This window comes from Tenebrio molitor, chromosome 1 (genome assembly GCF_963966145.1).
Source record: "Tenebrio molitor chromosome 1, icTenMoli1.1, whole genome shotgun sequence".
NCBI classification, from domain to species: domain Eukaryota; kingdom Metazoa; phylum Arthropoda; class Insecta; order Coleoptera; family Tenebrionidae; genus Tenebrio; species Tenebrio molitor.
The window spans coordinates 37827112-37899200 of NC_091046.1; positions in this window are offsets into that span (position 1 = coordinate 37827112).

Sequence of the window (72089 nt, forward strand, 5' to 3'; positions counted from 1 at the left end):
ACACTTAAATTGGAATTTAGAGCAATGGAAGTCGGTACTCTTTAGCGATGAGTCGAGATTTGCTCTCCGATCTCCAGATGGACGGGCGAGAGTTTGGAGAAGACCAGGAGAACGCTATGCACCTTGCAATTTTTCTGAAAGGCTCAGTTTTAATGGAGGATCAATTTTGGTATGGGGAGGTATTTCTTGGGAAGCCCGTACAGAGTTGGTTTTTATTGAAAGAGGCACATTAACAGCCCATAGGTATATAGAGGAGGTCCTACAAGACCATGTCGTGGGTTTTGCCCAGTTTGCAGGCGATGGTTTCATTTTCATGCACGACAATGCTCGCCCACATACTGCTCGAATTGTAACAGATTATCTTCATGATGTAGGAATTGATACAATGAACTGGCCAGCACGTAGTCCCGACTTAAACCCCATTGAGCATCTATGGGACGTTGTCGGTAAACAGGTTAGAGCGCGGCGTGGTGAGCTGGTGTCTCTTCAAGAACTTCGAAGAGTCGTGCAAGAAGAATGGGATAATACGCCTCAAGAAGAAATTCAGCACTTAATCGAGTCAATGCCACGAAGGCTAGAAGCTGTCATAAGGGCAAGAGGCGGGAATACCAAATATTGAATTAAGTAGAGGCGTTCATGTTCCTTGTTTATTTATTTTTTATAATTGTATTTTTCTTTTCTGTTGTTAATGTGTTAATTGAAGCCTTTCAAATGACATCTTTGTTAGGTAGTATATTTTTAAGAACAGAATACAAGTAATGACATCATTTTTACTTAATTTTGTAATAATGATTTTAGTATAATATAACTTTTCTTGGTGTCCCACTTTTTTTGCCGGTCAGTGTATTTAAAAAAGTAGATACTTACAAAATAAATTTGTAATTTTTCCAATGATGTCTTTTGCTTTGTAGTTCGTGCGGTCGCCTAAAAAATTTAATGTGCCCCAAAAAGTGCCTGTTTTCAAGTATCGGCTGCGCCTCGACTAGAAAACCCAGACTTGGACGAAAAAGATGCACTTTTTGGCCTTAATACACAAATAACTATTATGAATTAGATTAATTTTCAGTCATAAAATAAATAACAAAAAAAACACGTTCTCCATAAAAAGAGACAATAATTAACACAATTTAACCTCAACAACAACAACTTTTCCTTAACAAGGTGGCATTAATTAAAATATTTTCTAAGAATGTAGATTTGCGCCATGATTTGCTTCTACATTCAGTTATGCTAATTGCGATTTTATATTGAAGAGGAATTCGGAGAATGCCAAGCAGGGCTGGTTGTACTGCGCTGACGAAATGAATATAAAACTGTTGCAACTTGATCAGTTTATAAGATAACTAATAGTAATAAGATCTAATAATTTAATATTTTATATTAAAGATAATATATTCATAAAAAAATATATTCAAACATCCAAAATCATTTAGGTACACTTACTCCTTTCGTTTACAAACATTTAAAAAAGTGAAGTATAAATGAAACTTAAATTCCTTTATAATCGGTGTATCTAATGGTAAGATCTGATTCACGTACGACATGCCTTATTCGATACCAATTTTTGTTCAATAAAATAAGGGACGTTAGAGTTTTCTTGACAGATACTTCTCAATAATAATTGCCATTGGCAAGATGTAGAGTCCAGTAGAACTTGTTCCATTCATAATAAAAATGTTCACAAGTTTCATTTTTCGAATATAGTCAATTGCTTCATTACAATAATTTTTATACTGCTATCCAAAGTTCTAGATTTCTAGAATTCTAGACATAAGGTCACAACTGCTTAAACTGAAGATTTGCAATTTAACAAAATCAAATGATCTCTTTTAGAAAGCGAAGAGACTTTTGATGTTGAACACATAATCAGATCAATTGTCCTCCCTATTCTACAATAAAAAGTGGGTTGCAGCGTTCAAGCGGGTTAAAAAAGGTAAAGAAGCGTGGAGAGCTGAAAGACCGATTTCTATGTCAACGGCAGAAAACATTGACGTTGTTCACGATATGATTTGGGAAGATTAAGAATTAATTCGAAACGAATGTCAGAGATTTTGAACGTCATATTGAGAATAAGAAATTTATCAGCAAAGTGAAAACCCAAATGCCTAAATGATGATCAAAAGTAATGAGGATGGCAACGTTTACGTCGATTTGCAGTCAATTTAAAAGATAGTAGTTAGACAGTAATGGATGAAACCAAAGAAATCTCAAAACAATTTTTTTTTGCCGCAAAACGTTTTGCGTGTAGAAGTATGCCGAAGTTTTCGCCTCCATTTTCTGAGATAATGATAAGCATATTCTCTTGACTTTGCCCTTTCGAATTAAATATCTATTATCTATTTCCAAAATTCCAGAAACGAAATGGTGATATCAATAATGCTCTAGATCTGGCTTGCAGAACAAGAAAACAATTACATATATGCATATATGTAGTTGAAGAGTGATTATGTTGAATAATAGAAGTATGTAATTATTTATGATAATATGTAATACGAAGTTATTGTTACCGTAGGAAATAATTATTAAATGAGAAAAAGGTACTTACACATACATCAAAGGAATAGTGTGAACTTATTTTTTTATTTTTGTCACCACTGTCACAATGGAGACGATATACGCAATACAGAGCACGAAAATATTTCGTCATCTATTGCAATTTTGATACAAGCGAAATTACGACAACTAAATTACAAAGAATATTTTACTCTGTAAAGTAAAATGTGTAAAGTGTGACTTTACCACACCCATGTGGTAAGATATGTCATTACGACATTTAAATGAAAGTCATAAAGTTCGACATTATACATTGATAGTAGATAAAATAAATTTATTTCCCAAATATACAGGTATCCCTGAACTGCTTTCCCAGAGAAAAAAGTGAGTATTGTGAATTAAAAAAAAAAGTTACGAGAATCGAGAAAAGCATCCTAAACTTGACCAGTCAGAGTTGAGCACCATTAAGGTAGGATGACCGCAATTTTGCATTGCCGGGATTTCGAAGTCAAAATTCCAGTCAACTTTTCGCTGATTGCCATATATCAATATCAATATTTATTTTTGCTGTCTAGTAACCTGTCCCATTTTTTAGTAATATCTGGGGACGAGCTTCTGGGATTGGTGAAATCGAAAACTTTATAACTCGGTTTTGTGAGCTATAGGAAAATTTACTTTAGTCATCCTGGAGTCCCTTTTGCTGTCGGCATGTGCCTGTGTTCAATGGGGAAGCAGTTCTGGGACACGCTGTATAGTGAAGAAAACTTCAGACAAAACGTGATTTTAGCATATTCTTTCGAATAAATAAATAAAACCTCTACCGTATGGATTTAGCATTGAATATTGTAAACATTAATTTTCGTCGCGTTTTTTACAGCCTACATCTGGTTTTAAAAATTAAAAATGAAATTAACTTTTATAAAAGACGAATATGACAAAAATGGAATACGACAAGTCTTAGAGTCTATTTTATAAATTGTATTCTTATATCTGATCGGTTGCAGCGTTTCTGAATCCCATATTTTGTAGTGATAATACCGTTTTATAGATAACGTGATAACGAGCTAACGTGGAGCACTTAGCGTGATGAGGCGTGAGTACGTGAACCCGAGCGTTCAACTTCTGAAACATCCGATACTACTACTTTCCGAAATGTTTCACGAAACGTTGTCGGCAACTAAGGACTAAGGACACGCCGAATCCAGACATCGTTCCAGAATGATAGAGACTTTGGTAATTTTCTTGCTTTAAGAGGCATGTAGAGCCATAACGGCGTCTAGATGGATCGTCCGAACGTAATTAGCTTTCCTCCCGAACATAATAGTGAGGCACCCGCTGAAAAATGTCTACTTTTAATGACCCGCTCTGGAAAATTTTTCACCCAATATAAGATATTATTAACAATAAGTGTCCGTCATTTAATGCAGGTAGATTTAAAATGAAACGAACTCATCCGACTTCTGAGAAACGGCGACTTCTGAGAAACTTTGATATACAGTGGGCTTTTATGCCTGCTGTAAACTCATGTGCAGGTCGAAAAGGCTCAAATAGATATAAAGGAATATTCAGCATGATACAAAATTGTGGCGCAAATAAAATTACATAATAAAAATTTTGCGAGCCTCCGACGAATAAAATATTCAGGGTGCGCTTCTGTTAGTGATACAATTAAAAAATATACGTTTTTTATGTAAATTGATATACATTGGAAGGTCCAATTGCCTTTGAAATATTCCACATTAACGAGCTCATTGTGGTTCAGTTGAACCGCTTAAAATCAAAAGAGTAAAGGAAGTTTCCCTGCGTACGTTCCACCGAAATGGAGAAATGTAGATTAATGAGCTTCCATGTATAAAACGATTTGCATACATGTGCATATGCTCCAACGCAGACGTTTCACACGAACATTTCTATGACATACAGGGTGATTAGTGGAATAAATTTCCTAACATATTCCCGGTAATAAAGCACGACGGTTGCCGCTCGGTATTACCAAATAATACGACAAAGGTGGCGCAAATATTATCTCCCAAAAATATGTTTTTGATCAGCGCTTGATGCTAACGAATGAATTTAATTTAGAATTTACAACGATTGTCGCAACCGCATTAATTTTGTCGACGCAAAACTGTCCACGAAATTAAATTTTATGTAAATTCAATTAATTTCTTCCCTGTTTTGTAACTACAGCAATTTCAATTACTCTAGTTTTTTTTTTACCAAAAATACATTTTAAAGGAGAAATATATTTTGTGCGATTGTACTCTATTTGCTTGTTTACCACATCTGTATCCAAGACGGTAAGTTATGTTTAATCGTTGCTAACGATAACTCGACGGTAAGTAATTTTTGGTGTTCTAGAACGGTAAGTAAATTTATTCAAAATTAACCAATTATGTATTACAATAATTTTTATGTAGATAGAAGTTGAAGACAAGGTGATGGCACTTTGTGGAAACTTATTTATACTGCTCTTGTAGTCGGTCTTCCTTGCCGCTGCAATTAAAAAACATTTTCATAGCCCGAATTTTCCTTGTTTTCTTAATTACACATTGAGGTCGTTGGTTTCGAAAATTCTTTATTTGTCACGCCATGAAGAATTTTTCTTGCAAATTGAATCTTGTTTTCACACACAATCTTCAATGTAGCCTTCAGCTGTACTTGAAAACTTTCAACCTCCGTGTCTTTTCAGTCCAAGAAGGTCATTTATTTTATTAGCTAACAATGTAGTTGAAGTTCGAGGAAACGAGTGACTCCTAGTCCTAGCGTTCTTTGGATTTCTCGGAAATCAGAGCCGAACGGACCCCACAGTTTCTTCTACGACATCCACTTTGTTTTCGAAATCGCTGGCTGGCGTTAATATTTTCACAAAAAGCTGCAATGGCGGTAATTGTTTGCAGATTGCTATAGAAACGCAATACAAAAATCGACATTATGGCAACATGATGTGAAGGGTAACACATATCCCATTACCTATTCTAAATAGATATTAATGCTTTGTAATAAATATTCAATCGCGCAAAAAACGTCATAAGCATCACGACATTAAGGACAATGTACCGATCTCAGACAATAATTGGAGTCGTAGCTGTGCTCTTCCTCCAAACAATTGTCTTCCATCGCTACATTGTCCTTACCGTTCTCCATACTTAATATACTATTTTCTTCAAATAATCACATAAAAAATCAAGGAATAATGTTCTTAAATCAAGAATCCAAGTCGTCACAATTTATTACTTTTAGAATGTAAAAGTATAACTCCGGTTGCTTTAAGTTTTGAAAATCATGGTTTCTTAAGGATTTAATTTTGACTAAATGTTGGTTCACCAAGAAAAGTAAAACATTCAACAGTATACACGTACAGGGTATTTCACGAGTGGTAATGAGCCCGACGGACTTGAAAATGCAAGCCATAATACATTTGCAAAGTTAACGTGGATATTTGTTTTTTGATTTAAAAAAACATGAAACATAATTAGCTGTGACGTTTCGTAAATTTTGACATAAATGTCATTCGCTTGTGAAATTGTGAAAAAAAGAGTTTTTGGAAAAATGTTTATTGTCTGCGTAAACGAGCAACGGCAGAAGCATTTTTATTATGTTCGCCATAAATTAGGATCATGTCTGTTTTCTTATCGTTCGAATATATTTTAAACATCGTATTTTAACTTTTTCGTAAATGTCAGTTGTGACAAAATTATTGGAAGCAAAGTCATCATGGAATCATAATTTCATTTTAAGACAATACAATATTTAAAATAAGCACGTCAACTTTGGAAATGTATTGTGGGTTGCATTTTCAATTCCGCCGGGCTCATTATCACTCGTGAAATACCTGTAGATTTAGTTGTAGTTTCAATCTTGTTCAATTTTTCCAATTTAATTGTTTTTGTTTATTTGAATAAGGTGGAAAGAGAAACTTACTTGACAATTGGTTAATGTTAATGCTATGATTTAGATGTTGTAGTCTTGTTGCCTTGCCCTCGTACTTGAATCCATTACACTTTTAATTTAATTTTCGTGGTCCACGTAAAATTTTATCTTTACTCTGTGTCTCCTTTAGAAATTGACATTTTTGATGAGCAGTATTCCATCGCTGTAGTTGGAATGTGCAGAAATGCAAGCAAGAATGTAATGAGAACTGGGTGATGTGATGCAGAGGCAGACTAAAGAGATCGAAGCTGCACTCTTTTTTCTCATCTGTTCGATGCAGCCTCGAGTAAATTGTTTTAGGGAAACGTTTCCCAGAAAGTCTTTAATTAGAGGTTCGCCACAGCCGCCACCAAATAAAATAAACAATCAGATTTTATTTGAAGCAAGTCGAATATAAAAAGCCATAACTACGTATAAACAAGAGGAATGCGAACCAAGATTGCACATTTGACTTGCAGAAACATATCTTTCAAAATTAAAGTTTTATTGTGCAATTTAAACAACGATGCTTGACTTGATTACTTCACCAGCATGTTTTTACGTAATTCCTTCAAGTCGTCCAGAATAGTTGTTAATGTTTGTTTAGCATACATTTATTCGGGCTCGCATTATACGAGCTTTATTTCCTTCTAAAGCGTGTTAAAAGCGAAGCAGGAACGAAGACGGATCACAAACTGTGCGGGTGACACCAACAAAAACATACATTATGCACCCGGCCATAATTATTCATTGTAATTTGTCACTAACATGTTTCCGGTTTTACGATGATTGTTTCCAGTCATATTGAGGTTCGGATTATGTTCCCGGTGGCGGCATAATAATTATTTTTGACTCAGAAAACAACTTGGATGATGTAATTTACTGCCTTGCTATTCATATTGCACTGCTTAAATACATTTTGTTAAAATTGCTAAACAAATATTTGATAATAATTAATAATGTAGAATTATTAGAATTATAGAATTATTCTACATCTTATTAAAAAGTTTACATGTCTTATACAGTGTGTTCGTAAAATTCGGAATAAATTCGATAAAACTGTAAGTATTAATTTCTGAGAAAATTCCTCGAAGAGGTCGACTTTATTTTTAAAAAGTGCATATTCTTCAGTACTTTACTTATGTTGACAGCTTGTCATCTCCTAATTATGACGTCATCAATTTTTTTTTTAAATGGCAACCCCCACTTTTTTCTTCTCTTTCTGATAGACCAGCCTTCATACTACATACAGGGTGTCCCAAAAATGGCGTACTAACTACTTACTACCGTATCCAGGATGTTTAAATGTACACGAAAAAAATATGGAAAAAATTTTTCAGACAAAAAATAAATTATTATTATTTTTATTATTAACGGTAATACAATGTAAATAAAGATGTACTCGTACATCATTACCTTGCAACGTTACCGTAGTGGATTTAAAATATTTTTTTCGATTTCCAAAGCTTCTAAATTCACTACTGTGCAGGATTAGATATTGGTAGTGAGTGATCTTGTACTTTGTGATAATATGTACGATTAGAGGTAGCTGTCATGACAATTTAATACATATACATATTTCAAAATAATTTTCCTGTTAAGTGCCACTTTCAAGGACCACCAAATCAGCAATTAAGTTCAATAGAATTTTTTAAACATTTTTCTGACGTTTACGGTAGTCTCTTCTACACCGTAGTGCACCGTTAGTACGCCATTTTTGGGACACCTGTATATGACTAGTGAAAAAAATTGGTACCTTACATAACAATTTTTTGAGAAAATGACAATTTTTATTTAAAGAATTTAATTTAATTTTTAAGGTAAACATTTTTTTTCTATGGGTTTAGTTAACATCGAAGATTTATTTTAATAAACCAAGAAGATTTGCGGCAGACAATTCGCACTGAAACGGAACAAATAAGCTCTGACATAATTGTGACTGCTAAATGGTTGGCAGGAGGCAATTTGAACATTTGCGTTGAATTTTTCTGTTGACCTTAGATGTTTGTTTGTTTTTGTTTGGGGTCAATTAAAATTTTTGCAATAAAAATTAAATTAAAAGTTTGAAGTAAAATTTGTCATTTTCTCAAAAAAATTGTTATGTAAGGTATCAATTTTTTCCATTCATCGTTTAGCTAGTATGAAGGCGTACCAGCAAAATAAGAAAAAAATGGGGGTTGTCATTAAAAAAAAATCTTAATGACGTCATAATTAGGAGATGACAAGCTGTCAACATAAGTAAAGTACTGACGAATACGCACTTTTTAAAAATAAAGTTGACCTCTTCGAGAATTTTTCTCAGAAATTGATACTTACAGTTTTATCGAATTTATTCCGAACTTTACGAACGCACTGTATGTATGTACAATAACAAGTTAGCAAGTAACGTGCGATCGAATAAAGAAAAATCGAGTTACCTGTGTTAAGTACTGTGTCCCAGTACTAAACGAACAAAATACGCAGTGATGGTGTTAGCAAAACATGTATTTGTAATGAAGAACAGATGCTCACTTATAACATAACATTAATTGACATACAAGACAAAACTGAATACAAAAGTGAGTGAGAGCACACAACGCTCTCTCTTATATGTAGATAAGTGACGGACCTTTTTATAATGTGGTATCGCGCACCACGGACCCCCGATAAAGGTGACCTAAGTTCCAACAACCTGGATTGTGCTATTTTGATGCTTTGATTGGTTCAAACCACCATTTTCGCCTACTCTGATTTTTTTTTATTCGATCGCACGGTATAATAAAGTTGCTATTCATTGATTTTTGAACAAAGGTAAGAAAGTAACAAAATTTAAAAAATGTCAATTAGATTGTGCTCTGAATAGTTGCTTGACAAGAATTTGTTGGAGCTTGGAGCCAGTGCCGTAACACATTTTCTTAACAAAGAATATTGACATCATGTTGTAATAAATTATTTTATTACAAAGAACGTGAACCCGAATGAAATCTACTCTTTCATACACTATGATAAAAAAAGGAACTGTCAAATGCAACAAAAAAAGATTAACACTAAAACCCATCATATGTTACTAAACAACCGAGCATTAAAAATTAATTAAATATGTAGCTGACACCAAAAACATCTTTCTCTCACATATTGCTCGAAGAACTACCACAACTGCTCGATATTCGATTCCAAACTACAAGGAAATTTACAGTGATTTACAAAGGATTTAACCGATTATGTACTTGAAACGATTTGTAACTATCTATTGATGAAATGAGAATCCGTTAAGCTACTATTGGGGATACGGAAAACTGGGCAGATGTGTCATTCAGTTGTTAAAATTTCTAAATCATACCTTAGCTACTCATAACCAAGCTTAAGTTAATTTGACAGTTTTTTTGAAAATATCAATCATAATGAAGGTAAAGGTGCATTTACATTGACACTTTTTGAAATGACAATAACAGACTGCCCAGGATTCCATGTCCCTCATTGTACATCCTAGGAGAAAAAGAAGCATCAAAACAATGGAGACATGTCAATTTTCCTCCAAAAAAGACAGCTTTCTGGGTTTCCAGGAAACCATCATTTCCTAAGGGATCAAATTATTACACAGCCCATCCATTATACTCGTAGATATGAATTGTCAAATTCAAGATAGGCGAAAATGTAGTGACCGTTTGTGTGAGTGGCAAAATGTAAAATAGAGGTTATGACACCCTTAACAATAATTTGCTTGTTCGTAGTAGTGCTTTATTGTACCAACCTAAGAAGTTATTAATAATTCTGTGGCGGTCGTGAAAAAGTAGGTAAGTCAAAAATGTTAATTTTTCAGGCCAACGATTCAAAATTCCACATCATTCCTAAAATCCTGTAATTAAATAGAAACTTCTTTCTACCTGTACTTGCTTTCAATATAAGTAAATTTTAAACTGTGAAAATCTGTATTATTTAACTCCATGATTTATTATTAAGGTGTAAACATCGTTAACTCATTTTTGAAATTATTTGACTTACCTACTTTTTCACGACCGCCACAGAATTAGATTTGGAAGAGGATTGTATGCAACTTTTATCTACAAAATGTTATTGCAAAAATGAAAAACGAAAAGAGAAATTCATTCAGAATCAGATGATTCGTCCCCAATGGATTTGTGAAAATTTGTTTTCAATTGCCGCCACAATTAAAAAATTAAAATAAGCATTGCTGTGGCTGGTAACTGTATCACTAGGGCCAACCGAATGACTTTTTGACAATAATAGGTTTAGAATATCGGGTGTTAAATTCCGGTCAAAGTTGGCGTTGAAGAGTCGATTGTGAACGCACTACGGATTACGAATCACGGATCAGCTGTTTAAATCTTACGTTTTCACACGAGTGATGCGAATCTTCAACGCCAATTTTTACCGGAAATTTAAACACCCGATAAATAAGCTTTAGGAAGATATTAGGTATGTAAATCTTAGACTAATTGGCAAAAAAAAGGACTGAACTCCACTCAATTTTTTCAGCCTTTTATTTGCTAGATGTTGCTCTATTCCAGACATGGCTCCTTTGGTCTATTTTAGTGTTTTCATAAAAAAAAGCTGGAAAAATCTTATGTACATAAAAGACATTGATCTTACGGTAGATTGCATTACATCACGAAAATAACGTTTTACATGTGTTTTTTTTTGCTTATGTCAGGATTAAGCCTTAAATTTTTCAAACTGTTCAAACAACACAAAGAAACATGTTCACTGTTCAGTTATGTCGTTCCTAACTGCAAAACGTAACTTCAAAGAATGTATTTTTTTGCGTTAATACAAAGTATGGAATTAAATACACACGTGTAGTTACGTGTACGTGATGTATTTATTTGTCTTTTTTGTATAAACTTAACTCTTCATTAGACCATGGTGTACAGTTTTAAACAACGTTTAGCTGAGGAGGATATCTCGTTACCTAACATCGCTGGGCACGTGTAGCTTTCAGTTGCTACAATTTAATAGTTATCTTTCGCAACTACCAGGTTATCAATTTCCGCAAATTGTGTATTAGGAAGTTGTTAATTAGCTTTCCAACATGAATCTCTACGTGATCTACCGTCCTGGGCTATACGATTAAAGACGTTACACTACATATACAGTGAGCGGCAAAATTATGGAATAAATTCCTTAAAAATTAAACAAAATTTTTTTCAAATTTTTTTTTGGACAGGTCAATTTTAGTTTATAAAAATACATGTTGTAGTAGCAAAGAAAATTTTAAGCAGTCATTTGTTCTTCGAGTTATGACGTCATCGATAGTTTTTTTAAACGGAAACCCCCTACTTTTTTTCTTGATTCTGATAGCCCTTTTAATTGTCTAAACGACAGTATAAAAATTTTGTTACCTTACTTAAAAAATAAAGTTGGAAAAAATAAATTTTATAACGAACAAAAACAAGTCAAAAAATCAAGTAGGTAAATCAAACAGTCAAATGTTACTGTCAATTTCATTTGTATGTGTTATTTACTTATTTGTTTTACAAAACGTTTTCGAAAATGACTCATTTAACAGAAACACAACGTATAGAAATTTTAATTTTGGATAAAACTAGTTAAAACTGAAACAGGAGGAATTTCTTCATAAACTTGTTTATTGTCAACAAGCTGGGGGATGGCAATTCCAACATTTAATTCCATAATTTTAAGTACGGTGTGATCAAGAATGACTGAGTCTGTTGGTAACAATGAAATTTGGCAAATTTGAAAATTACAATCAAAGATTCATTTTTGTAATAGCATAAACGTAACCGGCATAACCAAATAGTATATTATGTACCGAGGGAGTGAAGTGGATGATTTTTTACCCGAGGTAGCCCGAGGGTTCTACAAAGCACTGAGGGTAAAAATCATTCACTCCCGAGGTCCATATACTATTTTTTGCACGACTCACCGATTTTAATGGAAAAAAGCCGAAAATTTGTAAATTATCACTGTCAAGCTAAATTGAAGTGAAAAAAAAAAATTAATTCGAAATAAATATGTACCATAAAAGGTTGAATAGGCTATGGTTTTTGCCCAAGGAGAAAAAAGATGACTAAAAGCTTGAGTTGGCTGCGGTTTTTTGCCCAAGAGGAAAAAAGAGCCACTTCACTCCATACAATCAGGGAGTAAAGTTGCTCATTATATACAGGTCGTGCAAAAAATGTTTTTACATTACATTATTTTTTTGTTCGACACTGTCAGAATTTGTGAAATTTCTCCTGTGTGAGCGGATTTTGATAAATGTCACAACTTGTAAAAACGAACGATTTGGAGCCTTTAAGGGGCTCGTCGAACAAAAAAACCTTGTATTCAACTCGTTCTTGTGTAAATTGGGCCTTTTTTGGCACTCGTGGGGCTTTAAAACGCTCGTTTCAATCGCGTTTTAAAATGGCCCACTCATGCCAAAAAAAGGCCAATTTACACACGAACTCGTTAAATAAACTACTATTCCAATTGCCCAAATTTACAAATTATTCTTATCTCTTATGTATTTCTTATGTCTTACGTCCATTGTGAATAAGCACTTATGCAAAAACTTCACAGGAATAACATGTTTTGCTTCATTTGAAACCTCCATTTCTGCTATAAAAATGTCTTCTTCAACACAGAGGAATAAAAAAAAATGCAGAAAAAATATAAATGGGTCATGTGGACCACGTATAATATTCTTAAAATAATAGTATTTTAAAAATTATTTTATAAGAAACCTTGCGTGAAATTTTATTAAATGGAAAGTGGTGGTAAGTGGGCCCTTCAAAATTTATATTGGTAGATAAGAGATCGTACAAGAGAACTTTTGGATATCGAAGAGCCAACATTAAAAAATGTTGGTGACTGTTAGGTCTATTCTAAAATGTTGTAATTATAGTAGTTATCTTTTCATGTATTATAGATGTTAGAGTTAAAATTATGATTTTATTACGTGGTTGGTACCTAGTGTTAGTACGATACGAGTAATTTGAATAAAAGCATAATTTGTATCTGCATCCCTTGTCACCTTAAAACTAAAGAATTTTTTAACAGATTTTGATGAGCTCTTCTCTAAGAATTCGAGTGTTTTTTCAATTTAAGTTTTAATAGATAGACCATTCACCACCTTAGAAGGGGATTAAGTAATAATAATTTTTGTAACAAGCATTTCAAGCTGTTACTAAGCACACCTTGCAAAATTCATTGAAATAAATTTGATAAGCAACCAATTGTTACACATCATGATTTAATTTGAAGCTTTAGGTATTTCACCCATTTTGTCAGTATTGCATCTCAGCTAAATTTTCTGATAAAATAAAGATGAACTCTACCGGAACGAAGCCATGTCAACAATTCCTTATATTTAAATAGTTAAGTATTTTTAGGTGTCACTCACTTAATATTAACGATTTGGTGGTTACCCTTTATAGAGCATATCTAACAATTGTTGCGAAACCCTTTAGATAGTAAAATCAGTTTTAATAATAATCAGTACAAACTTGTAAAGGGTTATCTGTTACCGACTCTGTGTCTCTGTTGAATTAAACAATTTAAAATATTAACTTAAACTTGCTAGTAATCAAATTCGAGACGCTGATCTGAACTGAAGATTATTTACATCGTTCAATATGTTAAATTTTGCTTGGTAGGAATACAATACTCACGAGCCATAAAGTTAGTTAATGTTAGGGACTAACAATTTACCCATTTTGTGAAATGTATCTTGTCACATATAGCTAGTCGGTTGAAATCCCAACTCGACATGTTAATAACTTCTCTTACATCGATTCCTCAACAACTTCCTTTCAACATTTCCAGCCAAGTTGCGTGTCAAGATTTACCCTATTACTTATTTATTAAAACAAGACGGTTTATTAAAAATTTATGGGGAAAGTTCCCATTTGGACAACTACAAATGCAACTAGTTTTTATTCCTTACAAAATGAGATTTACGTTGCATTAACAGCAAAACAATTAAACCGCCATTTTGTAAAATAATTTTCGTAAAATACTGTTTGATGTAGGTAAACTGCAGTCGGAAATGTATTCCTACAGTTTGAATAATTAACTTCAGGAATTGTTTTTTGGCAAATGGAGCGACGTTTCTTCAGGAAACTATTAATTATAAAAACCGTTAATCCAAAAAGCGTTCCGCGAGTTGGTTTAAATCGTTGCTGTTGGAGTTCACTTAAATTTAGCAGGATTTTATCCTAAACCAAAACACGATAGTCTAGGAGGCAATACTGATGATAAACGATCTGAGAAAGCAGATTTAGCAGAGTGGAAATGTGAAATGAAAGAGGAACATGTAAACGAAACGGGGAAGGAGATAAATAGCATAAAAAGACAGATTTTTCGGGGGGTGTGGGTATCCGGGAACTATGTAGGAAAATGGGAGACATGCGCGTTCTTCCATTGAAATTCACCACTGCTCCTGTTGTCATGCAACCAGCTCAGTCGGGCAGTACGCCTTGTTGCGAACATTTCTGTTCTCCTCGAGCTCGAATTTCCCACGCGTACAAAACTGCAGAGAAATTTCCACATTTCCAATTCGATTTTGAGCCGAATCCCATCAGAACGACTCGGCCGGGACCGCTTGGCCGCAACCGCTCAGCCAAACACCGTTCCTCTCGACGATTGAATTTCGTAATTATCGAAATTTCCGAAAACAATCGACCCTTTTGATTACATAATGAGATTCCGGAGCATTCACGTAAGCTGTCGTGCACATTCCGGGCTTAGATTATTAATGAATCTTTACAATTCGGATTTCCATTCTCTCGGGGTGTTAGAATGACGCGTCAAATGAAGATTCAGTGTGGGGCTTCGCTGAAGATCCCTTCTTGACACAATAGGTGAGTCCTTTCTTATAACATGTCCATCTCTTTCGCAGCAGGGATGATTGCGGTTTTCAAAAGCTCGGGCTTTCCGCTTTGATTCACGTTTTGTGCAAACCGACAGACCGGCTACTTACCGCAATAACAAAAAAGGATACACTCTAAACCAATAATTCAATCGCAAATCGAATAATATTTTGCGGCCCGGGACAAATCGCGTTCAGAAAATCCAACGACCCTGCCTACATCCGAACACAATTATTTTACCAAACCTTAATCTGACAAAACATAATTCCACAAAAGGGTAATTTGACAATTTCCACCATCGCGACCTGTCACTCTGACAGCTGCGTTCCGACCACTGGAAATATGCTCAAATAAAACTCCCGCTGTATCATGTGCGCATTTAGACACCAATTATTTTCAGTTTGTCACGCAGATATTTGAGTAATTGCCAATTTTAAATTTCATTTCTTATTTGAAACTGGTCGTGCAGCAAATTTAATTATTCACCAAAATATTCGAATCCCTAGTAGTTTCGGAACGCACCCATTTTGACATTTGGCATCGCTGTAAATAAAAATCATAATTTGTAAACGAGAGCTTCTGTTAGATAATAATCCCTTGCTCCATCTATTAATTAATAAGTTATAGAAGATGTCGACTGAGCGATCGAAATTTGATTTTAACTTGTTACCAGTCGCCGGCTGGTATTTGTCAAGTTGTGTAATTTGTGCAGACGTCATTTTGTAAAATGTTTGACCGGAGGTTGTGGTTTGGTGGGGTTCTTAGGTGAGTACGCCCCAAAGTCAGTGCGGCATAATCGCCCCCCTAATTGCTGGTCCGTTTTAATTAATCCCGAACGACTTCCACACTATTACAATTTTTTTAGCATGTGTAATTTGTAGCAACGGAAAGAATGCAAGGGCCTGACGGTCGAGGGGATGGAAATGCGATTCCGCTTTCAGCGGAATTAAATGCCCCATCAATTACTGTATCATATCGAAATAATTGAAACATTGCGTTTAATCTTGGCGTGCCCGGAAAAATGTCCATCGAGGCCGGTTCATTTTTGGAATTATGACCGTGTCGGACAGAAGCGGGTCCAATTGACTGGTGTTGGTTACAAATTAGTGCAGTTTATGCAGAGCAGCAATCGGTATAATTAATTCGTTAGTAAACCAATCTCATGCAAATGAGTTTAGTTTGCCGTTATGTCACATAAACTACACAAGTAAGGATGCATGGATATCGGCGTATCTACGAATCGCATTTCCTATTCCATCGATATGTTTGAAATGAGTAATGTTGCTGACAGCCATTATGCCCCGAATTCAGTTTCAAACTTGGAAACTCAACAGTTCGCGTAAAAACATGTATACCGGTTGGTTAACTATGTAGGAGGACACCTTAATAACTTGGTGTTGAGAAATATGAAAAAAGTTTCTCGGGCGGATCGGTCCCCGCGGAGGCCGCAATAAAATTCGAATATTTTTTTTATGCGAACGGTTCGTTCGGAATTGGCAGTGTGCAGTTTCCGCCCTGATTTTAATGATTTCAGGGGGATCAAATTTAAGATTCAAACACTGTTCTTAAAATTCCTTAAAACACGTTTTATATACATCAGATCAGCCGCCAGGTTTCTTTGAAGTTAAAATTCTGAATTTATTCATTTTCGGGTTTCAAAGAAGTTGATGCTGCAATGTATACCAAGCTCTTGATCAGATTTAATAAAAGAAGAGTCAGCCAACACAAATATTATTATCGCCGGTACTGCACAAAGCGTATGAATATGAGCAGCGAGTTGCGTTGGTATAACGCCGCAAAGAAGAAGAAATAAAAATTTTCATGGTTCCTTAAGTATTTTAAATTGAAATATGAGTTTTTTATGCACGACACAACCAGGAAAGGACTACTTCTGAATTTATGAGAAGTTATTGCCATAAATTAGCAAAATTTGCTGCACCATCAGAGTTTTGTGTAACAAATATGAGCGTTCTGCTTGCTTTCACTTGATTGTTTTCCTTTATGTTATTATGTATGTGAAAAAGAAATTTTAGTTTTTTAGAAAATGTTTTAAACTCTGATAAGTATTTTAAATCTGATTTGGTACGCACATTTTCAAACTACAAAATAACAGTTTACTATTCATTTGATTTGATATTTATCAAAAATAGTCTTTGCAGATACTGGAGACTATTGTTCCTTACAATTTAATGAATACGCCAACATGATTTTACAATAATTATAACAATGTAGATTTGTTATTTAAAATAATAAAATTGGTGGATACCTATCATTTTTATTTAACCAAAAATTATCACCAACAGAAACGCCATATTAGTTTAACGCCTATGTTTAAAAAATTGGGAAAATACAATGAAATAATTTAAATGCTGACTATTTAGTGTTTATTTAGTAGTTAGTGTTCTATCTGCTGTAGAATACACAGGAGAAAGAAAAGTAATTTTATCTTTATTGTTGTGAGAAAGAGAATGTCCTTTGCTACTTCTAATGTACAGTTTATTGTGAGTTTTTCTGTAGCAATATTTTTTATTTGGCTAGTGATAAAATCTAGACAGTTTTCTTCAGTTAATTTGTGGTTTTTATCGCAAATTTTGTGTACATTTTAGTTTTAAATTGTAGTTTGAAAACTTTTCTATGTGTCTCATTTTTGCAAAAATCTATAAGTACCGCTAATGAACACTGTAATTTATAGGAGAATATAATTCATGTGTCATGAATTCCCCTCTTTTCGACGATTTTAATTGGCTGAACTAGGGTGGTAAGAGGATATCACAGCGATAATATAAAGCAAGGGAACATATTACCTTATTTTGCTCCATTTTTAACGGTAACGACATTTGTCAAATTTGTCAGCTAAAAATGCTTCTGCAAATTATGCGATTATAAGCTGTAAAAAGTAGTATTAATCGTTGGGGAGAAGTCACTGATAATGAGGAAGCAATCAGTAAGTCGGTCTCAAAAAAACATAGTTATCAAAAACAAAGCCAGTGACGTTTATTTACCGATTTGAAAGTTTCTCATTTATGTATTTATGTATTATATTCTCTCCCCAAATATAAACTCATATTATGATAATAATCGATGATATGCCTCGTGAAACCGGAGCAGCACGTTTCAGCAGGTTTAACTCGTAGATATCATGGATAATAATCGTATCACTTGTTTCTGTTATAACTGAACATTTATTTTGTTCCATAACATTAATTTGTCTACTGAAGCCGAAAATTATTAGGTAAGTATACATTTTGTTAACGTAATCAGGACTTGTGTATAGGATTTAGCAGAAAGAAAACGAAGAAAAATCGATTCTTTAATATAAGATATTGAGCTTCCTCTTGGTAAGCTGGGATGAATTTTATAACTCCTTTTAGTGCCTTTCAATAAAAATGATAAAATAGGTGGATATCTAAAGTTTCATAAGTTTTACAACTTGTTTTTATATTACTTTTAAAAAAATACATTATGAAAATCTGTCTAATATTACTAGGATCAGACATTTTACGTGTGTGCCATTCAGAATAAATTTTGCAGTCACATTATGTTGAAACCAAAAATCCAAGTCATAATATACAGTCGCGGACAGAAAAAGTATGACAATGTTTTTTCGCTAATCTAAGTGCCTTTACTCTTTCTATGGTTACTATTAAAATATTTATTTACTTATTATAATAAGCCCGGTTTACTCAACTCAATTTTGACTAAATTTCTGGATAAGGCTTGTCCTACTTTTTTCTGTCCGCGGCTGTAGATCGAGTGTTTTTTAAATTTCACCTCATAGTAGGCGTTAAAGAGCCAATTGTGAACGCACTATATGTAACGGGTGTTTTTTTTAATTTGGTGTCGAAGTACGCGTTGAACTGTCGATTGTGAACGTAAACGTACTGTACAGGTTACGGATCACGGATCAGCTGTTTAAATCTTATGCTTTACACGAGTGGTGCGATCTCAATCGACTCTCCAACGCCTACTTCGACGCCAGATTTTAAAAAACACCCTTTATAGGTTACCGATCACAGATCAGCTGTTTAAATCTTATGCTTTACACGAGTGGTGCGATCTCAATCGACTCTCCAACGCCTACTTCGACGCCAAATTTTAAAAAACACCCTTTATAGGTTACCGATCACAGATCAGCTGTTTAAATCTTACGTTTTACATGAGTGTTGTGTACACGATTGACTCTTCAACGCCTACTACGAGGTGAAATAAAAAAAAAAAGAACTCATAGAATAAAAGAGCATTTGCCTCTGAAATGTAAGAGCTGTTCGTCTAGTGTAATGAACTCGATAATATAATTAGAAACTTTAGATCAACGTCTCAAAGAGTTCTTTGATTGAACAAAGATAGTGATCGTCAAAAGGGATATACTTTCAAAAGATTGAAAATTTGTCACAAATTACAAGTGGTACAAATGGCCAAATGGCTGACACTCTTAGGGGTGTTGATGCAATAACCATCCAGTCAATATTATGCGATATATGTTATACATATATTTATAACGAAGAAAGAATTGGGAAATGTCAATTGGTGATATAATTATCATTATTCATGCACCTGTCCGAAAATTAATTATATTACATTGTGTAAAGTTATACAGGCTGATTCACGTAGCCCGTTCGTTATAAACTTTCCGATTTCCCAAAATCGTATGAATGTGAAAATTGGTAGCCGATTATAATGGACTGCTCCAAGTTCAAATAAAATATTTTCAAAATGGCGACACTTCCGGAAATAACGGAACCTGAACCTGAACCTGAACCATTGGAAATATAAAACTGATTTTTTTTTAAATTGAATTCTTAAAGGTTTGGCCGATCTTCTACGCCACTAGTGATATTTTTTTTATGTTTCATATGCCTAGTGCAATTTTTTAAAAATTTTATTAAGCAATTGTTTTAAATGAATTTTTATTCAAAAATCGCATTGGGATAATTAGTAAATATGTAACAACAAAATAATAAAAAATAAGCAAAATAACAAAAAGATACATCGAGCATTTTCGTTAAAATATTTTTTTGTTAATTTGGTCATTTTTTATTATTTTGTTGTTACCTATCCACTATTTATTGCAATGCGATTTTTGAAAAAAAATTCAAATAAAGCAATTGCTTGATAAAGAAAAAGAATATTTTATTTAAAAATAGAAATTACGCCAAAACGGCTGGAAATAGGCATACACAATGTTAATAAAAGTGGCCTTAAAATTAAATTTTACATTTATATCTAGTGTCAGAAATGGTAGTTGCCATTTAAAAAAATAAAATTTTCGACATTTTTTTATTATGTATTAAATTTGAAAAATTGCAGTAGGCGTATAAAACACAAAAAAAAATGTCACTAGTAGCGCAAAGATCGGCCAAACCTTTAGGATCAAAATGGGGCGTTTCCATTAAAAAAACAAAGATGGCGTCGATTTCCTGTATTTCCGGAAGTGTCACCATTTTGAAAATATTTTATTTGAACTTGGAGCAGTCGATTGATTATTATAGTCGGCTACCAATTTTCATATTAATACGATTTTAGGAAATCAGAAAGTTTCTAACGAACGGGCTACGTGAATCACCTGTATAGTGTCGCTTATGTATGTACAGTTAGCGGCAAAAGTATGGAATAAATTACTTAAAAATTAAACAATTTTTTTTTCAAAAGAATCTTAGGACAGGTCAATTTTAGTTTATAAAAATACATGTTCTGGTACCAAATAAAATTCCAAGCAGTCATTTGTTTTCGAGTGATGAAACCCCCTATTTTTTTCTTGATTCTGGTAGCCCTTTTAATTGTCTAAACGACAGTATGTATAAAAATTTTATTATCTTACATAAGGAAATTTTTGAGAAAAAAATAATATAGTTGGAAAAAAATAATTGTATAACGAACAAAAACAAGTCAAAAAATCAAGTAGGTAAATCGAACAGTCAAATGTTACTGTCAATTTCATTCGTATGTGTTATTTGTTTTACAAAACGTTTTCGAAAATGACTCATTTAACAGAAACACAACGTATAGAATTTTTAATTTTGATTGGGGGCGGGGATAAAACCAAAACAGGGGGAATTTCTTCATAAACTTGCTTATTATGAACAAACTCAGGGATGGCAATTCGAACATTTAATTCCATAATTTTAAGTACTTAGTGACACAGTTTTTGACTTGTTTTTGTTAGTTATAAAATTTATTTCTTCCAACTTTTTTATTTTTTTTTCTCAAAAATTTCCTTATGTAAAATAACAAAATTTTTATACTGTCGTTTAGATAATTAAAAGGGTTATCAAAATAAGGAAAAAAAATAGGGGGTTGTCATTTAAAAAAAAATATCGATGACGTCATCAATCAAAAACAAATGACTGCCTGGAATTTTATTTGGTACTAAAACATGTATTTTTATAAACTAAAATTGACCCGTCCAAATATTTTTTTGAAAAAAATGTTATTTAATGTTTAATGAATGTATTCCATACTTTCGCCGCTCACTGTATAGAGGTACAAGCGAGAATATTGATGTAATAGTTACATTCTTCAGCGAGCGTATAATGATGGCTATTATTCAAGAGGATGAAAATTCCAACACGAGTCGTAGGCGAGTGGTGAACTCATCCGACTGAATAATAGTTATTATACACGAGTTGAGGACTACACATTCTCCACGACTATACAAGAAAAAACGATCTTTGCAAATTGAATTTAACTTGATTTTTAATGTTTGACAATCAAAATTGTGCCTTGTTCTCAACAACCGCTCAGGTTGCTACGCGACGTGTTTACAAATGCGTCCCACTGACGATCTGCCGGTGATAGTGTGGAATAAAATGATTTACATCTAGTTACCTTTGCATTACCCTTGTAAAAATACAAAATGCCGCTCTACAAAAAAAAGAACGCCTAACCTCAAAATATATATCCAAATTCCAAATGTGATTTATTGCGAAGGGATGATGTGAACGCAAAGTTAAGATTGAAATTAAAAAGGAGCTAACAAAAGCAAGTCACAGCTAGTGTTGAAAGTGGCTACTAACGTTTGTTAATTCAATTTAGTAAATTGTAACAATTATCAATTCGATTGATGACATTTATTGACAGAACTAATAGTTCGGACTTCGAAAAAAAAAGTAGAGCGGTACAGGAAAATTTACATGTGCAAAAATTCCAAAGGTAACTAGATGTAAATCATTTTATTCCACACTGTAGAATGAAAATACGAGGGATGTGATTGGCCGACAGCCGTGGATTTCAGTATATTCTACCACGGGATGTGGAATTGATATCATTCTTTAATTGAATATCCAACAAGAATGCGAATGCATTTTCTCCGCGACTATTAAAGAATGAATTTCTTTAATAGTCGCGGAGAAAATTTCTCTTATTATTTTAATTTAAACCAATAAAATATTTCAAGACTTTCAACGCTACTTACTTACTATGGAGGTCATTCACGAAAGCCGGTAAGGCTCGATAAGACATTGTAAATTCAAAACCATGACAATTGATATTGTTGAAGCATTGAATTTGGCGTTTCGTTAACGATTTGCAAATTATCTGAGTTTCGTGAATCTATCCCTAATCTTTTAACGTTTACAATTTGATAGTAACGATTTCTGATTTCTGAGTTTATCTGTTTATATTTGAATTATTGTATATTTTTTATCAGGTGTTACTTCCTCATGTTAAAAATTAACAAGAGAAGGAAAAAACAAGTTTTTGAATTTTAGACCGCTGAAGAGATTTTTAGAATAATTGTAGGGATTATTAACTTTTGTAATATGTACAATTCGTCTCAGGACAATTGGAACGAAAGTCGTTGTTATTAAAATGTCACTTTTTGAACTTGGCAACTCCTTTAATTTTGCTAGTTAATGGAATTTATGGTTTGCAACAATTCCGATTTTTCTCCAGTTAATGCAGAAACATTAGTAAACTTGTAAACATCACAATTTATTACTCCGAGTCTTAAGCAGAATGTAAAAAGTCAATAACACCGAGTAGATCATAAAAAATCTCTGGAAAAAAAACGTAAAAGGATATTAATGGCTCTGCAAAGTGAACCACAAGAAGATGTTATATTCATCTTTATTAGTCTTGACAAATTTTAGCACAACTGTAAACTGAAATACTAATTATTTTTGTTCCGGGTAAGCCCCGAAGTCAAATTTTTAGGCGTTTCAAAGACTATTAAAATTTTTATGAGAACATTGCCATTTTTGTCTTGACGTCGGATAATAGAATGAACATAATGCAGATAACATTAAGAGTTTATAGGGTCTAATTTATTATTTTTTTTTTAGAAATAAAGTTGTTTCAAGAAGTATAAGTAGGTTGGATACTTTAATGCTTACCATTAAGATTTCGTAAGCCATGAGAAGTAGAGAACGGTTGAAAGCAAGAAAAGTTGCGTGTTGAGGTTCTGTTAAGAATGTAACAAAGAATGCAACAAAGAACCAAACTTAACTCAGATATGAACAAACCCCAAACTGTGATTTACAAAAATATATTAGTGTCTTGATGGAGTAAATGGTATTTACTTCGACTCATTAATCAGATAAACTAAGTAATAATATGTGCACAGTTAGATTTTCATTCTTTTATTTATTTAATATTTTATTTAAATCAATTTCTGATTTTAATTCTTAATGGTAATGGAACGTGGTACTGCAGTAGTCATTAGTGGATCCACTCTACTTGATAGCTTCGATATGATCTCCATTGGAGCCGTCTTTAGTTTGTCGCCTTACGTTTTAGTAAATGTCTTCATGCTACTGCTAAATGACAATATTTCCTTAATTTACATTGTTAAAATTCTGTAGGGTAATAAGGAATCGAAATGTTAACTTTCACGTCCTTTACCAATTGCTACTGGTTATTTACAATTACTTAACTCTAATTAAGGGCTTCAGTAGACCAGAAAATTAAGCCAACAAATTAAAAATTCAACAGGAAATACGGTGTATACATTATACAGATCCAGATAGGTGCTCGTAGACAGAATTTGTCGAGTTACAGATGTATAATAGTGGCCGGGGAAAATGGGAATCTGGCTTTTGGATTTAAATAACTTTGAGTTGTATTTAAATAAAACTGTAATGGTTATCATTATTAAGATTTATGACCTCGAGCGGTCGATGGGCACTTTTCTGTTGTAAACAGTCGACCTCTTATCAGGTAGGTAGGTATATACAGGTATTGGTAGGCAAAAATTTGTCCTTGTCGTAAATCTTAATAATGATAACGCTTACAGTTTTATTTAAATACAGCCCAAAGTTATTTAAGTCAAGAACCCAGATCCCACTTTCCCCGGCCACTACTATACATGTATCTAGTTAAAAATTAATTTCTTGCATCTCTGTCTTTGCATCAATTAAAAATACCTAAATAGAAAATGAATTGAGTACAGTTGCCGCAACTTTTGTTCGTAAGGTTTTGTGCCAAATTTAAAGTAAAAATAAATGACTATTACTTAGTTAATAAAGAATGTATCATTTGGCAGTCCAGGTGTCATACATCACAGTAGATTGTTGTTGTAAATTAGGTTAACTATATTTTAATAAAACAAGTGTGCTGTAGGATATTAATTAAAAAGATGAAGTTGTGTCTAATTTCCATTTTTATTTTGGTTTAGGACACAGCACAGTTATTTATTTGTCTGTTGATTGTTTCGTCGATGCGATAGTTTCGTTTGACAAATATTCATCGAAAAAAATGAAAAAATTTAAATATGAAACCTGGATTATTCCCACAGGACTCCGCGTCGAGTAAAATCCACCGGTAATTAAACTTTGCAAATACGTTTTTCGATATACGCATGTACCAGAGCTCATGTGGTAAAACAAGCTTGATGATTAAAAGTTCGAACAGAATCCTCTAAACAGGATTTGTCTATCTATCCTTTAATCCGATTAAAAAGCTACCAGATCTGCCCGTATATATAATCAGCCAAGTCTAACCAGACCCCTATAAAAACCTTCATTTATCAAACGAAAAGTAAACCAGGCCTACTTGTTTTTTCGTTATGGCTCATATATTTCCTTACAGCCGAGTGTCCGCCGAGGATGAAAAAACGGATGGGGGAGTTGTCCATATTATTGTGATAAGTGGAGAACCATAATCTTTGTTCTTTCTCGTATCGGTCTCTAAACAAGAAGGCTGGGGCCTTGATAACCAGACACATAATTCTTCCTCGTCCGCTAAAGGCGAGATTATTTTTCAAAAATTTCCAACTCGGGACCGATGCACTTTGGGCAACTTAGGACCGTAAAATGTATAAACAGTTTTACGTTTTCTTTCTCTTATCTTTCTTGACATTTTAATGCTCACTTTCCTACCTAAATTTAGTCAATGGTTTTTAAACAACAATTTCCATATTGATATGCTGTTATGAACTATTGATTGAAGTTTACATTTTAGGATTATGTAAATATGTAAGTTTTGCTATAAAATTAATATTTTATTATACAGATAGTTCTAACAGCTTAAATCTATTATACTCCTTACATTCATTCTAACGAGCGTTCAAAAATTTGGCGTCAAGCAGGCCGTGGTTTTCTCTCTCTTTCACAAAAGCAGATCGTCTTTTTAGTTAGTATGCTTTGACACTTCCTTCAGATAAGTATCGTCACTTTCATCATCATTTTATTGTAATTTAGATAATTGATTTAAAATAAAAAGCATCATGCAGTACTAAGAAAACCAGGACAACTTTTCTTGGTTAGTTCTGAAAGGAACTGTTTGTGCAAAAGAAATAATTCGCCAAATTGCTTATTTGATGCATAAAATACTTTGGATATCTACGAGTAACATCTGATAATCTCCAAATTTCTACAAAACATTCTTCAGTAACAAAATGATTGATGAAAATAAAATATCTTCTTTCAATGAAAACGTTCAATAAAAGTAAATATGTATTCAATTTTCTTCATCAATTGTTTTTCGAATTCAAAACGAAATTAAACTAAACCTCGATTTTGATATAGGTAATCTCATAAAAAATCTAATGGGGTGAGATTGGGAGATCGTGGAGGGCACTGGATAAATTGCGGACTGATTAAATGGGTTATCTAATTTAAAAACTGTGCACTAAGAACGTTCTGTTACTTTGTTGTTTTATCAAAATTATCTTGGCGACAATACGAGAGTAAAGCTTTCGTTCACGCGAATTCCACACGACATTAGTTTTATCTCTGACTGTAAACAGTTGTGATAGTTTACTTCGTTCCACAGTTTCCTCTTAATCTAGCTTTAATACTTTAATATAAATTTAATATATTACATTGATTATACATTCTGTTAAAGTTTCTGTCAATATTTCGAGTGAAACAATTTCTGAAGATGTTATAGGTCTAAGTTCACAAATCGAAACTTGGCTAGATGTTTCGAGCACGAGCTGAAAACTGTCTGCAAATCAGAGCCATAATTTTCAGATCAATACCAGAAGCAATGGCAGATTTAATATAATCCTGGTTTCGTATGAGAGTATCACGTTCACCTGATATCATTAATTCGCAATGTGCTATAGGCATCATCCCTCAGATATATTTGAATGGTAATACATTCGACCCCAACACAATCCTTAATTGCGGGCCATGTTTAAACATCATTATAATAACTCACTTCGGCAAGTGTAGTCATCTAATCTGTCATTACGGTGTTTAATTAGTTAACCGCTTTACTGTAATTATAGCACAGCCTAGTTCGAGATCCTCTTGTTTGTCCCTTGTTAGCCAACAACGGCGATAATCGCGTATGGCTAAAGGTTAACTGTATCGTCTGCTCATCGCCATATCGTCGCCTAATTAAGTTTTTGCTTTCAAATTCAACCATTTTACATTTTGCCGCAATGGCATGCGGCTGGAATTCACTCATGAACAAAAAGCCATTACCGGGAATATGAGGACGAAATCGTTATCACCAATTGTAAACACCCTACAGTCTGAAAGTGAAACTGTGCACAACAGTTCTAACTCAAATTTTACAAATGCTTTGCTCTGTTTCCAGGATTTATTTTTTAGGAATGGTGCTATTTTGGTAATTGACATTTGAAAAATCTAAAATTGACACTGACTGAATCAGTTTCAGATTCGTTCTGAAGAAGGTTACAGTATGGCCACCGAAATCTCAGCTACCACAAATTTGACGCGGTTAAACCCGAAAACCAACATACATATTTTCAGACTATACATAATAAAAATATTAAAAAGTTTCTATTGCAAAAACATTTAGAGGAATCGTCACCTCTCATTTTAGGCCATCTAAAATGCAACCTTGGTGGAGGAAATCTGAAAAATGAAAGTAAGACTGGAAATTATGGTGAAAGTCTATGTTAAATTTGGAAGACTGCCAATTAAAAGTTTCTCAAATCGTTAAAACTCAAACATTCAAGATTAATGTTCATTTTATGTTTTGATCGACTGAGGTGTGGGAGAATTCCGAGAGATCGGTGTCCTAACAGTTGATGATGGATTACAAATAAAATCCAAAAGTTTAAAAAATAATTCGTAATCTATCACAAGAACAAGATATCAGAAGCAAAATAAAAATCCAAATCGGGACTTATTCGCTGTCAACTACCAAATAAAGTGATCATTTGTAAAATGTGCTAGAGAGTGGCATCTATTTTCTTTGATTTCTTCATTTTATAAATTAGCTTTGGAAACAATGAGTGGTATGAATAAAAAAAAGTATTTGCTCTTACTGCGAGCAAAAGCTTCGAGCGTGGAATATTTTCTTCACTTGTTACTTCAAGTATAGGTAAGCAAACACTTTAGTCTGAAGCATTTGCTTCAGATTATACTTTATTTACTGTTGTACATAGGAGCAAAAGTTTTTGGGGGAAGCAATTGCTATAGGGGATACTTCGATTTGTAGTATTTGGTGGAGCTTATGCTTCACCCGAAGCAAATACTTCAGTTTTAGCGAAGTTGGGCAGTGGGTAACTTCAGAGCAATATTTTTCGTTCAAAACGGTATTTTTTGGTATTATCGAAAGAAAAAGAAAAGCATATTCAGAAAGAAGAGTCTATGGAGAGGATCTACATCGAAGATTCTTATACAAGTGTCCCACCTAAGATTTTCAGATCTTATATTTCTATTATTTATGGACCGATTTTTGTGAAATTTTGAAGATAGATATTTTACTGAATGTAGAATAAATTAAATTAAATCAAATAATAATAAAATCCTCATCACCCTACACTTTTTGACAGCGGCAAAAATTGACAGTTCACATGAAAGCGGCGATAATTTCATAACATTGGCATGGCCTGCTTCGACTACAATCATTTATAATAACCCTGTGGTTCAAAAGCATTAATACAGGATTATTATGATTGTCCCATCGCAGTTGGCGTTGGTGACATAGTTGAATGTGCCGCAAGTCTCATAATATGTATACTCTATTCTTTATTTTGGTGAGTGGTCTTTGGGAAATTTTCAGCCGTCAAGTTGAATTTAGGGATCTTTGAAAGTTCCAATGGAAAAGTGCGTTGGTAGTTGTTGAAAAATATTCAAATATTACAATAATGTACTTACAGAGACGCCGCAAACTCTTTCTATTTATTATTTTCCGGGTTAAATTGCTCATCATTCGTACGCACCGAGACGACCGAGACATAACCTCAAACGTGTCATCTTCATTTCGCATCGTTTTCTAAAATTTCAATAACTTGCTTGGGAATTTCAAAATGTTCTAGGCCGGCCACACACTTTCCGGTCAAGTTTGGTCCGGTTTATGGTTTAAGAATCCGGTTAATTTCTCACACCCAAATTTCTTTGCAATATTGCCCGGCACGGGACGGGAATAATGTTCGGTCGACGGTCGAATTGACCGACGACGGACGCCGATAATTTTCATATCGAGAACGGTTAAATTTAAGAATCGATGTGTACACGGCTTACATATTTACATTTCGCGACATAAGATCGTGAGATTTGGACATGAATGCTTGACGAAAATTCTGAATCTGAATGACAGCGATGACAGTTAATATTTGATTTACACGACACACAAATTTGGTGGAAAAAGTAAAACTTACAAAGCTACCCATGGCTTGCTTGATCGCATCGACCACTCATCAAGATAAAGAATGGAGTATAGTGTCTGACCGAAACCATGTTTTTCAGTCGAAACTAAATTTCGGCCTCTGTTACAGTTTCGGCCGAAACCAAAACTTTCGAATTGAGTTACTTTTTGGGACATAGACCTTTGTAATTAGATACAACTGTCTGTCTTCAATAGAAAAATAAACAAAAAGATTTTTATGCTATTTTAATTGTAAATCAAACTAAAAAATAACTTCTGTCAGTCTTAATTAAACATTTATAAGTATGTATTACTTAATAATAATGAAATCAACAACGAGCGGGACGCGACGAAAAATAGTTTCGGCTGGAGCCGAAAGTTCGGCCGATTTTTGGCCGAAACCGAAACTCTTATTTTCAGTTGAGTTTTTCTGAAACCGAAACCGAATCTTCGGTCGGACACTACTTCATAACATCACCGATAGGTGGTGATACTGGCGGTAGTGGAAATCTATCTACCAATTTGTCTAACGTTGCGAGGCGGCGGCATATCCAAAATTTGTGTGATTTTTTACGCCAACTGCGATGGGACAATCATTTATAACAACCCTCTATTTAGGCATAATAAATTACAGTTTTTTTTTTATAAGCCCAATTATTTTATATACTGCGCCAAAAAATTGTCGCAAGCACTAACGTATTTTTGCTTACTTAAAAATGGCATAAGTAATTGAAGCAAGAATGATATATTATAACTTATTATTATGTTAATAAAGATTGATTTAAGTGAAATAATAATTGAACTCAAAATGTAAATTATAAAAAAATTAATAATAAGCCTTTATAAGGCATTATTGGAAACTTATGTGTTTGACGAATTAATGTTAAATTAATGGAATATCGTTTGTGTTTGAGTTTGTTGTCTGTAATGGTAAATTTTAATCGATGGATATCTAGAAAGTTATTATCCCAACAAAAATCATCAGCGATGTAAAACCAATAAATTTCCCTCTAAATTTAAGCAAAAGTAAACACAGTTAAGTTTTAAAGTTAGACTATGCAAATTACTGAGCGAAGGCTCGCAGCCTCCTTGTTTACTGAAAATTAAGGCATAAGGAAAATGTTTAAAATCTGCCGGACCTCCAGTGATCTCATGTTAAATTCATAGCTACAAAAAGCTTCTTTTAATTAGTTTAACGAAGTAACTGGAACGTCGAATACATTAATTTGTCATAAGATTGCAAGTGAAAGAATAGAGGAAAGAACGAATTTAATAAATCCATCACGAACTTTGCAGATACAGTCGTAATGAAATCGGATGCGAGTTGATCAAGCGTCGATTATTATGATTTCAATTGGATTTTTACAGTAATCTTAATTAAAATACTTACCATGAGTTGATTAATCTCAAAATTTAAGACTTCTGGCAAGTTTTAAAAGTTGCTTCAGAGGACGGTGTTAAATTTAACGTCTAATTTTCTGCAACGACCTGTTAATTAGTTATTTCAATAAACCGCCGTGTTTTCGAAGTTTTTTTCTGATTAAAATGTCAGCGGAAGTTATTAAATTTTAAACGTGATTTATTCATGCAAATAAGTTATGCGGTACGTTCTGTCAAAGGTTTGTTATTTACGGATGCAATTTGTTTTATTCGATCTAAACTAATTTGGCGAATATGAGTTATCATAGTCCATTCCATATATTCCGAGCCTGTGCAATAAATAATTTAAATTTGTATGCGCTACTAAATCATATTAGCCATTATTTTGATTACTTTATTTTAAATCGAAAAGCAAATTGGAACGCGAATCCGATATGTTAATTGCAAATTGCGCTATAATTGGCTGGACGAATTAAAACGCTTACCTGTAGTTATTATAATAGTTGGCTAGCATAAAACATGAAATCGTTAGTTTCATACAGATAACTAGTTTTGCAAAATATTTATATGAAGACATGATTGTTTATAGTTTTATTAACGCATATTTTATCACCACAAAATACATTATCGAAAATACGAGCCAAAAATAAAATGATTTTAGCAAAATTTGCTATCGTCATGACAAAATAATAATACACAAAGCAACCCTTTCCAATTATTATTAGCGGAACACACATTAAAATTTTATCCAGGTTAAAGTCGTATTTTGCCGGGAATAATATGATGAAAATACATAATGGAAATTGGAATTTTGGGTTAGTTAAATTCATAAATAAGGCAGTTAAACCGGATAGCTTAAAGAGGGAATCGAAAATTATAATCGTCGTGAATAGTAACGGACCATTAATGGGATCCCGGATTTCTACAATTTACAACCGAAATATTTTCCAGGTTCGAGAAGGCAGGCAGTAAATTGCAATTATGATAAACCTATCAAACTATGTATTATTTCGTTATTTGTTGGTCTAATTTTTGAAATCACTAAATCAATAACTTCAAAGCACCATGTGTAAAATTATGAACAACAACAACAAGTTATTTCATGCACCAAAGGTAAATATGTTGTACATGGAATAATTAATAATTGTCAATTGAAGTTTAATAACAGCATAATAACTACTGACTATCAAAAGTTTGGAATAATGAAAATATTGTCTTTCCCGTTGAGTTTTTGGTTTTTCAAAAGGAACTCTGACAAGTACATTTTCAGATAATTTTTATTTTCCCTCGCTTTTCGTTTCGCGCAAAGTAAGGTTTGAAAAATTATCGTTTCTTTTAACCTGAGCTTTTTCGAAAAGCTTTAGGGGAAATAAATTATTCATATTTTTCTAAACATTTGACGTGGGGTGTATGTGCAGTACAGTTATAAGAATTTCTGAAATTTTTTGGTGAATTTGCTTTGGTAAATAAGAATAATTTACCTTGCAAATCAAAATGTAACAATTAAAAATCATTATTGTTGCTAAGGGGTTCCTGCTATAACTGCAAATCAATTTTTTTTTATATCTATAATATTGTATTCGTAAACAAAAAGAATATCGTTGTTTTTATTACTTTATGTAGATACACATTTCAGTTATTCGAGAAAATAATGATGGTGCAAAATTTTCTAAGGGGGATTTTAATAGAACAACCATTTATCACATACCTAATAAAACACTGCGAAGAAAATAAAAACCTACCGAAATTTAGCAAAAGTCGAAGGATCAAGGAAACTGGATCAGTTCTGAATATGTCAAAGACGGATGGCGTCGAAATGAAAGGTTTTCTACTCGTCTATTTCCAGAAATTTGAGACGTGATGATTTAAAATACAAGAAAGCGAAACCGTCAAAATACAGTGAAAGGCAGCTGAAAATAATCCCTCTATGATAAAAAATAATGAGACAAATTTTCAATGTCTCAAGATTTGATGTTCGATGGGTTTTGAAAACGCAATATACTCCCACTCGTGGAAATTGTATCGTTAATACCACTAGTGATCCCAGCGATAATTTTTAACAAATGAATGCAGCCTTGAGAATTGCTTCCAAATGGACTCACGTGCCTTTTTTGTGTTGTTGGAAACATTTTCTTCGATTTCTGCGTTAATTTCTTCTTCCGATTTGTTGTCAAATTGCCAAAGTTGGTTCATGGAATAGTCCTCCGAATACAACTGGTAGTCCAAATTATGTAGACTTTTTTTTAAACTGGTTTCACTCATTCTATTGAGCTTGCGAATCTAACTCGTGCTGACGCACTCGTGGATTCATTCCCAAGCACAATTGATAATTCGTGACCAGTTTGAAAAATAATCGACATAATTTGGACTAGTCGTGGTATTATAAATGACTATTCAACTCACATCAATTTCTCCAATAAAAATGCACAATTTGTCATTTCTGAACCAATTAGAACGAAATTTCCTGATTATTCATCAATAGTGAAAATTATCGGTTATTTTCACTAGTGATGATTATCAGAAAAATTGATTAAGTATAAATTTTGTTCGCTGAGTAGTCCCTCGAATACTCATATCGAATTGCCCTCTTGCTGTTGTTTGTTTTATATTTTTTAAATTTGACTTTAGAACTGAAGCTCAGCGACTATTGGTATTTAAATATTTAGATCTTTTGATGTAACATGAATACTCGTAATCTCAATTCGAATGAATAATGAACGTGTTGCATGTATATTGCCAATTCAATATTAATTACCAAACATAGGTATTATTCAATTATTGTGTTTGCAACATAATAAAAGTAAAAGTTTGCACGTAATATTCAAATGTTTCAGAAGTCGCTTAACTAGTGAAAACTGAAATAATTACAAGGCTTGAATGTTCGTGTTGACATGTTAAACTGTCACGTGGTATTTGGTAAATACTTCCCATTGAGCGGCATAAAAGGTCCACATTGTGGGCTTTCGCAAATGACAATGGGGGGTAACCCATTCCGCAACGATTTTTTCGTTTACATTTTAATCAATCATGCTATTAGTTTAGGAGCAATAGTAATACGAGGTAGTAGTGTGGTCGTAGCGTGATCGTTAGCAGTTTAACCTTTAGGTTGTGAAATATTTATAGGTTAGCATGGCAAGTGAAATGGAAATACCTGAAACGGAGTGTTGTTCGTTCGATCGAATGCAGTAGTCCCCAAATTGGACGCGGTTGAATATTTGTGAATTCCGGCCGAGTCTCTCTCTGCAGAACGCTTTCAGCATTCTTACTGTAATTTTCGAGGGATGAATAATACGTGATGCATGTGTGATGTCGAGATGTCTTGTAAACACTTACGGATATTAAACGTGCACTGGAAAATTACAGTGTAGAAAGGCGTAATTCCCCGAATCTGCACAAAAATCTAAATGCGAATCGATTAAATTAAACTTGGCCCGATCCAATTCCTTTTAGAAAATGGTGGCTCAAATTGCGGTTCAAACACGACAACAGAAAAGCTTGGTTGCTGCAGTTTCTGTAATAAGCTTTTTGCATCGTCGCTGCTCGGGCGCGCTGGAAGATGGGGTAGTTTCAGCAGGAAACAGAAGCTGAACTTGCATAAGATCCCATCGTTGCTTCCAAGAATTTATGCTAACGGTGCAGTCTGCAGAAAAATTGTCTCTTAACTGGTATAATTTTTAAATGCGGAGCTCTTTTAATTAAGCAAATTAATTAATCTCTCGTATGGTAACGATCATCTGTTATATATCATTCCGACGTGAATTAATTACGCAGTGCAGATAGCTATAAGGTACGTAGGTAATTTACTTAAAAGGATATAAATTTTAACCTGCAGATTTACCAGGTGTTTATGTGAAAGCGGATGATACCAAATCCGCTAAAAATATGCAAATGTACTGAACAAATACTTGCAGGTTTTTAAGTAACTGGTCAAAATGTATTTAGACAGTAACTAAGAAATGTTTTTAATTGATGTAAAAGGGAAAAAAGTTAATCAATTAAATTTAATTAATATTTATATTCAATCGAGAGAAAAATATGTAATACATTTTTAAAAACATTTTAACACAACTTTTTAATTACACTGTTGAAAATGTTTTCTGGGCGCAGTGAGCCAATTTTAGACTACTAATTATGAATATGATAGCAAAAGTAATTATTCGCTGTAGTTTTAAAGATAAAGTGCAAATTGCTCAAAATAATTTAAAATCTTGTTGCCTTCTCAGTGTATAATACAAAGTTGGGACTTTGAGATGTCTTTTCAGTTTTCAACAACGTCAAGACAAAATTCCCATGGGTTAGTAAGTGATGCCAAAATAAAGGAAAATTCATACCTCCGTACTGCTAAAATTATAAACTAGAGCAATTTTTTTTAATGATACTTTCTAGACTTGGGAAGTATTTTTTCTTAATGTTGTAATTACAACATTAAGAAAAATAATTACAATATTAAGAAAAAAATACTTCCATTGAAAGTCAGAATTTGTTGACTAGTTTAAAATACTTATAATCATCCTAGTTTATTTGTTTCTTAAAACAAATCTTTCGTTTGATCATTGTAATGAGCATTATATTTCTATTGTTGTTTATAATGAAGAAACTTTATATTAATAACATAATTACATAACATTTTTGTTTTATAACACAAAAATTTCCGATAATATTGCGGGATCTGGAAAAGTGCCCCGAATGCTTGCAGCGTTTCCACGTTGAATGGCAAGGGAAATCCTCTCGAAAAGGAATTTCTTTGATTTTATTTGTTTATTATATTTTATATATTATATTTTTAAATATAAGATTTGTAGACGTATTCAACACAAATTTTTAATTGTTATGTAATGTGTAAGATATAAATAGGAAAAAACATATTTCATAAATACAAGTAAGATAATTTCTGCTTTCTTTGAAAAATCCTGAAAAATTAGGGACAAAAATTCTTGTTGAATTCTAATGATTATTTCCTTCATGTGTTTAGCAACCAATTGCGTGACAAATATTGACCATCAAAACGAGAAAACAAAAAATAACCCGATAAAATTTCTCTAAAATGCACATGTGCAATAATCTGATAAAAAATGTCGGACCTGATTTTTTTTTAATTATTTTGAATAAAAAGGATTGGAAATAATGCGTTTGGTTTCATTCTATTCAGGAAATAATCAGCCGTATACCCCTCGTGCAAAATTTTAATATCGGAAATTTTTTTGCTAATGAACTCAAACATCCATATAAAAACCCTCGACTTCGTCTCGTGCACTTATTTGATAATAATTGGTCTTCTGACCTCATTTATGGATGTTATCGTTCATTAGCAAAAAAGTTTCCGATAAAAAATTTTGCACTTGGGATATTATATGTGAAAATTTCTCAAACAAAATATTACTTGCTAAAAGTATCGGGTGTTCATTTAAATTTATCCTCAAAGTTGGCGTTGAAGACTCGATTGTGAACGCACCAGTCGTCAGTCTGTACAGTAAAAACACAAATAATGCAAAAATTTGGTAATAATTTAAACAGCACAATTGCCTACTTTCAGGGTAAATTTACACTCGATATATGGTGTAGTAATACTCGCTTTAAGACGGAACGGACGTGCAAGGAAAGCTAAAATGTGTACAACTAGTTCTAGTCATAGAACCTTTTCTTTTAGCTATTAATTTGTACGAACGGAGGAAACTGTATTAAAGATCCGAATGGGGTTGTGTTACCAAAGGGCAACAACACAGAATCTGAAGTAGTCCATTAATTAAATGTTGCACTGGGCTTTTACAAAACTTTGATGACCAACTGCACAAAAATTGAATTTGTGGGAAGAGAACGTGGAACGAACTTTTCTCGTCTATTCCCTTAATAAAAGTTATCGTCTTCTCTTTTGTCAGTAAATTGCTTCAAATACCGTATTAACCACATACAGATTTTTTTTAAAGAATATTAATCACAGCATCTTCTTTCCAATGAATTTCGTACTTGTTTAAAAAAAAATTTTGCGACATGTCTTTAATGCTGTTACTTTGCAAAATTAATAAATTTGTGTGACAGCTCTTTTGTGTAAAGTTAAGCTGAGATTATCTCATTCGTTTTCATAATGAATACAAAAGCAGTCCTTTTGGGGCTTGTGTATACGTTTTGTAGACTTATCGTATTGTTCATTCAGAATTACTTAACACGTACCGTAATTCTTGCCCCTGAGTAAGTTAACTCAACAATGAAATGAGCATAACGTGTACGAGTTGCCATCAAAATTTTCATCAGGGATGTTTAACCCTCCAATATTTTCGCATGCAGCTTAAAAATTATGGTAATACAAGGAGTTAAATGTAATGGTACAATGAACAATACGCAAATAATTTTTAAAACATTCTAACGTAAACGTAACAAAAGTAAAGAGGTGGGGGATGAACCCTCGGTATTAACCATATTGATAGTGACAAGTAATCAGATAGATAATTCGTATAACTTAAATGTGGCCTTATTATGATTACAATTCAATTATAATTTGTTAATGAATGAAATTATTTTTTATGTTTAAAAAATTATGTACAAGGTGTCCCAAAAATGGCGTACTAACGGTGCACTACGGTGTAGAAGAGATTACCGTAAACGTCAGAAAAATGTTAAAAAAATTCTATTGGACTTATTTGCTGATTTGGCGGTCTTTGAAAGTGGCACTTAATACGTCAATTATTTTGAAATATATGTATGAAATTGTCATGACAGCTACCTCTAATCGTACATATTATCACAAAGTACAAGATCACTCACTACCAATATTTAATCCTGCATAATAGAGAATTTAGAAGCTTTGGAAATCGAAAAAAATGTTTGAAATACACTACGGTAACATTGCAAGGGTATGATGTACCAGTACATCTTTATTTATATTGTACAGGGTTATTCTAAATGATTGTAGTCGAAGTAGGCGTGAAAACTGAATGTAAAATTTATGGTTGCCGCTCCACATAAAAAAATCATCAAAATGATGTGTTAAATCGGGTGCAAAACAACTCAATATTTTTAAAATTGATTGTAGGACAACTCAATATTTCTGGATTCAATCGTTAATTTAACAAAAATTAATAAAATCCTCATCACCGCACTTTTCACCTAAAAAATGACAGTGACAGCGACACAACTGACAGTTCACATGAAAGCGGCAAAAACGTAATAACATGGGCATGGCCTACTTCGACTACAGTCATTTAGAATAACCCTGTATTACCGTTAATAATATCTAATAATAAAAATAATTGATTTTTTTGTCGGAAACATTTTTTCCATATTTTTTTCATGTACATTTTAGCATCTTCGATAAGGTAGTAAGACTAGTAAGTAGTTTGTACGTCAATTTTGGGACACTCTGTATCTATTAGTTTGCTTAAAAAGCCATGAGCACTTCAAATAATAACAATGTGACACTACACCTCATTCGGAATTAATGGCTCCTAGTATGTAGATAATAATTTATGTAGATGTATTTTGCTAAGGTAAATATTGTAGTCGAGATGATAGAAGTACACGTGCAAGTGTCAGGTAGAACGATTTGAATGTCAATAATAAGCAGAAATAATACGAATCAAACAGTGATGATTGATGCAAATGTAGATTTTTATGTCCGACATTTTACTTCTCAGATGACAAAAACACGCCTCTTTATTTCTAAAAATGTAACAAATTCTTCATGCAAAAAGGTGAAATAGTTTTCATGAAAAGTGGCATCTTTAATATCAGTTTCGTCCTGTTTGTGACAGCTAAATAAAAGTACGTAATAACTAGATATACGTCATAAAGTTGTTTTCATTGCAAAAATAAGAGATTCACGGAATAAACGGACTAAATAAACTTCCAGGAGTGACAAACAACTGTAAAAATTTACTTCTTCCCCCACAAAAAATTGCTTGACACCTATTTCGCTTTAATGACATGAAACATTACCATGGAAATATTTCATAAAATGCGGTGGGGTTTTTACAGCTTTCTTTCTAACGCGTTTTACACTTCGATAGATATAGGTATAAATATTTACTGGGATTTTATTCACTCACGCTATTTCTTATTTTTACAGATCAGGGGGACTAAATGAAAATTTGGTACGAACCAAGACGGCTTCAGACACCCGGTGAGTAATGTGTGCTATAATTTGAAATCTACTGGAACAGACGAACAGATTATTATTCCCTGCTAAGCAGTGCTTAGATAACAATCCTCGTTCCTAATTGTACGGTGATCCCATTTGCCTAATCTGACCCCAGGTGTGCACTTGGCACTTTATACCATTCGGCGAATAAAACTTGGCCTTGTCCTGATATGATTCTGTGAGTGGAGAAGTAATCGACAAACAAAAATGAATGACACATATGTATAGATAGCCGTTATAGCAATGGGTGTAAAGGCTACATTTTTTTAGTTATTTGATATTATATACCTAGTTCTGTGTGTTGTTGAGTTGAATGTTTGATAGAGAGAGATTTTAATTTCTTGAAGATTTCTTAGAGTTATGATTTACTTTAGGCAGAAATATTACAAAGAGAAAAACTATATGAAATAGTTTAACAGCGTTCAGCTATAAAAAAGACCACGAGAAGATTGTGAACATTTTGTATTGTGGTTGCGATTATGGCCAATACTGTATGCTATTCTGTTCGATCGTGAGATTACGCTGACCCCAAACCCATTTCTAGAAGTTTCATATTGCGGTGGCAGTTATCTTTACCCTTTTAGCTCCCTTCACTTGACGTATTAAAGTTAATGAATTTATTGGGTAGCTCCGAGCGTCGATAACGCATCGTCATCGATCATTAGAGAGATGCGGATATTATGCAAGTTTGCCATATTCCTCAAGGAAACTATGCCCTCTACTATACATGTTGCCAGATTGATACGGTGATATGACAAAGGATTTCAGTTTATTTTAATTACAAGTATAATAAAAGTTTGCAAAAGGCGGTTTGTTTTTAAATTAAATAATATAAATTATCAGAAATAAAAATGTCTTCACAGAAAAAAACTACATATATTTGACAGACCACAGTTTCTTGCAAGCAGTTCTCAAATCATGATGTTTCTGTCTTGAAATACTCATACATAAAAAGAATTTCCAGATATTCTACACTGTAGTCCAAAATTTGCGGAACAGCTCAACAGGACATTGTTAAGTAAAAATTAAAGAACATTAGGTAAATGTGAAAAAAACATATCTTTCATTCTCCAAGATATTGACCTTTTTCTGAAAGTAAGTTTGGCAATAATGGCAAACGTTTGATTTTTTTATATCAATGGAAATAATAAAGAACACTCCAGCAAAAATTATTAACCTAAAGCGAATAGCAAAGTCAATAATGATGCAGAGGTGCTAAAAATTTTACAAAAAATGAATTATATACAAAATGTAGAGCCAATCTTAAAATTTTGTTCATGTTGAGTTTTCCAAACATGAACTTCTTATAATATTAGTTAATACACTTTCAAGCATTTCCCTATCTTCAGAACAAGCTGTTTCGAAAATCTTGTTTATTGATCAGTCCTTGGACGACCCCATCGCTATAGAATACACCCGTTGGTGCTGCGCTTCCTGTTTCTCTTATTCTTCGGTTGAGTCTTCTAAAAACATTATTGCTGGAACGTGTACCTGTCACGAAAAACTCTAGCAGCAGCTGTTGTATTGTTTCTATACTTTCCGCCGACCAAACGCACGTTCACATAATCATTGTTTGAGAATATTTTAATATAATCTAATGAAAAAAAGAACACAGAATCATAAAACTTCAACAAGATAAACAGGAATAAAAGAACTTAAGATGCAAAAGGCAACGGAAATTTGAGTAAATCTTGAAATGAGCAGGACGATATTGACATCAAGGCTTTTTTTTGGCAATCATAGTAGTAGTAATTTTGATTTTAAGGATGAACTGGAGTAACATTGAAAAATGGCGAAATTTGCTTAAAATTGGTACAATACTCCTTTCATCCATTCTAAAGTACTGTGCCAAATTTAAAAAAATTTGGTCGAGGAATTTTAAAGTTATTACCTTTTAAAGTTTCGGGATATTTTACACGTGTTCTTATGAGAAATGGAGCAATGGTCGCATAAAAATTGATAAAAAACATATTTCAAAAAGGCCAATTTTTCTTAAATTTTTCACACATAAAGTATCGATGTCGTAGAATTTTCTAATGAATTTACAAAAAAAGTTGGTCGAGGATTTTCCTTGTAATCGCTAATTACATGTGGAAAAACACGGTTTTTGAGGTTATGTATCTGTTTTAATTTCAATAAAAGTGAACAAAATGCATATAATTGACGTCAGTATGCAACATTACACTCAAAAAAGTTGGTCGAGGATTTTCCTTGTAATCGCTAATTACATGTGGAAAAACACGGTTTTTGAGGTTATGTATCTGTTTTAATTTCAATAAAAGTGAACAAAATGCATATAATTGACGTCGGTATGCAACATTACACTCATATCGCACGTTTTACTGCAGTTACGTTAAGAACTTTAACAGAAATCAATGAAAATTGAAATTCAGTGTGCTTCTGTTTACTTTCACGTACAGTCTTAGTCAAAAGATTGTAAAATCACATGTAAGTAATTATCTAAATATCAAGAAAATAAACACAAAATTTACTTGCAACTTATTACAATTCGTTTCCAAAAATTAAAAACTATTTTTTCAAATATTGATTTCTCGTAATAAACGTTTCATAGCATTATAAGAATTCCGCAACTTTTTGCTGAGATTGTTACTCCAGTTCATCCTTAAGAGATTTACATTGGAAATGTTGCCAAATATTTTTTCATGTAAAATCGACACATTCATATCTTGGAAGTGTTGCTAATGGCGCAGTAAATAATTGCGAACCAGATTACGAACAGACAAAATCTTTTCCAATAAATCTAAATTGTTAAAAGTATTAAAAGAGTTAAGAACTTTGGAGTCGTTACAGCTTCGAAACTAAAGTAGATGATTTTTTTAAACACTTTTTCCTCACCTTCTAGTATCATTTAAGATCATACTGTAGAATTCTTCCTTAAATTTTGAATTTCTGTATAAGTACTCGTATACAGTATTCGATTCAGTTAATAAGAGTGTTTTTAATAAAGTTGCAAATGCAAGGACTCCGTAATAGAAAGTTGGCCCACGCTATTAATAGTATATTATATACCAAGGTGGAGAAGTTCATGATTATAGCCAGAGCGTAAGATTAGAGCCCGAGGCGCGCCGAGGGTTGTAAGGCGCGAAGGCTATAAGGGACTTCTCCACCGTGGTTTATATACTATATTTTTAACTACTAGATACGTTAAAACCCTTTCTGATAATAATTATTAATCAAATTATTTTGTCGGATGCGACGGGTCCGAGTTGTCATTTCTTGACAGTTGGTATGAAAATCGTCTACGTTAACCAATGAAATAGATGGCAATCTTTCGTTGCTAGGTGACGGTTGTTTCATTATTCACCACTGGTTAATAATGAAAAATTATTTACCTGTCACTGAGCCAACGTAGAAAAACGAAACTTCTCAGTGTTCTATGACAACCAATAACGCTAGACTTTATTACTAGTAGTGAAAAAAAGATATTTTCTAAATTTGGTTCATTTAAAATTTTTTAATGTTTTAACGTTAATAAAGACAGTAAATCAAACTTAAAATAAAAACACCAAAATTTATCTTCAAGCGGTCGAAAAGCCTTTGTGTATCTTGTGAAACACTTCAAACTTTAGGAGTTGAAATGTCCACAGGGGGCTTGACTGAGTACAATGCAAGGTCATTTGAAGCATTTCTCAAGATTTATTTATCAATAATTACAAGAAATATTTAAAATAAAGCCTCTAAAAATGCGAAATAACGACATTATTACTCAATATTTTACCGGTGCCGGTGCCGCTCTGGTGTAACACGAGTCGGATGACAAGTGTCAAAATCAAAAATAGCGAGATGCCGTTCAACGTTCAAGAGTAAACTGCAGACTTCATAGACTTTACTAATATTATTGAACCTTCAAATACTAACAATATTACAACAAGAGAACTAGGAATTACTCGTGCCTTAAAATTTGAAAATTGTAAGTTTGAGAATTGATTTTACTGTAACTGCAACAAAAGAAAATAAACGAGTTCATGTCTGATTTTTTTGTGTGATCCGCTTGACGGTAAAATAGTATACAGTGTGGAAACTACTTATGGAATAAATTCAGTAATTTCAAAAGTAATAACATTTGTTGAAAACGCTGAAACGGGTCAATTTTTATTTCTCATAATGCTCATTTTAAGTTACTTCACTTGTTCATGACGTCATCCATTTTTGAGGTATGATATCATCACCAATTTTTTTTAAATGACAACCACCACTTTTTTTCTCTTTCTGATAGACCTTCCAATTACCTAAATGATGAATGAAAAAATTTGGTACCTTACATAACAATTTTTTTGATAAAACGACAAATTTTACTGTAAAAATTTAATTTAATTTTTAATGTAAAAATCGTTATTGACCTCAAACAAAAACAAACATCTAAGGTTAACAATAAAATGTAGCGCAAATGTTGAAATTGCCCCCCGCCAACTATTTGGCACTCACACAGGAGCGTAAACACTGTACACCGCGCTCAAAAATGTCAGGGCTGATTTGTTCCATGTCAGCGCGAATTCTCTGTCGTAAATCTTCTAAATTGTTTGGTCTTTTGAACTAAACTCTCGATTTTAAATAACCACATAGAAAAAAAATCTATGTTTAGCACAAAAAGACTCACTTGTACGAAATTATCTTATTTTCATTTAAAAATCTTGCTTCTTTTGTTGCAACTATTGAAAAATAAGAAATCACTAAAAGCTAAGTCGAAACTACGAGTATACCTATACCTAACGATAACCGAAGATTAATTTTTTTAAATGTTTAAAAAGTCTAGATAGTTTATAGTTTCTCACAACAAAACAATCTATTACAGCCAACAGTTGTAATTCATCTTAGAATATTTTAAATTTCTATTACAGTGTTAAAATGCTGTCGCCACAACTAGTAAAGTTGATTCTTCAACTTCCTTGGTGGCTTTTAACTTTTGCTTTGGTGAAAAATGTGTTACGATCATCTATACACATTTCAAAAAATGCGCACACAATTCAATACTCCCCTGGAACTTACTTTGTTCATTTCACTAATACGATTTTTGCTAACCCTTGGTATTTGTTCGAATCTAGAAACTGAACATTTTAACAATTTAGTATTAATTAAATTCGAACTACTGTGAATTTCAATACTTGCAGAACAAATGAAGAAATGATTTACGTAGATATCGACTCCACGAATTTTATATTTTATCGACTTGAAGACTGTTTTCAATTAAAATAAGAACAGCCATTTTCGCATCACACAATATTCAAAAGAATTATGTTTAATAACTGTATTTTTTAACATAATATAAGATGAAGTTATTAATGTAAAACTTATCAATAATGACAATCTTGCTGCAGGCACTAAAGTTTGAATAAATATCAATATTTAATGGAACAGACACAAAGTTTTTAAAATGTGCACTTTTCATAACACCATTTAATCAAAAACATAAAATATGCACGTAAAGTATTAAATTTTGTTTGTATACGTCTTAGAAATGCGACTTTTAGTGATGACAAATGCAGTAATAGTTGCAACCTGAGAGACGTTGACAATCAGGATTATCGTCGAGAAGTCTTAGAGTTCGAGTTGAATTTCTCAAGCTATCGGGACGCACCAGATGATAGTTTTTAGTTGTGCCTCGAGACAATGCAATTCCAGAACGAGAGCAATTCAACTAAAAGTACATGCTAACCAGAATCGGATGTAATAATTCCACAAACTCTTGCCTCAACCGTTGTGCCAAGACGAGACGAAAGGTTCATTATTTCGATTTTCGCTATCGCAAAGCCCCAGGGGGGCGGGATATACCCAACAGAACTGCAATGAGCAATCCCCCAAGTTGGCTGAATCCTAATTACAAATGCGCCGTACTTATCAAATGTCGTTGCACAAACGTCCTAACCCAAATCGAATTTCGTTCCATCTCATGACACCGCGTCTTGATTCAAAGGTAACAATTTGCGACTAAACTACGAGTTAAATCTTCGTGGCGATAATTCTTCGAAATTAGAGTTCGGAGTAATGTGTGTTCTTATCAAAGCTCGATCCTGCGACGTTTAATTGCTTCGAAATGTTTGCGTTCTCTAAACAAATTTCAATTAAGTGCTCGCTAAATCAGGAGAGTCATTCGAAAAAGTCAAAGAGGAGCTGCGACTGACAATTCGATTCTTTAACGTTCATTATTTCCTTTCACCGGAGGTTGGGTCACAATTAGTTATACAATGGCAAATAGAGAGTGCCGACTGTTTCTATTAACCAATTGGCGCATTATTTTCTTTTGTTGATAGGGGTGCACCGGCAGGGGCCATTGTCTCCAGATTAAAAGTGACTTCTTTTGTGTTATCCTTCATTTGCTCGGTTAAATATGAACATGCTGTTTTTCAAGAGAACTTCCCTTTGTTTTCCTTCCACGGGTAAATTGTTTTGTTTTGAATACTAATAGCGTTCTTACTCTTGGCGCGGCTCGCCAGCAATATTTTTCTCCCCGTTATTAATAATTCATTTCCGTGGAATGCCAATGGCTATTATTCCAAATTGTGTGCTCATATCCAGTAGCCGTTTTCGGCATATCTCTTCTTCCTTCGATACGTTTGTTATGTAAACAAATATTATCTGATGGCTGGTTAAATTTCGGGGGAGGTTCGCCACACCGAACCTGTATGTTAATGAAATTACAGAACACACTACTGATTCGACGGATCTAATTATTTCTATGCCCCGCCATTGTAATAGAGTATCTTTCGAAGTCTCCAACATCACGGAATCGCACCGAAACAATATCCTCGCCTCCAAACGTTGAATAGGAGCAGACAGACCGTTTCATTAAAATTGGCAGGAAACTACAGAAAACAATCAATAATGCAAAATGAAATTAGCATGTTAACAATACCTCCGAGGTACAAACAGTTCATAAGTGGGATTGAAACTATTTGAGGAAAGTTTAGAACATGCTTTTCTCTCATGTGCGATATGCGACCGTGTATCTGCTTATATCGCTCAATCTCGCCTTACCCCTGTGGCCCTTAGAAGGAAAACGGTGTCATCGAAACTTTGCGAAATTATTAAACAACCTTAAGGGATGTCACCGGGGCGGGTTCGCTTTATCGCTGCGCGTTCCAAAGGTTCGCGAGGCCCTTTTTAATTAACTTGGCGGCGTTCACGATCGGATCGTGTTTGTGTTTTTCCGTGAGGAAGGAACGGTTGCATTTATTGTTCCGTCGTTTCGATATTTATATGGGAAACTGTCACTCGACATCTAGAAAAATATCTTTATGGGTAAATTGCATGTCGAGATTTCATATTAGAAAACTCCACGGCTTAGACTGGCACGGGTTAAATTTTTTGAGCAGGCTTACCACGTACGGGGACTTCTTCACTATTCATGTTGCGTTACGATATAGTCAGCGAAAATAAAATGGCTCTTCGTGTGTGAACTACTCCGTATGGAGATAAATGAACTAACATGTTGCAAATATCTATATCTCATACGCTAAATGAATCTCTGGAATCGCATTTTTCATATCGACGGCCGCGCTGAAATTTCACCCTGTCATTTTGAAGGCAACGGCTATTTATTTTCGATACCGACGGCAAAAGAGAAGTGTTGTCAGTTATTTATGATGCACTCAGAATTGAAGGTTCACTCTCGTATTTAATACAAACACTGACTGTTTTTATTATTTTCTTTTCTTAATGTTCTATATGAAGGCACGTCGGAAACAGTATGCGTTTCATCTAATTTAGCACAATACATTTATTAGTCAAGTCCGTTCAAATACTTCAAGTTGGAAATTAAAAAAAAAACTTATCAGCATGTTAAATTGAGCAGAAAATGATTTTTTGTAGCTGAAGTTCTGACTAATTCAGTTTATTTGTATTCCATTGGACGTTTCACAGTAATGGTAGGAATTGTTTAGGTCGACATTCAAAATTGGTTAAGGTCCTGCTCGACGTGAAAAAATAAATCCAGAATCAAGAAGTTTTTGTAACATTTTTTTCTACAAAGAGTACATTGAATCACGAAATATTGGCCACAAATTAGGTTATGAATTTTTAATAATGTAAATACAACTTTTGTTGCTCATTTATCGGTCGTTTATTTCTTTCAAATTAACATTAAAAATCAAAGAACCTGTCATTAATGAAGTTACATAACCTCTGTTTTTCTATTTGGTACCACATATGCTACAAAGCGGCAAAAATCAATTATATTCGAGTTCCACAGGACTCTTGATATATGTTCTTTTATAGACACTCTGTAAACAACGCTGTGAACAAAATGCGAAATTTCTTTTTAAGTATATTTATTCGTCTGTCCACCAGTTTTAATTTGGATAGATTTTGTAAGTATATTTTGCAATTGTGTAAAAGTTTCTTGATTAAATCTCATTTATTCGCATCAGCTTTCTATATGTTAGATTCAGAAACGAATTTGTTGAAATTTGAGTTAGGAATTTCAAATGATTTGGCTAGTTTACTTTATCTGCCGCTCGTTAGCGGAAATAATAACTTTATATGCCACTCGTCAGCTCGTCAGATGCCATGGCAATGAAGTGACACTTTATAGCACTATCAATCCAGCAGTATAATGTCATATTTTACTGACGTTTGAAGAAACATACATGAAGATTTCATTACGAGTGTTTCTTTTCGTAACAGATTTTAGTCAGCGGATGACACTGAAGGAAGAAAAGAATATGGAGCTCAAGCTCTATACCTTAAATTTTGTAATGACATAAAATAAAAATGATTTTTAACGACTTTTTTAACGCTCCACCACCCGGCGGCACGGCAATTTTGCCGGAGTACATACACTATTACGGATATTACTATCAAGTAATAGTGTAGTGCTAATCAACATAATTACAGGCGTCTCGCCTCCACATTTTGACTTTGTTCACGAGATGACATGAGTATAATAATATACCTTTTTGAATTTCAACTACCAATGTGTTACCTAAATCCAGAATTTTTAAATTTTTAAAAAGAGATTGCGGTACTATTCCCGTTGCTGAAATTATAAGTGGTAAAATCGAAATTTTTTCTAAACACCAAAGATTTCTCATAGCAAGGGAGAGCTCTAAATATTTATTAATTTTTGTGTTATATGTCTGTGTTATATTATGTTAATTTGGAACAACTATATCTAAAAGATATGCTTGCTTTTGTTGTTTATTTAAAATAATAATGTCTGGTCTGTTATGCTTAATATGAATGTCAGTTAAAACTGTTCGATCAAAATATAATTTGTAATTATCATTTTCCAAACAACTTTCTGGTGTGTTAATAATATAGGTACATATTACATAATATTATTCTTTTTTCTTTTTTATTATAGATATGTATTTCACTATTTTTAGTGAATTTATTTTTGTACTTGTTGCATAAATTATTTAGCATATCTTGATCAAATAAGTTCTGAAAATGTCTCCACATTTTAACTTTCAAAGGAGGTTGTAAAAAGGTAAACACTGCTCGTAGCGAACGAAACACTTGAATATTCAGCTGCTAGCAATGCCAAATATTTAAATAGCTTAGGTGGTAATGTCGGCAAACTTGATACAAAGAGGTGTTAATACGACTCAGAGAATTTGTTGTAATATAAAATCGACTATAAGCTGGTATGTGAGGTAAAATAGTATAACGTATCATGGGGACTATTCAGGATCGAGTGTGTGTATGTGCGTTTGTGCACACGGTTTTGTGTATGTGCCGGTGTCAGACGAGTTTATTTGTTTTGTGGCACGTAATTAAAACTTGCTGTGTTGTATAATGAAAGCATTGTGTGCCATTTTTTATTTAATCTCCGTCTCTGTTGTGAAACGAGAAAAGTTTAAATCCCTTATCATTTATTACTCTGTTGAATGAAAAAAATCACAAAGATTTGTAACGAACTTTTACTTTAATCGTCACGAGAATGTTCAACGGAATTGGGAAAATGTTGATTTTTTAATTAATTGAATTTTTCATCGCGCCTTTCAGCATTACAAATCGTCGATTTTCCCCGCTATTGAACAGTGGCTTGCTGAAAATACGTGTACTCGCAATATTTCACATGAAATTGTTTACTGAAATGTTTGAATAACTCATTTCTGTCAGTAATCCGTCGGTAAATACTTAATTTACCTTTATAGAACAGTATTTTTCCTGAATAAGGAGACTTCCGTGACAGTCGGGAATAACAATTTTACTTGCGTAAACTTATTTATAGAAACTGGAACTAGGTATGTATTTTCTTATAGGTTCTCACAGGGCAAGTCGAAAATGCTGTCATTTCGACGTAAACATGTCCATTGACTGTACTTGTCAGCGACATTTTAATTGATTAAGAAGATTGTCGACAATTTCATTTGACTTTTCTGTTGGAACGTTTTATTTGAAGTAATTCCATATTGTAGTTCACGTCTGGCCGATTGATTTTTTTTTTCAATCCAATAACATAAAACATTTCCATTTAAATACTCCCGATTTGTAGAGCCATTCTGTTGCAGGAGATTTAATGCAATATGTCAGTTGCACTACAAGAAATTACGAGACCACTAAACAATTACAGATTTTGACAGAACATTTTATATTTATATAATGTTGAGATTAGCAACAATAAATCGAGCACTATGTTAACGAAATCGAATCACATTTTTGGTTCTTCTTGTTTGTTTATTTTATGGCGATACTTATAAAATTAATGAACTCCCAAAAAATTCAAAGTTGCGAAGGAAATAACATAGCGTTGGTTATTGATCGCCTTTATTGACGTCAAGACCGCACATTTTCTTCTATACCGTCAGTTAATTTAAATTCCGTAAATCACATAAAAACTGCATTGCTCGTAACAGGTTTATTAATTATTTATTTTAATTAAAAATTATTAGAGATTGAAATATGACTTTATCAATAATTTAATTTATTTTTTCAGATATGGTGTACTCGTACATTCTCTTTTTTTCACTCGTTTTAATAACATTTCATTCAATGTATGGTAGGTACATAAATTATTTTAACAAATTCAGATAGCTGAAAATTACATATTATAACTAAAAATTGTTAAAACAAAAAAATCACAACGATTTGTATAAATCTGGATTTAAAAATTAATCACAAATAATACAAAATTTTTATATTTTTAGAACTTAATAATATAATCTTAGTTGTATTTTCTAAATTTTAAAATGTATATATGTACATAGTTTAAAATATATAAATTACATAAATGAACACTTTTTCATCGAAGTTTTTAAATTTTTGATATAATCAGGATTGACCATTTTATTTGAAATTCATTTTATTAGCAATAATTAATACATAGTGCATAGTAAATAGTGAAAATATTGATACGATTTACCATTTTTATTGGAAAATTTATGTTCACAATATCATATAACCTGCGTTTAGAAAGTAATCCGGGTGGAGTACCATTTTTCGACGATGCGGTTATTCGTTTGATTTTAGGTTATGTGTGTTGAGTAACGATAAGCACGTTACAATTCTAAACGTACACATTTTTAAACACTCGTTGTAACACTTACTAACACAATCTTCAATATGTCAATAATTCACTTTATTTGTATCGTACTCTGTATAGATTACAAAATAATAAAACAAATATTCTTTCTTACATAAAAAATTAGCGAATCCAGTAGACGATTGTTGTAAATAAAAACATGAATTTTAATAACATAAAACATTAAAATTGAAAAAATTAAATTATACTGAAGTAATAAAGGTGTTGCTCCAGGAAATAGTTATTTTTATATTAAGTGCGTGAAGAGAGTGTTTTTTGTGCATGAAAAGGTCTTTTACGCCGAGACGAAGGTCGAGGCAGTATAAGCCTTTGAATGCACAAAAACATCTTCACGCACGAAATATAAACAATATTTTTTCTATAATTGATTCAAAAAATTGAAATTAAAAATTCAAATTTTTGAAGGAACTCTGAAGTTTCAATGCAGTGACCATGTTGCTAGGTAACTAATAAAATACAGTGCGTGAAGTGAAACACAGAAATAGTCGTGTGCGTGAAATCGCATTTCACACACTGTTTTGTATGGTTTCTATGGTTTCGATCTTACTAGCAATGCAAAAAGAAATACACGTTAGAAAATGACCCACTTCAGGCACCGATAACTATGCGTGAATTTCAATTTTTTGAATCAATAATAGAAAAACTATTTTTTCTCTTTTTTGCTAAAAAAATTACTGAAAAAAAGTATACGTTACTATTTTAGGTCTTTCGTTTCTTTTTTGGTCAACACCTAATTAATAAAAGCACAATTTTGTGCACATCGCTCCGCTTGAAGAGCGTTAATTGCTTCCTATAATTTTTAATTGGAGTTTTTTCGCGTTCCGTTGTTGGATTATTTGTAATTTTAAAATCATGCCATCTTCTGTTCTTGACAACACCGTACATACCTGAAAGTGGAACAGTTTTATTATTTCCCTGTCTCCTACGTAACTTGTCAAAGAAACGCCGTCTCCTATTCAATCATTGATTAACCGCTGTTCTTATTAAACTTTACAAAATCGTTTATATATAGCCTTATTAAATTGTCAAATGCACAAATCCGAGAACTTTGATCGAAATTAGCCTATGAAATGGGTTAAATTAAAAGATGAAAGTTCAGATGGCCGTGATTGTGTATAATTGGTCCTCGTTGTTCGCAAGTCTGCAGAACTCGAGTGGCACCGACCGGTTTCCAACGGCCGGGCCAAAATAGTTTTCTCGGATGAAAATTTTAATTTTTAATCCTCCAGGCGCGTATTTAGTGTGTTTAATAAGTTGCGAGCCGACCCGTTTATTAATGACGATAGTAATTAAGATTGTTGGAGGTCATAAATTAATAAATTTTCTTGAGTTCGTGCAGATTACACGATAGCCAAACTATTTCAATAAATTTGAATCTTAAGTGAACTGCCTGAATTCCAAGTAACTGAATTTGTAGTTTTCGGCGGATCGGGTCTCTTTCCAGTTGGGTTTCTGTACAAACAGGGCGGAGGCGCCGTCACCGATGAATCGATGATGTCGTGGCGGAGGTGCCGTAGGCAAACGAACGCCGCATATGGCCGATTGATCCAAGATGGAGAAAGACACCAACTTCCACCTCACGGTTAATTCCTCAAAACGCGACAGTCTTCGTCGATGCCATTGAAATCTCCCAACTTCGTCGAACTTGTCCACAATGCGTATTGATTCGTCCGACTTATCCCGATAATTATATGCACGAAGCTCTGCCAACTCCGCAACGAGTGCGGATTTAAAATAAGAACAAGGAGGACGTCGACTTCGTCCTGCCGTTGACGCTAGTTACCCCTTAAAGTTAGAATATCGCTTCCGAATGCTGTTGCATCGCAGCGACGCTACAAAATTATGGACAAATTATGCCTTTTCGAACCGGGAAAACGATAAAACCAAAACATGGATTTGCATTGGGTGAAAATATTTAAATCAGTCCTGTGCACACAGGACCTAGCTCGAATCGTTATGAAGGATCGTTACTCGAAGGGGTAAATGGAAGTCGGAAGAGATGCAGAGTTTCGGTTGCCAACACATATTCTCAAAAATGTGCAAATAAAATTTAAAACGAAATGCTGTGTTGTTACGTTCTGGTTTAGTGTCGCTGCAAATCAGAATATTTTTGCATTACGTGATAAGTAAAAATACCTATTGTCTGGACACAAAATTTACCACTGATTCATATTATTTCTGTTTTAGTGTTTTTTATATTTTTATATAAAACGAATTTTTACTTTAGTTTTTTATTTTACTGTTTTTGACAAGGACACTTTTGTATGTGGCAAGAGTTAAGACATACAGCTTCCGATAAATACCACTTGTATAAAAAAATACCACCTGTTGAATTACCTCTGTCAAGATAAAAATCGAGAAATTTTTAATCTAAAATGATTGGTGAATACAGCCATTTAAATCTATGTGAGAAGAGGTTATACCTGATATATTGTTATGGTTATCAATTTTTTGGGATAATTGCTGATGACGTAAAGTTAGTTGAATTTTTGCAGAATATTTCATTGTTTTCAAAGTATAGAGACAATTTACATATTTATATGAAAAAGTTCTGCATGAATTAGTTTTACAGTGTGTAGACAGTGAAGCGTAACATTTTATTCGTTGTACCAAAGTAATGAAATGTTAAAGCACTAATTTTAAACGGGAAAGCGACAAGCAATTTCAATTGTAAAATAGTATAATACATGACAGAATAATCGATAAATTACCGCATAGAAATACGAAAAACAATTATGAACACCATCAATGTCAGAACTATTGCAAATTAACAATAACTAGCAGCGATAAAATTGAGATAAATTAATCGGAGTTGTGTATTTTTTCCGTTAGCATATTCGGTTCTCGTGCTTCCGGTCGGTTTTCAGTTGAAATATTGATCTGAAATTTATTTAATACAGTGATGCGAAACATTTCCGATAAAATAATTTATGAAAATACGTTTGTTATTGTTTAGTCAATTGTTTTACGTAAAAAAAAAATATTAAGCATCAAGTATGATTGAAAATGGCACATTTTTGTTGGATGCGCCGGGATATGTTTTTTTTGAGAAGAAAAATATTGTAAAAATTTAGATAGATTGAACAAAATACCGTGCGATCAACAATTATTTAGATCAAAGAAGTCTATGTAATTTTGGACGTACATATGTCTAAATCTGCTTGAGGTTCAGACGTTCAGATGCTGTGTATTTTTGGTTGCATATACCTGTTTCAACTTAAATTTGGAAATTTTTTGCCGAAACTCGGCTAAACAGGCAACAAAGCTGTATGTCAATTATCCGTTATTGAAAACACCATTACGAAAGTAAAATTCAATGATGAAGCTTTTATCTTCTGAAGTAACAACCTATTTTGCGTTAAAATAGTGACAGTTGTTTGACGTTTATTAGCTGAGTTAGCAGAAATACGAAAAATCTGACACTGTCAAAGTCATAGCCACCCCTTACCTAAGTAATTGATCGCACGGTAACAATACCAATTTTTGCAATATGTATTTCCAAATTGCAAAAATTGTAACGTATGGCAATTAGGTAATGCCAAATATTAGCTGAAAGCTGATTGAAATAATAATAATTAATAAAAAGAGTATAAAAAGAACGGTTTCACTATTAATTAACAGGAACTACAAAGTAAAGAATCTGAAATAAATAAAACGTAAAAGCTAGATAAGAATGGAAACCAATAAGAGCCTGTACAGAATTCAGGGAAATAATTTAATTAAAGTATGTTTACATTTATCAGTTCAAGTGATGCCATTGCCATATACAGGGTGTTGTCGAAGTTGAGGCGTTTCTTTTAACACGTGATAGTATGCGTTGTTCTAAAGTGTTTTAGCCAAAATAACCTTAGTACACTGGCAGCCATTAATTTGGAAACACTGACCTAATCTAGTTTACTGGATATTTCTAATATTTGATAGTGTAAGCGTTATGTCATGAATTTATGTCACCCATGTCATCCTTGAGCGAATTCAACACACTGTCGCAGCCGAAATTGATGTGTCAATAACATTGTCAAAGTGACAAACAATTTACAATAGTAAAATCTTGGTGTTTCCAAATTAATGGCCGCCACTGTACAATGTGTACGGCAATACAGTGAGATCGAAAAAAAAAATTAGAGTTGGCTGTGAACAGCAATTTCAGTTGGCAATTCGTTAAGATTTCAATTATCAGATGTTAGGTGGATGTCAGTCTTAAAAGTTAGGTTAGTGATTATAAGAACGTTGAAATCTTAATTTTAATAAAGGTGTGAATTATGTGTGACCTGTCGGTTGTAAAAGAATTTCCTCACCTAGTGCAATGAAACAATGCGATTTAAAACTCCCGCGCCTTTATTCAACGGTGAGAACGCCGCTTCAAAGAGGTTATGTTGTGGGGGCTCTTATTGTTAAGGGGTTTAATTTCATGCACAACAGACACACGATAGGGAAAAAAGTGCAAATCTTTTTTAAGGATAAGCTGAACTGTACTAAATGATAGGTTAGTTTCTTGGGTTAATCTCCGGATGGATTTATTTGGGGTCTCTGCAATTCTTTGTTCAACCTCTTCAATATTTTCAGCTGTTCTTTTTGTCGGTCGTCCACTGCCGTTTTTGCGCAGAACACTACCTGTTTCCAAAAACATGTTTACGCATTTGTAAGTGCCTTGCAAGTTCGGAAACTTTTGTTAAAATTCTTCAAAACTCGAGGTGTTTACCGTTCTCAAGTCTTTCGCCATTTCTGAAGTAACACTGCACAATGAAAATTTTTTTGCTCTAAAGTGAAGCGTATTAATCACGGCCTTTTTTTTTTATTTTCGTTCGCACGGTGCAATACAATAAGTTAATTTTTTTTGAAATTTTTGAAACCGGTCTTACTCAAATTTTTTAGAAATAACAATTAACAAAAAAATCAAATGAGCATGGACGTTAATCAAAAATACTGTCCGATATTTTGCTAATGTATGGACAATGCTATCAGAATAGAGCTGCAGCTTCCAGAGAGTACGCAGAGCAATTTCCGGAAGGATGCCGTCCTGGGCCAGTTTATTTGTCAGATTTTTTGTAGCATTCATTTCAATTACAGAAAAATAGACAGGACCTACCTTGTGTTACGAAGAACGCCTCAACTTCGAAAACACCTGTATACTCGTACATATTCTTCATTTTTAATAATCGATAATTATATTTAAGGTTCATTTTATTCTTTTGAATATATTTTTAATATGTAGCTTTAATATTTGAAGTTTCGCTAGTCTTTCCTGGAATTCTTGGTGACTTGAAAGATGAACAAACTTCTGTTTACACTGTTACACATACATATAAATCTTTATTATTTTGTCTCATTGTAGACGTTTTCTAAAACACACTTCTTGCACAAAACTTTCTACATTACGTCGTTCTGTTTCAGCAAACAATATAGTTGTCGAAAATAACTTGTTACATTTTACAGTCCAGTTATTGAACTAGTTGGTACTCAAAGGTAAACGTATTTGAAAATCCTTTTGTTTCCTTTAAACAATCCTAACTACAAAATAATATATTTTATAAATTGTAACGCTGAATTTAGTTATAAATAAAATAGCTAACACAGCACCTTTAGTTATTACTACATAATATGTAGACCTAATCATTTTATACCGGGTGTAGAATTGGTTTACGAGACATAGGATTTTACGAGTACATGTAAAAATAAGGCGATCCAATTATTGGCTCCCCTAATAATTTTATGGCAAAATGGTTAAAATGAAAGTTAGAGAGAATTAAAACTACTGTCTAATTCCACTCTTTGTTTTTTTCTAACATCTTGTGGTACTGAAAGAAAAGCAAAAAAGGAGTTAAGACAAAAATACTAAAAAGCAGTACTAGCAATGAAAATAATTTGTCGGTTGGTTTCACTATGATTTAATTTTCTTTTGATCTGCCCTTCAAATGAACTCGTACAGGACTACAGGACGAATGAAAAGGTATCTTCCATTAAATGTTCAAACTTCTCTCTAATTCTTCGAATTGTTTCTATGGCTGAAATTGGTCGGTCTGGGAAATCTGAAGCAAATGTTGCTTGGAAGTTTCTTAAAGAAGATCCTCCATAATACCATTTAAAGAAAGAAATAAAATTTCATGCCTAGTAGTACTTTTTAGTATTTTTGTGTTAACTCTTTTCTTGCCTTTCTTTCAGTACCACAAGATGTTAGAATAAAACTAAGATTGAAATTAGACAGTAATTTTAATTCTCTTTAACATTCATTTTAACTATTTTGCCATAAAATTGTTAGTGGAGCCAATAATTGAAACTCTTTATTTTTACATGTAAAATCCTATGTCTCGTAAACCAATTCTACACCCGGTATATCCACCCTTCTTTGTTTATCATTTAAATCAACTTACCGTTTTTAATTTAATATTTAACATTTTTCCAACTTCCTCTCCTAAACTTTCAGTTTTTGATTAGTTTGTGCACCATAACGTTTTCAGGATTTTCCATTTTTTTTTGCTTTCGCGGCTATCGACGAAGGATAGGTGTGTAATAAGTACATATTTCTTTGTTTGTTCGTGTCTCTCTGTACCTTAAATACTGAACAGATTTGGATAGGTCTTTTACTGTTCTTTTTACTTTCATCGTTCTGTCTCAACAGAAGGGCCCAAATTAAATTAACCAAATATCTTTACATCAAAACATTTTAATTAAATTCTAATGACGGATTTTATTTCTCTATCATTTTTTCATAACGTATACTAAATTTGAACTGCATCGAACAAAATTTAATTTTTAAAGTGATAGTTTTTTGCCTGCTGTACCTAGGTAATTAATTTTAACTAAAAAGTAATACCCAATTTTTGTGGCGGTGAACAGTATTTATGCATCTATAATGCCTTCATATAAATAACGGGTGACTATTAAAATTTTCACTTGGAGTTGGCTTTGAACGAGTTTTTATTTTTTCTGTTACTTTAGACACACGCAAAAACGAACGACAAATGTCAGTCAGTACAATTGAAACATAACCAAATTAAGAGAAAAAACATTTATTGCAATGTCAAACTTGTCAGTGTCTAAGGTGCAACGGAAAACAAAGAATGATCCATAGCCAACCCTAAGTGAAAATTTTAATAGTCACCCGTTATAATTTAGTTTTAAAGTGATTTTCTTACGGGACACAAGTAATGGGACACCCGGTACAGTGTGGAAATTACTTATGGAATAAATTCAGTAATTTTAAAACTAATGTCATTTGTCAAAAACGCTGAAACAGGTCAATTTTTAATTTTCATGGTGCTTATTTTAAGTTGCTTTACGTCATCCATTTTTGAACTATGACGTCATCACCATTTTTTTAAATGACAACACTGACTTTTTTCTTCTTTTTCTGATAGACCTTACCACTACCTAAACAATTAATGAAAAAAATTGGTACCTTAGATAACAATTTTTTTGAGAAAATGACAAATTTTACTTCAAAAATTTAATTTAATTTTTAATGTAAAAATTTTAATTGACCTTAAACAGAAACAAACAAACATCTAAGGCTAACAATAAAATGTAACGCAAATGTTGAAATTATCCCCCGCCAACTTTTGGCACTGTACACCGCGCTCAATAATGTCAGGTCTGATTTGTTCCATTTCAGCGCGAATTCTCTGTCATAAATCTTCTAAATTGTTTGGTCTATTAAAGTAAACCCTCGATTTTTTTAAATATTTTCTTAAATAACCACATAGAAAAAAAAATAAGTACATTAAAAATTAAATTAAATTTTTGAAAAAAAAAGTGTTATTTTCTCAAAAAAATTGTTATGTACAATTTTTTTCATTCATCATTTAGGTAGTAGGAAGGTCTATCAGAAAGAGAAGAAAAAAGTCGGGGTTGTCATTAAAAAAAATGGTGATGACGTCATAGCTCAAAAATGGATGATGTCATGAACAAGTGAAGTAACTTAAAATAAGCATTATTAAAAACAAAAATTTACCTGTTTCAGCGTTTTCAACAAATGTCATTAGTTTTGAAATTACTGAATTTATTCCATAAGTAATTTCCACACTGTATATGCAATTTATAAACTAAAGAAACTTCTTATCTGAAAACATGTAATCATCACTGCAAGTCGTTCTTGCACTTGTGCAAGTTACGTTTCATAATATGTAAATAGTTGACTCTTGGAGCTTATCATCTAATTCTTTTTCAGATTCCCACTATATTCTTCAACTAAAAGATACAAATGCCACTTTGCAATTAGCAGGATTGTAACGTAATTTGAAGGTAGTGAGCGTCAGTTGGATTTTTTTAAATTATACTTGTTAAGAGGTTTTTTAATCGTCGTGATTTCAGAGATTTTGCTTGGAATGAAAACTTTTCAGCAAGGTATTACATGTAGTTCATTAAACTGTAAGAGACCGGTTCTTGCTTACTGCTTCTTTATAACGGAATCTGAATGAGATCTCTATAAAACTGAAAATTTCCCAACAGTCATGAAAAGTAGGAGCAACACCGTCTGGCGTGGGGTTTTTGATTCAACTCGTGCGAGTTCGCATGCAATATAGAAAGTTAGATCGTTAGTGCCCGTGATATTCCAAACTTGCTGGTCGGGAACTCAATCTACAAGGAATTATTCTTAAGCTCTTTAGTAGCTCGCTTTAAATGAAGAGAAGATGGATGCGTTGTATCTGAGAAATAATGCACACGGTTGTAGCGTTTCTTCCGTAGCGAGATAGAGGGCATAAAAGCACCCAATTAAGTGGTTTTCCTAGATGGGTCTCGTATAACTTTATAGTTTTCGTCCCGCACTAAAAACAGACGCCCGCAAGAATAAACAATTATTCGATTAAACGGTCTCCGGAACGTGTCGGCTCGAAGTGCACTGATAAACAATGAGGGCGCTTCACCAGAAAAATGCAATGTTTGCTCTGTCTGGTGGTGTTCGTAGGATGCGAGAGATTTTCCCAAATCACGGAAATTCCTTTTACAGTCGGGCCTTAGATGGAAGTAATTATCCTTCAGGCACCAATTGATTTAGTCTATCTCAGTACATAAACATCCTTCTTTATTGCACTCGTTGAGTGTAAATTAGTCGAGAGAGAAATCGTGAAGTGCTTAGTGATGACGTTAAATTAGGGCTAGTTATAGTCGAGTTAATTGCCATTAGTTGAAAGGAACAAAAGCTACTTACCATGCGAAATTCTCGTTACGTGTTTCGCTGACAAAGATGGATGACAAGGAGAGGAACGGTTAGTGCGAGATGCTTCTATTGGGCGTAAATATGATAGGAGGCAGTGGTGGCGTCGTCCTGGGAGTAAATGATGACGAGCAAGGCGACAAAACTTAGGAGTCATTACGACGCTAAAGTCTTTGGCATAATTAGGAGATGGAACTTGACACGTGTTACCTGTCAAATTGTTATCACCTGCTTATTTCATTACTTTGTGCGGCGGCGAAATTTATAAATTACTCTCCCCCTTTGAGTGGGACGCTCATTTTATTTTACGACTTTTACATAGAATCATTAGCCCGATTAGCCCGCACTATAATCGTCACTTAATTTACATTAATTTACCTCATTTATATCTCACTCCCACACCTGTTCTCTCCACGACAAGGACCTACCATCCGAAATACATTTCGTACTGTCGATTCTGAATGCCTGAAAGTTTTTGAAGACGGTTCCCAAGACTCACAATAACAATAAAACTTTTGAGACATCCAAATAGGATAATTTACTTTATGAGGAATTGACGGAATTTGAAATTTAATGTTTTCCCGAGACGCGTCTTTAGGAAGTCCGCCTCAGAATGGAAAATAAGATGAAGTTCACTTTTAAAAAACAATTAGCCAAGTGATGCAATTGTACTCAGAGGTGATACAACTGATTTGATTTTTCAAACTGAACGAAGTTGTTTAGTTAAAGTGCTTTCAGGTGTAAGGAGAATCTTAACTGAAATGGATACAAATTTTAACTGTACCTTGTTGCAATTCTACCGGTGTATGTTGAATCACGTAGTCGTGATAAAATTGTGTTTGACGGGTTGTGGATTAAAATTTTGGAAGTTTGCAACTTTGTAAATTTTAATTTTTAGAGTATCATTAAGGCGAGGCTTTCAGTTGGGGTGAATGTTGTGCTAACTTCTTGCGTTCCCCGAGTTGAGAATTAATTTTTAATAATACAGAAATTAGATTAACAGAAAAAATTAATTTTCAAAGAGTCTTATTTCAGCTAAAGTTAATTTAGGTTCTGATCCTGCGTTTGAGATAAAATATTGTTCCGGTTAAGATTAATACGTCTCGGTTTAACCTCTCTTATTACAACGAAATTTGTTAATATTTTTTACATCTTAAGATCTCTGTGTACGACTTGTTTACATTTACGTTTCACAGGCACTTTTTATTTATTAAAAGGAAACGGCGGTAACAGGCTGCGAGACGAACGTTAAAGGTGATTTTATCATTTTTTGGAGTTATATCAAAAGATTTTTATAAGCTTGAGGTTATTTAAGGCAGAATATTACAAAAGAATTTGGAACTACATCTCTTAAGTATAGTCTCTTTTTATGGGAAACGGAAAGAAGCTGTATGTATTATTCTTGTAACGCTTTTTGAAATAATTGGGCTGTGCATTTATTATTAGGCAATCGTGAATTTAATTTTCAGATTTTTTGCATGTGGAAAAATAAATTTTCTTTCTTGGGGATGTAAAATGGAATTTACCCAAATTTACAATGCTAATGGCCGGAATAACGCAATCCTAATCGTTTAATTTTTGTCACATTTTGCATAAAAATTATTTCGTGATAACAAGTTCCGAAACCCGCGAAACGGAATAGATTACTGTCGGCTCAATTACTAAATAATATTATTCCCGGAACTTTTGTAAAGACAATGATCCAATGAAAATTCATGCCACGTAAATTATTCAATTACAACGAAATGCATAAAAACCGCCTGTGCCAGTTAATTGAAGCAACTTTTAGGTGTAGTCGCGTTTTTCGTTACATCTGTGTCCGATTACCGATCGGTTTTCATAGTGAAAACAATGAGTCTGTGCAGTTAATAGATCGAACGAATACGAAATAAAACCAAACAGAATAAAACTAATTAACTCGCTTTATACCGAGGAATCAGTATAATGTAGAATGGTACGCAGAGATACGTAAAATCCTGTAACGTTTTCAATAATTCATATAACGTAAAACAGACAAAATCAGCTTCGCTTTGATCACGATGATAGCAATGCGTAAACATTCCAAAACACGAAAGTAAATAATTGTGGTTCACCACGTTATTTCGTGCCCACCCGAATCCGCAGATATTTCAAACTCAAGCTCTCTTATTCCGGAGGGAATGCATTACTTGATGCAATTTCAAACTTGTTCAGTTGCTCAGGGCTTTGTTACATCGGATGTGTAAATATACATTTCATATTTACGCGTCAGTTACATCTTTGTTGTGTAACTCATCGCTGCAGACACGCAAACCTCGCATACATCCTACCTTGTTAGCACAGATATTTTTCATTGCGTCGTAAAAAAGTTGCCAATAACCAATCTAAATGCATTGTTCGGGACAAACTTTCCAGCTGCCGTTTTACAGGTTTCACAATTGCCGACTGAGCGGATGCCCTTGGGAATGATATTTTTAATAGTTTTGAGAATCCTGTATGAATATTACACATTTTTCATTAACTGTATTCACTTTTATCTGGTACTTTTGTTGTTTCTTATCTGTCTCATTATCCTAGCAACACTTCTTATATTTATACACAAGGTATACAGGGTGCTTTCGACGTATAAAAAGTTCTAAGCTGTTGGCGATTTATAAAAGATCCAGTGAACCTTTTGACGGGGATAATAGCAGATTATATCATTAAGAGTGGAAGTGTGTCTTTTCGTGCTAAGCCCAGAGATTGAAGGCCGAGACGAAGTCGAGGTTGCCAACTGGGCGAAGCACAAAAAGACCTTCTACATTTTTTTGTCTTCAACCCATCGTATTTACCTAGTGTTATTTCTCTAGATTGCTGAGTACCTTTTGCATTTTCTTGTTGGTGCTTCCCATTTCTATTTGGTGTTAATTTTGATTTGTTTTTTTCTTGCAATTAACATAACATTATAAAAACAATATGTAGCAACACTAGTTTTTAAACTGCTGTAATGAAAACTATAGTATAAAGTCTCCTTTATAACTCCTTGGAGTTGGCTTTGAACGAGTTTTTATTTTTTCTGTTACTTTAGACACACGCAAGAACGAACAACAAATGTCAGTCAGTACAATTGAAACATAACCAAATTAAGAGAAAAAACATTTATTGAAATGTCAAACTTGTCAGTGTCTAAGGTGCAACGAAAAACAAAGAATGATCCATAGCTAACCCTAAGTGAAAATTTTAATAGTCACCCGTTATAAAATTTCACAAAATGAAGAACGCAGACGAAAGAAATCAACTGACTGCGACGTTCTCAGGGAAACTTCCTTTGGTAGTGGCCCTCCAATCGTCTTTTTTTGATGTTAATAACTCACAGGGTCAGCGAAAACCCCCAATAATTAAAAAATGTAATTTAATGAAAACATCATTTCAGTTTTCGTTTGTATTTATCATACTCGTATGTATCTAATAATTTAATTATGTAGTGTAATGTAATTTTATAAAACATTTTTTTAAAAGCTCTTATTTGTAGTAGTAGATATTGACAGGATTGAAACCTATTTAAGAGCATGTCACTTTTATTAATGCTAGATTATGGTTACGTGTAATATATTAATAGCAGGGAACAAAGTTTTGATACGTAATATAATTTAATGCAAGTCATTTTCAGTTTATTAAGGACGCTAAACATAACATAGGCTGTTAATGAGGGTTTACTGCAATAAATTAGCCGAACCCTTGTCCATTTTTTGTTCTTGTTTCTCTAATTAAAATTAGCGACATACCCTGTACCTGTGACACAACACACAATACGAAAGTAAAGTTTTAATCTGGAAGTGATAAATTTGCTCTTTGTTGTTTTAAAATGTTAAATTTTATTAGGTGGCTACGTAGGGGAAGGTGGGGCAAAATTGTATAGCAAAGGTTTAACCTAAAATAAAATAAAAATTTTCAAGGATCAAGATCATAATTGTTTATTATATATAATCTTTGGTAATCAATGTTTCATATTTTTATTAGAAAAGAACAGTTAAGAATTAACATGTCGTGAAAATCTGAAAATACTAAAAAGTTCTTTTTGTCCCATTGTGTGGTAGGATGGGGTACCCTGGGGTAAGATAGTAGTATGTAGTAATAATAAGCAGCTTTTGTTCGTACGTTAGTCTGTATTTCTTACAAATATTCGACGCTTCCTGTTCAATAAATGCCTCTCGGTGCTCCTTGCTGTTACGAAAATGCAACGTCTAAGGAAAATCAATTTAATTAAGTCGATTTGCAAAAATTCAGCCCGGATAAAACGTCACAAAATAAATGGGAAATTTTCTAAGCCTCCCTCGCAGTATATTAATCTTTAGTTATTAATTTTGCTTCAGGCTCGTTCAATAATGAATTCGGCAGAAAACGTACCGCCGGGTTAATCTTGAATCCGATATGTGGGGTGTTGAGTGACAAGGACACTTGTTACTCGATGACTGGCGCAACAACAAGCCTTAATTACCTTGTCAATGGACGGAATGTTTTCACGAAAATTTCGATTGATGAATGCTCGGGGCGTTATTTTACAATAGCATTAAAACGAACGCATGTAACAGGATCTCCACGCACTAGGGATTATTATTTCATTTGTGACTTGGTTCTAATGAGAAAAATTACAACAAACAATGGGAAAAATGCATCGGAACATGGTGGAGATGATTAACTTAATGTAACTCTTTTCCGTAGACGGTCGCTGAAAAAACAAAACAAAACAAGCCACCGCATAAGCATAATTTCTTGTAACAAATACGTTGATATAATATACAAGATTTACGTGATTTAAAAAAATCAACATTATTTGCTATATACTATACAATATACATACAAGTAAAACAAGGAAAATAATATAATATAAATATAAAATTAAATACACAGCACAGAATCTACACCAAAATTGTTTAAATTTTGTTTCTAAACTTTTGTAGTGTCATTATTCATCACATTCTATCATATTAGCTATTCGAAAACTAAAATAATTGGAATAAATGGAATCATAATAAGCTGTATTATGCGAAAGCAAGTAAAGTAAACTTATCTCCAACGGTAAGCAAGAATATTGTTAACTTACGATTAGGATAAATGGTGGATGCGCCGGGACAGATTTCACGATCTGTGTTGTCTTATGAATTATGTCCATATCTAAAATAGTATATTTTATAGAATTTGCTGTGTCAAAGCGAATAAATTTATGTTACGCCATTTAATAAAATTTGCAATTCACGATTTAAAAACAAGAAAATAGTTTTCCAAAAGTCAAATTTACAGAAAGAATAAGAAAAACGAATTTATTATAAAGATATATTTTTCTTTTCGAAAATAACAGCTGAAAAACATTTACATGTATGCCTTTACCTATACGATTAAAAAACTTTTTTTAATTAATTTATTATTTATTTTAAAGAGAAATAAAAATATACATTTTTATTAAGCTAAGTTATAGTAGCAAAATATATTTGTTTTTTCAATTAACATGGATTTAACGTTAATTGTTATTGTTAGGGCAGTAACAAATGGCAATTAATAAGAACTGGTAACAATTCGTCAACTAGAAAGTCAACAATGTTTCCTACTTTGTAAAATCATTCACATAGGAAAACTTGTACCGTACAAAAGCCAATGTTGTGTTGAAATAAACGAGAAGCAATTTAAGTACATCTTTTAAATTCTGTCACTGTTATATATAATAAAGTGTACGTCAACGTAGTCTAGTTGAAAAGCTGAAGCTTGAAAAGGTGAACAGGCTTGTACATACTCAAGATAAATAGTAAATAACTAATCTTGTTCGCTTATTTATTTTAACTAAATAGTTCAGTACAAAATTTGTTATTTAAAAAAAAAAGAATGTACTCGTATTTCTATATTTAAAGTTTCTTTTTCTCCAATAAAAATTACAAAAAAAAATAAATATCAGTTTTGTTAAGCGATTTATATTAAAAATTGAGTCGTGTACCTTGACCGGTTATTAAGACGTTGCAGTTTAAAATAAAATCAACACTTTACACTTTGCACCGAAAAGAAATTAGTTTTCTTTTAATAGAAAATCTTACATTTGCGCAATTAGTTGTAAGGAAGTAATTGTTTTGAATCTAAAAGAAACAAATCTGTACCTGCTAGTGCATCAAATCCTGGTGGCACAATTACAAATTTTGACTTAGTTAGCTAAATAATTCCCTTTTTTATTTAAACGCAAACCAGACGGGTGATTTATGGCCCAAATGGTATCATTTGCCAACAAAAGGATCGTTCACTACTAGCCGGCCGTTTTGAGCCTCTTATTTACAGCTTTGTCATAAAATTGACAATTCCCATTGTCACCTAAATTTACAACAGCACAAGTAGCAGGTCATCAATAAAAATGATTTTCAAAATTAAAATGTAAAATTGCGTTTAATTCGAAATCTAATTGGTGTTTTTTTGCGCTGATTTCGCAAATAATTATAGGAAATGAATCTGGGTAGGTCAGTACAAAAATCAGAATTTGACTTTTTGGTTGAAATTTACATTTTTTTTTAATTTGTTTGTAAGTGGAAAATTATCAAAAAATATGAAATGTACCTTATACGCGTGCGCGTATACGTTGCCCCACACTGTATACCAAAAGTAAAGAAGATATTTTGTGTTTTATGTTATACCGAGAATAAAAAAGCATCCTCGTCCCTCCTTTATTTTAAAAAACTGCCGCCGGAAGATGGTTTCTTTTCTTCCGCTTTGATCGTGTCTCAAGACAAGTTGTCACCTGACCACTTAGCTGCTGTAAATTTTAGAAAAGTCAAGGGAAATTTACAAAGCCTACTGTACTTACGTCTAGCGATTTTTCCGATTGTATTAAAAAAATTATCCGTATAAACCTAGCGCAAATATGACGGTGAATTTAATTATTATTAGATACTTGTAGAGATTAAGTTGTGTGATATTGTTTTCATCAGAGATTGATTATACTAATTCGGAGAAAGATCCATAACAACAGGATAACTCCGATGAAATGTACAAATTTCTGCATACCTATATTGCATATTTCTAATTAATTAAAACCCGGTGCACGACATGATTCAATTCGTTTTTGGTCATGTGTACGACACATGAAGTATTACGTCCACGAATGAAAATTAAATTTGCTCAACGGCACGAAACAATGACTCGGGGTAATGTGTTAGAGGGAAAAGGATGAATACGTGTCAAAAATTTAATTACTCAACTTGCTAGCACCACCGGACGAATTATGTCTGCGAATTGATGACATACGTTACTTTGTACATACTCGTATAATACACGAGGAAAGACGGGATGCCGTAATGAAAAAATCCAATATTTGAAGGCCCGAATTTAAATTGACCTACATTATCGGTTCCAATAAAGCGCGAAAGGGAGAGGAAAAAATGGTTTTAATACGAGTTTGTTGAAGTGGCGAGCTCTAGAAATTTATTTGAACGGAAGTATTATCAATGTGAAGATAAAAAGTTACTCGGGGGTAGTATTCAAAGTTTCCGTTTGCAAAGAAATTTTTAAGGCAATTTTCTGCTATATAAATTCAAGTGCACGCATGCATGAGTCTAATATAATAAATTTACTTGTTTCATTTCCCCCATTCGTTGGCATTTGGAACGAATTCGCGAGTCTAGAACTCTCAAGTAGAGTTTATTGCTGAAATTTACATGGAATCCAAATTCATGTACGAATATTTAAGTTTAACGTACTAACTGCTGACATATTTAATAGTTTGATTTTGTTGCATAACTCATTGTTTATGGAGGAACTTGAACGGAGCTCCCTCCAAGATTAATGTTTTATTTACCCTCAAGTTTACACATACACAATCCGCTACCAACTTCCTTCATTATTACTTCCTCTTATTATACCAACGACATGCCGGTGTGGTTCCTCAAATTAAGACATCTTTCACTCTACCCTCAATATCTTTCTCATTTTAAACCAATACATTCTATTGTTCTATCAGTTGTTTATCATAACCAAAAGGAAATATTAGTAAATACCTGGACAGGCTTAAAATATATTGTGACATTTTATAATACAATGTATAATGTTTCCTGCTTCACAATCGTTTGTCAAGTTGAATCATATAATTTATTACCAAAAATGCTTGAGAGGAGTTAATTTAATTGCTTCTGTGGTAAAACTTAATGACAGATGAGGTCCTTTGAGAGTTGGAGTTAGTTATGTAGGCATGTTTAAATTATTGTGAAATATGTAACACGACCCCTGAGATTGCTAATATGATTTCATTTATAGAGTCCGATTTTGTTCTGAAAAATGTAAGAATATTAACATCTTTATTATGCAGTTTTTTATATTTCTAATCCAAGATGCCGCTCGTTTACCACAGTCTTTAAATGGAATTAAACATTTATAACGTTGAGTAGTTTACAATCACATCATTTTCAATATTGTATTTACAACTTGCTTAAGATACCTGGTAATGTCCAAAAAAGTGAGCGAAAGTCATTTTATTATCATTGGTTAATTAATTAACCATTCAGTAAGTTTCTGAGAAAATTTACTAAACTTCCTGTTGTTGTATCGAGATACATATTGTGAAGTACGGTAAAAAGGGTTTGTTTGTTGTTTGTTTCCATTCATACACCGTGTTTATAAATGTCTGTTATCACGTTGCCTTTGAAAAAAGCTAATTCTCTACAAAATCGTGAACTTGACTACCAGTGCACGTCAAAATAATTATACGTCAAGTAGACAGATTCTGAAAGATGGAATTCGAACAAAATAAATTCATTTTAGAGGCTTATTTTAGGAACAGTAATAGATAACGATGGTGTCTGGGCATACTCTGTCGAGCCTTGTCTCGATCAATTCCGCATCAGATTTCCAGATTACCATTGTGACGATCATTGTCTACATCAGAAAATCAGACGAACTTTAGAACGCATTCAGGAAACTGGGAGCATCGTAAAAAGCAAGTCTTCAGGTAGGCCACCAGTTGCTCAAGACATTGTGGAAGATATCCGCGAAAGAATTGAAGATAATCCAAACATTTCTTTGCGGAGATTGGCACTTCAGTCTAAATCCACTGATCTGCTCCTCTGCTCTCGTTTGCTTTTCTGACCATTCGTATGTTCATCTGGTAACCCTAAGCTCTTCTAGGGTGCTATCATCCGGACCAGATGAATCCTGGTTTTTTTTAGAGATGGTTCCTCCTCTAACCTTAACTCTTTTTCAACCTGGCTTAAGACAGACTTGACTGAAATCAAATCTGCCTGAAATGGATAAGTCTATTTCACGTTTACCTACCACTTATACTACGGCTATCACTTTATTGGTAAAAGGGTCAAACATTGATAGCATTGACATTTTGCACTGACATTTGTTGTCAGATTACACTTAACCTCAAATTATAGTACTGGTTACCATTTGTATGAATCTAATTTCATGGCAAACCGCGATCACAGACATTTATAAACACCCTGTATTTTATCATAATAGTATATTATGATACGAGTCTTATAAGAAGCATTTTATCGCACGCACGGTTTTAGGCCACGACGAGCTTGCGAGGAGTCCCTAAAGGAGTAAGTGCGATAAAATGCCTTATAAACGAGATGTCATACAGTATTTTTTCTACTTTGTCACTTTTTCAATGAAATTTTTTTTTTTAATTTAAAACCGTTAAAGTTGAAGGATTCCACCCAAGGCCACGTCTGCGGTCTGCCGCGACACCACAGTATCCGTCAAAATTAAAAAAATAAATTTCCCTATTTTTAGTATTACATATTATTATATCACGCCTTTTCCTATTACGATACGCAAAACAGTATCGTAATAGCATCAGTACGAACGCAAAGTAGAAAAATATGTATTAAATAATTCTATGTAGAAGGAGAGTATGCTAAAGGCAAACTCGTTTAGAAATTTCTACAAAAGCTGCAAGAAACACCAAGAGAACAATAGGTATTGGAAAAGAGATTTTTACAGACCAAGAAATGGAAGAAAAATTTTAAAAGACCAGTGCTATTGCGTTCACAGTTATGAGGAATGAAGCTATAGTCTATTACTTAACTTTTTTGTTAAAAAGGAAATAGAAGGGATAACGTTAAGAAAGCAAGAAATAAATTAACCTCAAAACAAATAACTATAGTCCATTCAAAAATCAAAAACCCAATAACGTCGCATTTTTCTCGATAATTACTATCGGCAACGCTGTCTAGTGTAAAATTTGGTGAGAATTGTAATTTTGAGGTTAAGTATTTATTAAGTGTCTGGTTTTTCTGGGCATGTTTAAGTAATAATAATAAGAATTAATAAATAAATGAAACGTGCTGAACAATAATAAAACAATTTGAACAAAATTCAAAGCAAAAAAACTGTTAGCTTATCATAAATGACGTCCATTTGTACTAAGACAAGATACCGCTACCATTGATCCGTTCAGTTTCCGAAAATGAACAAAATTTAATTGTTTTCTTCTGAGAAAATTGTGAATTCTGATGGCGCCATCTTGTGGTATAAATCGTAATCATATCAGTTATCAGTATAATAGATAACTTTCTGGTATTTTATTAATCAATTGTCAGTCTTTGACAGGTTTTGCAAAATTATTGGTCACAACACAAATTTCAAATTTCAGAAAACAAGTTGTCGCCCAAAAAGATTAATACATTACTAATGCGGTAGGCATTTTACATCGCTCGGTTTTTGTTAAAACACTCCCGCTGTAAAATGTACCCTACCGCATGTAATGTAAGTAACTATTTCAGAGTGCAGTAAGCATTTACAGTGCAGCAATAGCTTTTGAGAAGGAAATAATTCAAAAAACCCGACCCTTAACCGAGTGTTCCGTTGACTGAAATTTTATTACATTCGTCTAAAACCAAGTGAAGGGGGAATTTTAGTGTTTCGCTCCGTTCGTATCGTGTTATATAGCACATGAATAATTAAACGAGATAACTAGAAAATGGCTCTAAGAAGTTAGTTGAAACAAGGATTTTACAGGAGTGCCACGAGAACGACCCGAAACGATTGAGCTGTGGTGATACAGACAACTGATTGTCTCAAGGGTCTCGACATTCTCAACCAGCCAACTTCAGTATAAGGATTTTACACGAGCTTACTGTGATCGCTTTCCATAACCAAAATGTCATCTAATCCTGATGCAGTTCACTCCGGAGTTCGCCGCATAAAAATATAAAGATACCGCGATCGGATAAGAAGCTCCGCCGTTGCGATTTGCATAAATTAAAATGGGAATATAGGAAAACGGACCGGAACGGAACTTAACGTGATAAAGTAGCAGGACGAGAACGGGATATTTGCCAGTGTCAGTTAAGCCACAGTCGCCTACATCGCTCCTTTACAGGATTAGTTTATGGATTGGCTGGTATTGTTGCAGGCTTAATAGTGTTAATATTATCCATTTAAGAAAACGCGAGTGTCAGGTGCCACGAATGTGGGCTAAATATAGCGCAAACATCGATATTAATGCGAAGTTTCCGCAGGATAGGAAGTGTTTAAATGGCGAAATTCAAATTTCCTGTTCGAGTAAACAAAACGATCACCGTCCTCTCCAAGATTTTATGATTCCTTCTTCAGACACGCTCTGCAAAGATATGGCCTGACCCTGTTTGACGTGTGTGTTATTGACATGTGACTAGGTTGCGAGTTCTGATTGCATCTGTTATAGTGGGTGCCGTTGTAGAAATTCTATTTCATGTTACGGTCCTTTGGGGACGGAAGAAACACTCCTCCGACTTCAGCTTCGATGGAGAAGTCGGAAAAGTGAAATGTTCATACATATGAAATGTATCGATTTTGAGTATCATTCCCCCGACCGAAGGTCGACAGATAATTTCACTTTCGAAATGACGAATGATGCTAATTTAAATAAATTAACTCCTGACGTCGCCCGGGGGTCATAATTACAATTATTCCTCGATGACAGTCGGAATAAAAGCAAAAGATTAACCGCGTCGCTGTCCCGTTTACACCAAAGCTGATTTGACGTTTGAAGTTAATTTGGTGCGGCTCCAAAACTCGAGGGTCTTGGCCGTTTCGAGTTTAACCGAGAACAATTCTTTAGAGATACGTTGAGTTAATGATTATTGTAGATATCAATTTAGTCTTCGACGGGATTAGGAAGAATTTGAAGGAAAACACTGCGGAGTAGATTAACTTTATTCACTGGGTAATACCAGATGGACGACTCGAGAGGTGAAGTGGCTTTCGCCATTCCTAACAAGGAAACACAAGCGATTACAGCTCACATCCTGATTCAGCCTTACTCGAGGATATTTCGACGCTCCAATTATTGGATACACTGACCGGATCACAGTCGTTCAATTTCCACGACCAAAAACTGGCTCAAACAAAATTGTCGTTTTTTAGAGATGTCGCTAATTTCTGACATTAATTAAAATGTTGATTAAAATCTGTCATTAACGTAAGCTCGAATTTTTTTACACAAATTGAAAAGAATTTGTGTATCCTTTATAAAAAATTAATCCCTACACTAAATATAAATACAGGTGTTTTTCTAAATACACGTACAAAAAAGGGGGTAATTAACGACGAAAAAATGGGAGTGGAAGAGATAAATTTATCCCCATCATTTCTGATAGTTAAAAAAGATTCGTTGAGCCTTTCGGAACCCCTCATACAGCTTTTTGTACTATCGCGGCCATCCAAAAGTGAACGTTTTTTTTTAATAGTTTGATTTTTACTTTAAATCATAGGCGTCCTAAAATGTCA